Source organism: Phaeoacremonium minimum (assembly GCF_000392275.1).
Source record: "Phaeoacremonium minimum UCRPA7 unplaced genomic scaffold PA7_03_scaffold_288, whole genome shotgun sequence".
NCBI classification, from domain to species: domain Eukaryota; kingdom Fungi; phylum Ascomycota; class Sordariomycetes; order Togniniales; family Togniniaceae; genus Phaeoacremonium; species Phaeoacremonium minimum.
The window spans coordinates 664270-721925 of NW_006921193.1; the positions used below are offsets into that span (position 1 = coordinate 664270).

A 57656-nucleotide genomic window follows, 5' to 3' on the forward strand; every position below is an offset into this window, starting at 1 on the left:
TCTTTTGATGCCATGAGCACATTTACAAGACGCTTAGGAGATGACTACACCATAGCACAGCATCAATCAAGTGATGCAGACAATGAGGTACAAACCATTAGAGAGGTCGGTCACAACTACTCGAATTGCGACTCCAGCAGCAATATACGCACATTTTCAGTAAATGAGACAGGTTTCGCATTCGAAAGTATTCTGGAGCAATCATGGGTGTATCGCAGAAACGAACACAACGAGTGCGACTGCTCATTTGTCAGCTCTGTTCAACGCTCCCATGCATGGTCAGTGTTTTCGGGCTATAGTCTGGCAGACATATCCATTCTTTCGGTCATTGCTATGCCTCTGACGCTGCGCGAACTCGCGAATGCGAGATATTATAGAGCGCAAGCTGAAGTCTCAGGGTTTGCAGACGATCAGCCAATTCAGCTGATCAGTGATTCGACCACCGAAAGCTCTGACGTTAGTGATGCATCGCAAGCAGAGCTGACAGCAGCGCCAGAGGATGGTCATGTTAGAGAGTTGCTAGAGGTCATCTCTCGCAACGAAACAACGGAGACAGAAGACACTCAAATTGATGTGTCCGACAGTACAGCAGGCGAAATTGATGTCGACAACGACGAAGACGACGATTCTTATTCTGATTTAATACCTCCTGGTGAGAATCTCATGAAATACAATATGAGACAATGGCCTGACTCTTTGATGCAGACGACATTGATTACGATTTTGTATATGCACTCCACACGTTTAAAGCGACTGTCGAGGGGCAGATCAATGCAACCAAGGGAGATACTATGGTGTTGCTCGATGACAATAATAATTACTGGTGGCTAGTGAGGTTGATCGGAGACAACTCAATTGGTATGTAGCCCCTTCTCAGAAAGTTCTCAGCTAATGATGCAACAGGATACCTACCTTCAGAGTTCGTTGAGACGCCAGTGGAAAGACTCGCCCGGTTGAATAAGCACAGGAATATTGCTGTACGTTTCTCAAGAGTATTTCAAGCGATATAACTGACTTGTCTAGCTTACCACTGAAATCATACCAAGCACAACAGATCGAACTACAACGACACTGCCAAGGAGCATTGTCAAGAGAAATGAACAAAAAAAGACAGTCACATTAAGAGGGACCCCGACATTCATAGGTCACTCGAAGACTTACGACTTTCATACTGATTCTGTAGAAGAGGATACTTCTGGGTGGCTCATCGAACAAGAATTCTACCGTAACTAAAGGCTTCTTGCGGAAGCCAATTCATCAGACGTTGAGCCTTCAATCGAGCCAGCTCAGGACGAAGACATCTCATTGGATACAAGAGAAAGCAACGAACTAGAGACGCATGGAGATGATCAGCCACAATCGCCCAGTAAGCTTGTGTTCAACGGAGGGCGCATGATGAGAAGCACAGAATCATTTTTCACAGACTATACCACAGAGACGAAACGGATTTCTCTTACACCGAGCTTATTACGGGATGATTCCAATTCACAGACGTCAGTCGAGACATGTAGCTCACGGCCGGAAAGGATGTTGAACTGGCATGACAAGAAGAAGACACAACAGGCTGACAGAAAGACCAAGAAAATTCGAGGCCTTTTCTCAGTAAGAAGGCGAGATAGTGGCACAGAGTATCCTGTAGAGCTTTTAGATGTCGCGCAATCATAGTGATCTTGCGGAGAACTGTGGATACCTCATATGGTGGTACCTCAACTCTGATAGATTAACAATAATTCAAGCTGTTATGCGTCGCACATGCCAAGGTGCTTGGATGTGAGAGTCAACGCGGCTTCATATGAGGATAAGTAGAGTATAGTGCTCAAACCACCTCCTTCCTGACCTCTCCTCCATCTCCACTGGCTTTGCCCTCCCCGTCAACCGCAACAACTTCGTGATGCACGACTTTCTCAACAGCCTTGACCGCCTGGTCTGCTAGATGCTTGTCCTCGAATACTAATGTGGATTAGCGTTGAAATTACGAGGGAAGTGGAAATGACTTACTGAAAGCCAACTCTTCGAGAGTACGGCCAAAAGTCTCGGGGAAGAGGAAGTACACGAAGCAGACTTCAAATGCGAGCCAGCAGCAGTACGAGATAAGGTACTTCCAGCCGGCATGGTCGAGACCGATGGGGTTGACGAAGGTTGTGAAGAAACCCGCCAAGCGGCCGAACAGCTGGAAGACAGCAATACCACGAGAACGCTCGGCATAAGGCCACACTTCCACCATGTAGGCTAGTATATAATCAGTATGAGGATTCTAACAAGTAGCATTCATTGTATCTTACTGTAAGTCAAGGCATTATAGCCGATGTTATAGCACGGCGAATATGCGTAGATGAAAAACAGAGTGGCGATATTTGCATGATTATTTGGATGGCCAGCATTGGCAGCTGTTTGGGCACGCTCCATGGAGATTGTCCACGAGATATAGCAGACAAGCAGACTGCAGGTGCAGATCAGGTACATGACCCGCCGACGAACCTTAAGGACGAGCAAGGCAACGAGCACACCGCAGAATAACTGCCAGCATGACATGGAGACATTGATCTTCTGGATGTATGTCGAATCCTCGAACCCGATCATCTTGAGAAGGTCACCCAAGTAATATCTATATATGTAAATAAATAAACCAAGGTCCGATGAGGATTCACTTACGAGATGAGGGTGTTGCCAGACCATTGTGTAAAGAGGCCCAGGAAGGAGGTAATGAGCAAACGACGACGCATACCAGATGTGGCGAAGAGGTCGATCCAAGACCTTTTGGAAGCTTCAAGCTCCAATCCAATAGTGGTATGCATTTGCGCCATTTCAGCCTTGACGAACTCTGACTCTGTGTCTCCTTCCGCGTGATACTTGATTAAAATTGCTTCAGCTTCTTCCATCCGATCCTTAGTGATAAGCCATCGAGGGCTTTCAGGAAGGAAACTGGGATCCTGGCGTCAGTACAATTGCGATGCTGCAATGTGATGAAACTTACAGGACAAAGCTCATCTGGAGCAGCGAGGGGCATATCTGCAGCAGAGACGGGATTCTCCACGCCCAGTTGCTCTTGATATTGTTTGTTCCGAAACAGATAGCTGCAGCTACAATGCTGCCGATGAAGTAGCTCACGTTGAATAGTGATGTGAGAACCGCTCGCTCCTTCGGATAGGCGAGCTCACCGATCAGGGAGGATCCAGAAACGATACAGGTCGGGATGCCAAAGCCGAGAATCATGCGGGCTATGATGTACATGGCCTCTATTTGTACAGTCAGTAAATGATAATTGAGCTATTTTCACAGTTATACCAACCATGCTGCGCGAATCCCTGAATGATTGCACCAAGGCACATCACAGCGGAGCCTCCAAATATGGACCATCTCCGTCCGAACTTGTCATTGATTATCGGAACGAAAGGAAGAGATAGAATAGCTCCGAGAGAGTAAGCAGCTGCAATGATACCCTTAAGACTGCTATTTATGTTCCCTTCTGCATCACCGAAGTCTTGGTAAAGTTGTCAGCATGTGTGCGATCCGGGATTGATTGCGACTTACAGAGCTTCCAATAAGGCACAATTTGCAACGCGTTGATCATCTGGGAGTCAAAACCGGAGGTCAATTCGATGCCCATGCAAGTCGGAAAGAGCATGAGGTATAGTAAACGAAGATTTGGCTTTCTGAACCATCGCGTCTTGTCCTCGCTGGCAAGCCTGGTAATGATGGGATCAGACTTGCCGGTCTCTGCGGCCGTGGCTGAATGAATCGCCATGTTGTTGAAATAACAGAGCTTGAAACGATGTTCTGATTACTTCGAAGGCGTCTCAAGGACTATTTCGTGCAGGGCATGAAGACAGAGAACAGTAGGTTCTCAGCTGAAATGGGTCACACACCCATTTATCTCCTCTGGTCGTCTCAACGATAGACATAGTCGCGTCGGCCCATAGCAGCCACTGCGCTGCCTGACGGCTGGAACGCGCATGAGGGATCTCCATGGACTCCAATATGCGGGGCAGGAGTGGTTGGAGATGGAGACGGGATCAGGCTTGGCAATGGGATTTGTGGTACCGAAGCATGGAATTCGAGGCCATTGGATAGTGGTCCTGTGAAGGCATCCATGCCATGTGGTGTGCGATGCGGTATAGCTCCTGACGGACCAACAACGATGACAGCGATATTAGCGATGGCCCGCGCGGCCAATACAAGTAATCATAGGACCGACTGGCAGCCACGGTCCTGGGACAAGACTGGTGATTCTGCAAGGAGCAGTCCAGGGCGACGCCCATTGGAGCGGGCTTATTCGACAGACGAACCCCAGCAAGCCAAGATGGATAAATGCAACGAGGAGACGGCTCAATTCTGCGGTGTTCCGTTAGCGTGTACGCCCCAGATTTCCTCTAGTCTTCTTCTGGCCGGGGTCCCCGCATTGTAAGAGTCGCCGGACTCAGGAGACAGCGTATTGAGAGCGATAGCTGCGGGTTCGCGGCGGAGTTGGCTTCATTTCGTAGATTTTCTGACGTTGTGGCGTTGCTGGACAGTTTCTTCTAGAGTCGGCAGATGCTTCCACACGACGCCGTTGGAAATACGACATGCAGGGCTAAGGCCAAAGCCAAAGCATCGTGGTTGGTCAGGAGATAAACGTCGATTTCAGCTGAATCGAATCTGGCAACACTGAGGTTTACACATTCGGACTTAATTGCTGTGCCTCGGACAACTTGGGCTGTTGAAATTAGCTCGCGAATTGTGGGCAGACTGTCAGCACCTTTCAATGTCACACCAATAGGCGACCGGTTGAATACCTGAATCCCGTCTTAGTCTTGGAGAGTCAATATAGGCACGAGCAACCAACCACTAACAGCGAATACGACTGGCTTGCAGCCAATAATTGTCAATAATACTCCAACCAGGTTCCAGGGAAGACTGACATAGGCAGGTGGATTCCAGACCCCTGGGAATGCACCGCGACCTCGTGTCACGACTTCAAGAACAGGGCCCTCGCTTTCCATGACCCGAGGCGGCGAACAGCGGTTCCACTCAGCACCCAGACCGACAATAGCCCGGCTTTGCGCTGCAAAAACTAGCGCTGACAGGAAATGGTTGTTGTATGGACCTCTTGGTATAATTCTTAGCATAGACAAAGATCTCATAATCCCCTAACTGAAAAGTCCAAAGGGCCGTCTTTCCGTGCGGGATGCCCGGCTGAGGAGATCAGCCGTGGTCATGCAGTTAATATACAAGATCATGTATAATATCGCCCTACTATGTAAGTTACACATTGCAGCTAACAAAGGCTGGTGTCATTTGGCAAATCGAGTGTGATGGCCCAGATATGCAATACATCAACGACTGTCCAGAGATTCAGTGGCAGTGGGTGATAATCTGAGAAGTCATATCAGTCACCTAGCGACAAGTCATATAAAGTCAATTCTATGTCATCGTTCAAGTATCTTCCGGTGAGAGAAAATTACGTTGGAGGCTTAGAATGGCTGATGCATCAAGTTAAACTGTACTCAGTGCGAACTGCTGGTCAACGCCCATGAAATACCTCGCTGCACGCACAAAAAAGAAGCATTTAGGGCAATATAATGTAGATAATGAGGCAATTGGGCTGCGTACTGTATTCCAGGCAACCCCAAATTGATAGTTTGACTAATTATACATCGTTGTATCTTTGGTTGATAATTCAGCTCGTATTCGTTATCTTTTTCTTCCCCCCTTTTCTCAAATCTCAGTATCGAAAGTCAAGTCTCAGCCTCGAGAAAAAAAAAAAAGGCGAGTGGTGAGTGCCCACTGATAAAGGCACAATGACGCAAGCTCTGGCAAAGCAAAATACAAAGACGACACCACCGGCTTCTTCTGCAACATCAACCGGCAGCTAGGAGCTCGCCCCTCCCCTTTCCCAACACGATCATCATAGCATGGAAAGTCAACAATTGCTTGCGTCTACCTTCCATCAGTGCTTTTCTTGTGTTCTCTGAAGGTCGTGCTGTAATTCCGACACGGTCGTCCTGTTGTACCGACCAGTTCTTTGTGCGCCTGGATTTACCTAGGTACACCAGAGTCGAGATACACATTGGAAGGCCTGATGAAGTCATATCACATCTTCCCGTCTCGGCACACGCCGCCTTGGGGCCCCTCGTTTCGGTTTGCAGTCGGGTCCTTCCAAATGAGCGAACCACTCCAGGTGGTTCGTTCCAGTATGCCCATTACTACACCTATATGGCTGCTTGACGAGTCGTGTACAATCATAAATGTGTCGTTTGTAATTGTCACGGCGAGGACTAACGTAGCCGCAGGCGCAATGGAAGGATGCTTGGGACACCAAAGAACAGGCGTCATACAGTTCTGGCTGATGCGAGAATGTTGAGTAATGACGCTCTAGTTCGCGTTTCGACGGAAATAGTGCCGTACAGCCTTGCCTACATGGGTAGGGCCGTGTTGCTGACTGATTTCCAGTATTGAGTGGTGAAGCTGGTGTCAATGGACTAGGAAGAGACTGCATATCAGAGGTAGATACGCCAGGGGTAAGGGACGCAGTAGCCGATAACGGGAGGCTATTAGTAGACTCAAGAAACTCTTTCGATAACGAGACGCTGAAACCCTCGAAATTCGGACTCGATAATAAACGGCGCGGGTCAGCAGTGTGTTCAGACTGCTGATCACCACTCTGCTGTTTCGGTAAGTCAGGCAGCAGTGGCTCATTGTCAGGGTCCTCGAAACACCGAGTTTCCGTCTCGTCGACGAAAGAGTTACAAAAGACGCAGAAGGTTCGTGTGCCGAGCCTCCATGGCGTACTTGACTGGCCGTGGGCTAGTTGATGACCATCATGATCGCAATAAATTGAACGAAGGCGGGGTCTCCCCCGCCCGTAGAGTTATCGATATACTACAAATGTAGTTGCCTGTGTAGAGGCTTCGTAATACAAAAGATTATTCGCGAGTATTATGTCGTTGCCGAGTGAAGGGAGAAAAAGGAGTTACACCAGACTGGCGGCTCCAGCTTTTATCTACGGTGAGACGAGTCCAGTGTTTACCTTGTTGCGGGATGGGCAGCAAGATGATTTGCTGCGAAGAGCATACGTTGGCAGACACTCTGCATATGTCATGCATCAACGCCACTGTTCAGAATATGTGAGGCCATTGTTGTATTTGGGCGGTCATTGGCTCGTGCTATCCTGGGGCTGAATTGCCTGGAACGCCTGAAAGTTGCTTACAGGCAAGCTATGACAGGGCACCCGCGAAGGCTTTCAACAGACCAGGTTCTTAATTACTTACGGGATGTAGTCTAGAGCTCGGCAAAAACAGTCCATGTACTAATAAGATCCACCATTCGGAAACCCTGACAATTGCTTGACTGAATCAATTCATCTATTGTTCCATCTACATGTAGTGGCTTGTTGAGTGATTCCATAGGATGGCAAGTCTTGGCATGTCGCTATCTGCAATATCGCTGACTCTCCGGCTGGCTCTCTAGAAGCCCAAGAGTTCAGCAGCGGCGCTTTGAGCTTTTCCTATTGGACGAGATTCATTGGAGACTAGAAGGACAAAGTTCTTAGACGCTTGTGCGACTTCAGAGTCATCCATGAGTGAATAAAGTGCTAATACCACAGAGAAATCTTGATAGATTCGAGAGTTAACTCTCTAGTATAATAGGGTTCGGGTTAGAATACCACGGAAAAGCCTGGACAGAAAGAGCCATATTCAAGCCATATACAAGACAAGACCCTACTTGCCAGCTTTTCACAACTAAATCTAAAGGATTGTTGCTCATGGGACTAGCACTGAAGAGATCGAGATCTCGGAACATGGGCCCAAAGTAAGAGCCAAGATAGCCTCCCAGTTGCGGTTGCCATAACTATTGCGGAGATTAGGCAGGGTGACATAAACAGTCCCAGAGTTGAAAGCCTGAACATGGAACCAATAGACTATCCCAGTGCTATTAAGGAGAAGGGTGAGCAGGATCGCGTACAGACTGGGCAAGTCTGATGAGGACTGATCAGAAAGTAAGTTAAAGTTGAGCCGGGTTACCAAGCGGCCGTAAAAGCGGCCAGTGATGCTGACTGAGAAGCCGCTTGAGTTTCGTATCATAAGACCGGATTACTTGGTAGGAGAGCCCTGGGCCTTTTCAAGACGACTGGCTTCTTCGAGCTGCCTATATGCTAGGCTTGAAATGTACAGGGATGTGGGGATAAGGGTTCAGTGACAAGATGTAATAAAGTCGTTGATATTTAGAGATGTTATCAATGGATCATGTTACATTATAGCACACCCACAACAGGGCCTCGATTTTGACCTGCGAATTGGAGACGGCGCTTCTTCATGGCAATTCATAATAAATTTGACGATCTGCAGCTTCATCGTCTCTCAAAAGTTTGAATTTTTGTTCAAGCAGCCGATTGACAGCAGGTGGCTCTCTGCGAGCGAAGAATCGCAATAAAGTCTTGGAACATGACACCCTGGCAGAGCAGAGCTTACCCACTACAAGGTTTCGCCAGCGCAACAATACCCCGCGATCGATACCTAAAAATTCCTTACCTCATGCGGGGCACACTGCAACACCGCGCGACGCGACTTCTGGGCCACTGACTGAGCACCAGGAGTTCTCCCACATAGATCGCGATGCGCACCCGAAGGAAGAATAAAGAGACGCGCTTCACCTACGGCGCAGATGTCTATGGTCTCAGCTCAGATGAGGAGTCGGACGACCCTGCAGCACGGCGGGCATCGCGCCAGGACAAAGACGATGTCAATTTCGATGAGGTGAACGCCTCAGCAAGTGGCACCAAGGACGCCAATGGCAATGACAATCTCGTTGAAGCCGAAACGGAGATAGACGATGACTTCGATGACGAGGTCAGTGAGGCTGAAATCTCCGACGACGATGATAATGAGGCCATCGCCGTTGACTCTGAGATTGGACGTGGACGCGCAGCGCCGAAAAGAATAAGACCGAAGAAGCAGAAGCCCAAGCCATCCGGGCATGTCCATGAGGTCCCCGCCTATCCTACTGATATCCGGCAGACTCGAATCTATGTTGGACCGTTGAAACGATGGACGAGGCACCACCAGCTTGCAGATCTCTACTATAGCACCGGCCAGAAGCATCTGAGCATAGTATACGACATGCTGCAACGGTGGCTACAGCATCATGTTTTCCCTGCAAAGACCTTTTCCTCTAAGGGTGGCGTCGTGGCCAGCCCCTGGCTGGCTAAGGGATTTGAACGGCACCAGGAAAATCAATTTACTTCCTGGATTCAAAGGTATCTGGCAAGCAAGAATATTCAACAAAGGACACATTCCATACCCGCCAAACATGCTCAACGCTTCGTTACGCGGGAAAGCCGGGAATTGAAGCTTCTTTTAGGACCTCACACCGATCAGGAGGAGTTTTCTCTCACCTATGGAAATAGCCTACACATATCGGAATCAGGCACTCCAGTTGCTGGCGTCGATTCCCAACGAGGCGTTTTGAATGGCTGGTTGCTTGACGTTGCTGGCCTCGTGCTCAGCATGAAATGGGCACCAATTCGAGATCAAGCATATCAGATATTAGCGATGGCTGTCATCCCACATTCTGATCAGGCTTATCGAGACACCGATGAAGATGGCGAAGAAGATGACAAGAAGGACGGATCTATCCAGTTCTGGAAGTTCCCCACGATAAAGGACTCGGCTGGGATTATTCGACCGTCTTTAGGCTCACCACAACTCTTCAGAGCTGCTTGTTTCGGCTGGGGCCGTCCAAAGCGAATGGAGTGGTGCCCAGTGCCAGTCCCCAACGATAGTGTTCATGGAGTTCTTGCCATCTTGGCCAGCGATGGTCAGGTGCGCGTCATATTGGTGAAAGACCAAGAAAATGATAGTCAAGCAGCATTTGGTATGTGGAATTCCTCGCTTAGGAAATCATGTTACTTACACTACACAGACTGGATTGAAGAACCTATCGCTACGCTGGGCTTGACGGAGGAGTACAATGTTGCCACAACATGCCTAACCTGGGTGAACATCAATCGCCTGTGCTTAGGCCATTCCGATGGTTCTATTTCTCTCTGGTCCATCAGTCCTTGTCAACTTATTGCCCGCCATTCAGTGCATATCAGCCAGATCATTGATATAAGTAGCGGCTATCCATCAAAGCCATACATGATCGCTTCAATACCAGTCGGGGGCTGTCCAGAGGTGACAGATCTCAGCTTACCGAGCATCGAGACAACCTATATCCCACTGCCAGGCGCCGTCAACTTTCAGCCAGATTTGATTAGCTGGAACGACCACATGCAAGGTTATTTCGGTATTCACCCAACTCCAACCCCAGCGAACACGGTTGTTGGCTTCACACATGTACGCTATTACATCCAGAGCCGGACCCTTTTCACCGCCCCCAGTCAGCCGACTTGCGTAAGCTCAGGCACATGCCACCCGTTTGTCCTTGTCGGATCCGCGGACGGCAGTGTATGGGCATTCAACGCGTTAAAATCAATTATGAAAGACAGGGGAGATGAGGTCTTCAAACTCAGAGTTTTCCAACATGATTTCCGTCCCGTCGAAAAGATCGCGTCACTTGAAACAGAGGCTGTCCGGGGCGTCTCGAGGATCTTACAGGGCTTTTTGCCTGAGACGAACAACACTGGCCGAACCGATTACCAGAGGGGGCTGACGGAGGCACGCATGAAGGGCAGAAAGACGAAGACCAAGAAAAAGACCAACAGAGGAAGGAAGCCACAGGGGCCAGTGATCAAGGGCGAAATAGATCTAGATGATGAGGATCTTGCCGCGCCGGAGGCCACATCGGAAACCAGATTCGCTATACAAGAGCCTCTTACACGGATTACAGCGGTAGCATGGAATCCGAACATCGAAGTTGGCTGGTGGGCAGCGGCTGCTATGGGATCGGGACTCGTGAGAGTGATGGATCTTGGAGTTGAATGCGATCGCGGTGCGCACGAAGAGCCCATTGATGTGGACATGGAGCTTTGATTTTTGATACCCAATAGTCCCAAATGAGAAATCTATCTATAATTCTAACGCAGTTTAATGAGGTCCAACCTCAGCACTGCGCTCCCATGATACTGTGATGAAAGTCAAATGCCTTCGCCATACCATAAAGATGGAAACCAGCCGCGAATAAGATGAGAATATGGAATAATTGATGGGAGCTCCCCAAGATATCGAATGTACCAGGGAAGCTTCGCTCCGGCCACCGAAGCTGTAATGTGTTAATAACCGCTTCAACAAGTTTCTTTCACAAATAGATAGCTTACAGCATAGAGGAACGCTCCGAATATGTAAAGGGCTCCTTGTAATAGCACCCATCTGAGACCCATCTGCTCGTCGAGGTTCTGGAAGCCGCGCATCTTCAGTCCATGGAAGACGGGAACGACGCCTGATACTCCCAGCCCGACGAACATCATAGCTCTGTACGGGCGCCAGCGCGGCGTACGAAAGTGCTCGAACCAAGACACGGTCAGGCATCCCAGACCCAGTAGGCAAATCTATTAACATACTGTCAGCAAGGTCGGGCTGCAGAAATAACAGAGCGGGCCACTTACCATAGAGAGATACAGTGTCAGGAGCCGGGGCGAGCAGAAGAAACCATAATACAGTGCCGGTACGAAACTGCCCAGAATCAAGAAGACGATTCCCGAGTAATCCAGCTTGTTTCCCCACTTGGCCACATCCGGAGAGTGGTTGCATATCGCATGGTACGTCGCGCTCATGCCCAGGCAACAGAATGCGCCCGCAAAGAAGCATGCGAAGACGATGATATCGCTTTCGCTCGCGCTTTCGTACCGAGGTGCTACCACCCCATGCAAAAATGACCCGGCGATGGTGAAACCCGCAGCCCCAAGTAGATGCGACCAGATGTTGACGGACTCGTTGTGCAGGTAGCCCAGGCTGGTGAAGGAACCCCAGTAGCTGTTGGAGGTCGGCCGGTAGCCCCGGAGAATGAAGGCGTTGTCGCGCCGCCAGTTTGGCAGCTCATCCCACGCCCATAGCAGTGCCTTCTCGACGGATGCTTCGACTTGCTTAGCTGTGTCAATGAGCGTCTCGGCGGCGGAGTTGCGCCGGGGCCGTTGGCGGACACCCTCGGAGGGAGGTCCCGAGTTTCTGGACATATTTACTCCGCGAGCAGTGGTTTTGCTCAAATTCAACAGCTGTCTCAATGTCGCAAATTAATCAAATACAAATCACCAGTTTACATATATCATACGTCCACTCCTTCTTTATATGCAATCTCAAGTCGTAAGTCGTTGAGGAAAGAGACTTGCAAGTGGACCATGGACTCGCTCCGTGAATTTGTTGGGAACGCACATGATAACGCCGGGTGGCCCCATCTCGGACTGCCGAGGCCCCGGACGACAGAAATGCAATCGGCATCAAAGTCTCTACGTATGCTCGCAATGAAAAAACAAAAGGGAAGTAACAGTCTCTTGATGTGCAAAAGATTTTATTTGCTTGTGAAAAGCATTTCCAATGTCCTAAAGTCGGATCTATCACTGAAGGTAGTCCTATGCCCGTCAAGACTCCACGCAATCAAACGCCTCTGCAGTTGCAGCGCTCGCAGACAATGACCCTGCCAAATGTCTTCCTTCGTCCATTTATTTCTTGCCGCTCTTCTTGATCCCCTGGGCTCCAGAGTTCAGTGGTCCCTTGCCCTTAGCCTTGTCGGCCATTTCCTTTCGTGCCTTCTCGTCTGTATTCCGGCCATGTCAGCTTTGTCGAGTCACTAGGAATTCGATGTTTGTTAGACAAGACTAACCGGCTCTCTTCTTCTCGAGGAAGGCCTTGTCATCATCGTCCATGTCCTTCTTCTCCTTCTTGGCGGCCTTGAGGGGCTTGACCTTGCCTCCTGTGTAAGAACAATCCTGTCAGCGCAACAGAGACAAAAATCCGTCTTGCGTCGGGAACCAACCTTCTCTGTTCTGGCCACCCATTATGATGCTATTAATCCTGAATGTAATGGATCGTGTGGTGCCAAGGTCGGCGGCTTGTACAAAGCAAATCAATAATGGCAAGACACCGTCGCAAGATGTAATGCGGTGAAGGATCAGGCTGTTGAAAATCAGATTCGGGGTTCTAGACTGCCCCTCGATAAGGAATTCTTGCCCCTCCACCTGAACGTTCTGGCGACCACTGCGCCCGCCCCCGTGCGGCTGAGATAGCCAATAGAATACTACATTCAGATAAGCGCTTATCGCCTGCCTACGTCTTCCTTTCCAGCTGACTCAGGTGTCAAAACCGCATCGACCAAAACGTCAAATCAACCTCACTTGCGCACAATCCACACAGGCTGCCATCCTTGCTCCCGACGCGTAGAGCATCCCATTTGTGGCGCGAATCTTTAGAATACCTGTGTCAATCCTGACGGACATCGACAATCACCCTCTCGCTTCTCTTTCTAGGCCATGTCCTGTCTCTGAACGGTCGGCAGGATTGATCTGGTTGGGCTCTTTTTTCCAGTTCTTGGTCACAGCGTTTGTGAAGCTTAGCTGACGCGCGCCACCTAACAAAGTCAGAGATCATTCTTGTCGGCTTCGGCTTTGCTGCTTGTCGATATGGCGTCTCCCGCCAGCAGCTCCGATGAAGGCGAGATCATAGAGCACGACGTTGAGGGTTCCAAGGCAACTTCACTGCCATATCATGATGGAAGCGGTGTTGACCGTCAAGACAGAAGCCGAGCTAGAGATTCGCGCTCTCCAGACTACGGAGACTCGCGGTCTCAACGAAATGTTTCGCCCCGAGGCTATAAACGATCTCGAGATGATCGCGACTCGTATCAATCCAGCGGTCGAGGTGCTCCGGATCCGCGACGCTTCAAAGTTCATTACGAGGAATCCTCCCGACATGACAGTCGACGTTCACGACAACCTTATGAGGATCTAGATCGCCCACCGTCTCGGGGTCGGTACGAGGACCCTGATCGGCCTTCCAATCACCGGTACGACTCCCGTGACAATTACCGGTATGACGACCGTGATCGCAACCGCGATCGGTATACGGATAAGCGACCACGAACACGCAGTCCATCTCCGTTCCGAACCGGCCGCGGAGGAAAGGGACGATATGATCAAGGCAGGCGCAATGATGACCATCTCGGTCGACAACGGAATGGCGAGCAGGCTGAGTCTATCAAGTACAGTGCCCACCATGAAAAGCAAGCACGGGATGACCCCTTGTATAAGCGGGCTCCTGGGGCTGGAAACACTACTCGTTCCAAAGAAGTTGCTAAATCTGATAAAGGTGCTATGGTTGAAGGTACATCTAAGGACACCGTCCAACGAAGCATGTGAGTCAGATATATCTCTGCAGAAAGAGTTCCTACGCTAACTAGACTCCAGTGAATCAACCAAGGAGGCTATGCAAGAGTCGAATCCCGACCCTGAAAAGGACTGGGAGGAGCCGAAACCTCTTGATGAAGAAGCCGAAATTGAGCGGCGACGCCGCCGAAGAGAGGCTATTCTCAGAAAGTCGCGTGCCTCAACTCCCTTGTTTCTTCAGGCTGTTCAGGCTGACAAACCTGCACCCACAACTCCTGGCTCCACCCAGGTTAGCACGCCTCTGAAGACTCCAGGAACTCCTCGCTCTGGTAAGTATCTCCTTGTCGAGCGGCACACTTCATCACTAACTATGTCAGGTGTCTCCTCTCCTGCCCTCTCAGCCCGGGGTGCTCAAGATTCCATGTCTCCGGAGGCTCTCAATATCGCTCATGATCACGATCTGATCAACACGCATGGAGAGACAAAAGTTGACGACGAAGACGGGCCATCCGCTGCAGCATATGACCCTACCATTGACATGCAAGAAGATGAGCGCCGAGGCGAAATGCGTTTTGGCAATGTTGGCCTACATGGTGAGGAGCTCGGTGAGTCTGCAATTGCAAATGGAGTGCAAGAAGAGGAGCAGCAGAAGAATGATGCTACCGCACAAGGAGACGACGATGACGATTTCGATATGTTCGCCGAAAATTTCGACGAGGACAAGTTCGTCGCTCCGAAGCCGGCTGCTAAATCAACGGTTACGAAGGAGGACTCGCTTGCACCCGCTGCGAATGGCGGCGCGATCCTCGACGGCGATGACAAAGATGGCTACTACAAGATTCGACCTGGTGAGATATTAAATGGCCGATATCAAATACAATCAACTCTAGGCAAGGGCATGTTCTCGGGCGTTGCCCGAGCTGTCGACATTACGAGCAAGAAGCTCGTCGCCATCAAGATCATGAGGAATAATGACGCATTGAAGAAGGGCGGTTTCACTGAGATTGCCATCCTGCAGAAGCTCAATGACACTGATCCTGAAAACAAGAAGCATATTGTCAAGTTCGAGCGATCCTTCGAGTACAAGGGTCATCTCTGCATGGCATTCGAAAACCTCAGCTTGAATTTGCGAGAAGTATTGAAGAAATTCGGCAACAATGTCGGCATCAACTTGGGTGCAACGAAGGCCTACGCCTACCAGATTTTCCTCGCTTTGGCCCACATGCGCAAGTGTAGCATCATTCACGCCGATTTGAAACCCGACAACATCTTGGTAGGTTACCATTTTGCTCTCTATGATACCAGAATAGATACTAACTATCTCATAGGTAAACGACCAGCGCAACGTCCTCAAGATTTGCGACTTAGGCACGGCCATTGATCGATCAGACGCCGCAACCGCGCACAATGAGATTACACCATATCTCGTCAGCAGATTCTACCGAGCTCCTGAGATCATTCTGGGAATGCCGTATGACTATGCAGTCGACATGTGGTCTATCGGCTGCACCCTGTATGAGCTCTACACCGGAAAAATTCTATTTACTGGCGACAGCAATAACCAGATGCTGAAGACTATCATGGAAATCCGCGGCAAGATGAGCGGAAAGCTGTATCGCCGAGGACAGCTTTGGCAAATTCATTTCGATGAGGCTGGCAACTTCGTCAGCACGGAGAGAGATAAGGTTTTAGGCAAGGTACGTTGCAGCTTTCCATTGCATGGTCACAGCATCCATCTGCATCTTGCACTTGTTCGTTATCCCCGCATGCATATGGTGTTTCAGAATGCTTGTCGAATCACGCATGTTTCTATTTTTATTGTGAAGTTTGGGGGCGCTTCTTTTTTTGGCTGCTTGCGGCTGGTAAGCGCCGGGGCGCGGTTGGATCGAACGCTAGATGGATGAACCATCACAGCCCGTCCCATTCACATGTGGGGAGATGGCGCTATTAGCTTCACTTCGAGCAGACTTGGGTCTTGATCGTGGTCAAATGACGCGAGTCTCGATGTGTTCTTCATGCAGAAGTCTGCATATACGCTGAGTCTCATGGTCGCAGCCGGGCCGCCGTCAGTAGGACACCCTCCTCACCAACATCCAGCCTACAGCGGCCACACTCTGACGCCCCCAACCCCATCCACCAAGCAAGCATTCACCATCCTTTGGCGCTGGGTCTTGTTCTCCGGTTGACAAGGTCGCCGACTGCTGTACCCCACATTCAACGCTTCCTCGGAGTTTTTACATCCTTCACGGAAATAGAATTTAATGAGCACATCGCTAACCAACCTTGTTTCATGCAACAGACTACAGTCAGAACCTTAGCCATGGTGAAGCCGACCCGAGACCTGCGCACCCGCCTCATGGCTGCATCTAGCGGCATGAGCGATGCAGAGACCAAGCAGCTCAATCTTTTCCACGATTTGCTGGATCGCTGCCTGAACCTGAACCCCGAGAAGAGGATTACGCCGTCCGAGGCGCTACGACATCCATTTTTCACAGACAAGGTTGGGCCATCTTCCCGAAGATAAATGTAGATAGTTTCTTAATCGAGGTGGTGTGAACATAGAGCCTGACATGGCGTTGCTTCTGGTTTAGAGATGCTGAGCTGCAGAAGCTTTGTCCTTAGTTACATAGACGGGTAATCATCAACCCATTGCCGCATATGTATCTTGCTTGTTCGGGAAAAAAGAGCTATTTAGATCTTCGAAATTGAATCATTAGCAAATCCTCACACACTTGAGGCGTAAGCAGATTCTGATGTTAAAGTACCGATAGTGATCTGCTAATTTAACGCCATCTAAGGATTGATCCGGAACGACATGGAAGTACTAGCGAGTCTTTCGCCAGGTTAGTCACAACGTACAGGTCATGCCATAAGAAAATACGCCTGTGAGGATCATTGTTGACTCGGTGACTGTTCCATCCTCATTCATGCATGACCTTCTCATTCGAGAAGTTCGTCAGTCTGGCAGAGCCACTCGCCTAGTTAGTCTGAATAATGCAAAGAGTATGCGTCCTTGGGTGCTAGTACGATCATGTGAAGAGGATTAGGCCCCTTCCATAGACCGATCTTACGACGACACTGTGATCGTTGGATCGAGATGCCAGTCTCTAAATTCCAGTCATTGGTTCTTGTAGGATCCTCTAGGGCGCATTTCATGACGGTTGTTTCAGGCTCATCTGCTGTTGGTAAGATTCACATCGCAGCGAAAGCTCATTCAACGAAGCTTCGATGAGCCGGAGCGCCACTGTTGCCTGAAATAGGGAGTCAGCGCTTTGCAGAACGCGCATCAACGCAACACTAGTATCAACCATAACGTGCACCACTGTGGATCATCGACTCTCGTTCCTTGTGTGAAAGCCACTCCAGGTCAGTCTCCGGCGTCAGTGGCTCGAAAACCCTCAAAATCTAATAAGGCTTGCATGATGGCCCACGGTCACGAAAATAGCAGCCATGCGGTGATCCTATTCCCAGACACCCACCAAGAAAATTTGATACCTTCTTCTCGAAAATAGATGTTTCAATCACCCATAGACAAGAGGCAAGCGCGCAGAGACGTACGCAGTCATGTCATCAGCTCAGACTAGCGCCGAGCATTGTCAGATCATGAAGATCCGGCAGGACATGACCTGCACCTCGCCGGGCAACATCCGTTCAGTTGTCGCCCTGTATCACTCCTACAGCGCTACGGCGTGGTCTGGCCCCAGAAAGGACCCTCAACGCTGCTATAACCGTCGCCACCAAAGTCCTGAGGCTGAGGATGCGGTAGGTGGTACGTGTCTCGGGTCAGGGCTTTGGGACGACGTGTAGCGACATGGATTCGTCCGATGAGAGTCCTGCTAGGGGCGCACAGATTGAAGGTAGGATGCAGCTGTGAAGTATACGCCCATGTAGATATCCGAAACAAGGCGCTGGGTGTTGTGTTAGAGGGAGGATAGGGGTTGATGGAGATGCGTTGAGATAGGGGCAAGTTCTGTATAAACACTTGGGGTTGATTTAATTCTCATGCAAGGCCGAATATTCCGGGCTTGGAAGTTTCCATCACAACAAGCCTTTACATGCATGAGTGAAGACTGATTGCTCAATAGTGTATGGAGTTGTAGGAGGTACCATTCACACGAAACCTATATCAAAATGTCTCAAGTATGATAATATTAAAACTATCTGATGAATAAGATTCGCTTGAATTTCGAGTGTTCAAATGACTCGCAGTTGGATCTGAAATCAGTACCGGACTACTCACGATCACGGCCCGTGTGCAACGCTTCTTTCCCGCTCCTCTGTTTACTACTGCCGGTATCAGTGGATGCTTGATACTACTCAACTGTTGTGTTACAGTCTTTTGTAACGTGGCCGGCAGACGGCGCTTCACCTTTGGTTGGCAGAAGCCTCAGGGACACGCACGTACACCTCACTCAGAGTCACACAAGTTTAGATCACATTAGGTCGTGAGTCTGTGATTGCCCGAGATTGCCCCAAGCTCATCAGCGTAACCATGTCTGCTCTATTCACCATCTAACCTCTTAATACATCTGCAGTAGACCGCGGACAATGCTGACATCCTCCACAAGCAAGCGCATGATGAAGTCTGCATGGCCCCCATTTCCCATAGTATAGCACAATCACTTAGGGCTGGTCCCTCATTGTGTACATATGGGAGACTACGTCAACTGCCCGAAGATCGTAACGAGCACTGTTCAACCTGTGAATTAAAGCTCTGAGCCATAATTACCTAAATGCAGTTACCCGCTTTTGACTCATCCAGCCTTACCGAGTCAGATCAGCCAGCATACGGGCCGAAAAGTTGAACAAAAACCAGGGGTTTGCTGTTTGTTTAGTTCGCTAGCCTTGCCGACCGCCATGGCGAGGCTGAAAGATGCTCCATACACTCTTCTCTATGGACCTAGACGCAAGGGCAGGCGAAAAGCCGTTATGTCACCACCGTGTCACTATTCCCTCCCTTTTTAAGGGTCTTGTGAGGAGTCTAGGTGTGGTTTTGCGACTCATTTAACAAATAGCATCAGAGACAAGTCATGTGGTGGTCTTGCTAACATTGGATGGAGGCTGTCCTAAGCTGTCTAAGTCTCCGAGTCTCCCTACATACATAATGTGGCCCTCGTCTTGATGCATAACATCTTCCAAGACACGGTTAGCATGCAATGAGGCCTGTCTCCCTTGCGTTCATTGACGTTTCGACTGAGACAATGACGGAACTTTGAGGGCGCAGAGCAATGCAGCGTCATGATCACCGGTTTCTAGAAGACTTCCGAATCTTCGAATTGTAGACAATCTAGGGATATGCGACCACCCTTTGCCCTCGCTGAGACAATGCCCTCACCTGAGCAATTCGTATGACCAGACTTGTGAATCTCCATCGGAGTCTCAGGGTGCACTACTGGACCCTGCGATGCCGAGAAAGGGATGTAAGGGACGGTGCACAGGGCTTGGTGCACTGACACCGTTAAGCCACAGTGTCGGACTGTTCTCCGTGGTCGTAGACTGCCGAGCGAGACCACTTGCACTCTAGCAATCGACCGCATGGAAGGTCGAAGATCGGCAGTTAATGATGGCCGCTGTCATCATTCTGTAATGCCATGTCTGCCGTGATATCTCATCTGCGATCAGATTAACCATCCCTCTTCAGGACCACAACGAGAATAATGATGGCAATTGCAGTCAGGGGCTGTCCCAGGGCTTCCCCACTTAGAGAACTTGACATCATCCGGCGGCCAGTGCTTCAACTTAACGAACCCCATGGCGGGGTTTTGAAGCTGTAGTGAGCATCTTCCCAATCTAATAGATTGAGCTCCTTGAGTGCTTGCGTCTGTAAGCCAGTGTAGATCATCCTGTCATGACCGCTCCTGTAGGACGTGGCTCAATGGATTTGGAAGAACACTAAAAACCAAGCTGCATTGGTCCTGATAGCTCCATTGCTATGAGACGAGACATCTCGCTCCAATTGAAAACCTCGAACTTCTTCGCGCATGGCGATCCCGCGAGCGCTGTCTTGCGTTGCGATGTCAGCGATGTCATGCAGCGTGGGTGGCCTAGGAGGCTTCGCTTAGACGTCTGGTGCGGTGGGCAGCCGGAGACTAACGCCCAACTAAAGTGATGGTGCTCAATAGTGATGAGAGCAAGCTAATCGATCACCTTGGGCGTTCCGGGACGTCACTCCGATTATTCGCGGCCCAGTGAGCAGAAGAGAAGGCGAAATGCCAAAGTCTAGCGTGCAAGAGTGAATTAAGGTGAGGCGTGCCATTCCTCACCGATCGTCTGCCCAGTGGTAGGCTTGGTAGGGTCTCGAGAGGGTCTCCGCCTCGTGGTGCATATCATCAGTTGTCTCTCATTCCAGCAATGGCTGGCTTCTAGGGGCACGAAGGCGGTGATCTCAATTCCTGCTGCAAATCTTCCACTGCAGCTTGCCTGCTCTACCTGAGTCTACGTGATACGGCTTGTCTTAGTGTTTTCGTCTCTTTCATGCCTTGTCGCCCTAACAGGGCGATCTATCGCAGGCCAGACCCTGGGCCGGGCATGGCCTGTCTCACCGACCATCACTAACATCAAGCCTCACCCGTCCGATCCGTGCTCTGTGGGGGAGGAGGTCTGCTATCATAGTGATGCGCCAAGACAAGCACTCAGCTGTATCACCTACTAGGTGCCCGCTCGTATTGACGCTGACACGTCATGGGTGGTGGTGATCCCATTCCAACCGTCTATCACCTGCAACGGTAACAGTGGTGAGGGACTTTCACCTCGCTAACAAGGACTGCCCCTCCGTAGTACAGTTGCTTTTTGGGTGTTAGGGCCAGGGTCTGCTTGGACGACGTTTCGTCACTTGAGGCCTATCAAAAGAGGGCAGATCACATTGTGAGGGAGATGGATCGTCAGCCTGCAGGTTAACTATGCAATCACTCTATTGTAATCTTTCACGATTTGTTGTTCTGCAACTTGATTGACGGCCTGTGTCAGGCAGTCCCGTGCTTTGCCGTCTGCGTTGCTTTGCAGCTTTGCAACTCCCGAAACCGCGGCTTGCAGTCGTTGACAGGCACTCAGGCAGATCAGACACGATCTATCTCTTCCCAATATGGGCAGCTTTGCTAGGCTGTTCACGGCTTGCAAATTGGCCCCCTAAAGATCTGCCAGCTATTCTTAATCTACGCGATATAGTGACTGTGCGTGGGATAGCCGGCGCCCGTGTTAATAGCCCGCGTATTATTGGCACAGTAAAGTGTTGATGCTGCTTCATCAGATCTGGTCTTGTGTTTGAGGACCGGGGACTAGCATGACGAAAGGTCCGCGCTGGTGAAGCGGCGGCGTCGATAGCAGACCCCCTCTTCCCCTGGCCTGGGACGTCTCGCGGCGTTTGAAGAGTGTTGCGACAATGGCCAGAGTGACAAGGTGCGATCGGCCGAGCAAGTGGCCATCCTTGGCTGTTTCGTACTGCGGTATAGGCAGTAGCAGCAGAAAGAATGTCCCAACGCCAGGAATAGACTTTGGGACATTGAATGCTTTACGACAAGGGTCGAAGAGCAGAGGGGTTGCAACTTCGCAAATCCGCAACAACGGCATTTCAATGTGTTGGTTGCATCCGATATTCTGCATAGGTCAAGCCATCGTGAAGTCTCATATCAGGTCCTGAAGGAGGCCGGGAGGCGCATCAGGCGCACCCAATGCTATGGTAAGGGATGTGGTGGGCTGTTCTAGGTGTCAATGCCAGGTGCACGGGCTTCATACTCTCTCTAGATGGCCATATTTCCTCGTGTGATGTGGCGGCAATTGGGTTTGGGCTCATGATTGACTGTAAACATTGCATCTCATTTTGCCAGAACTGGTAGAGTCGTCCAAGTCCACCGGGATTAAGAACTAATATGCCACTATCACATAGTAGTAAACGTAAAGAGGCAGATCGGCCTCAGCCGGGAGCGCAGCTTTCGAGCCAGGTGCCGATAGGTGCACATCGCACCGACGGATCGTCTAAGGATAGAAACCACGAATTTCCTCATCTGGGATCAAACGAGCATCTTGTAATGTCTGTGTGTCCGTGCAGCGTGTGATAGTGGATGTGACGACTTACCAGGAGCCTCTCCTTCGGATGTCATGCCAAAGTGTGACTGGCCGCAACAGCGGGCTTCTTCACTTTGCATTTCACACTGTTATTCCTTGATCGCAGGCATGATGTGTGTGGAGCACCCTCGTGGTTGGTCTTGACCGTGCAACTTCATAATAACGCCCATGCATCAATTAGAATCTCAAAGATGCGTCCATAATATGCCGCCCTGTCTCTTACTGCTGCCAGGACAGGGATAAGCGGCCCACAAGATGGCGTCCTCAAAGATGGCATATGGCCAGAACCCTCGAAAGTCTCACGACGCCAACGACATCAATCCAGTCAAGCCATATCCATAGTCTTGTTGGTGAATAGCGATGCTCTATCGCTGCAAAGTCATTGAGGCGGCGGGTGAGTGAGGTTGCGGCATCCCCCTGCCCAATGGGAAGTTAGGGGGCACAGACCGGCTGGTGGCCTGAAGGACAGGCTAAAATAAAACACAAGATGCGGTAGATCAGATCATTAAAGGAAGATTGACGAGCGACAAGCCTGGTAATTGGCTGTTGATTGGTATCGGCCACAATCTCTGCGAGTCTGTGGCTGCTCACGGCATCCCTTGATAGACCTGGCGGTGAGTGTTTCAGCAATTTCGATAGAGCAGAGATAGCCCCTTGCGCCGCTTCCCACCCCCAAGGTTCTGCTGCCAGGGTCCTCTGGCCACGGGCTGCTCACGTTGACTGTGAGGTGAGTTAATCTAGGTGAGAAGCGTGTCGAAGCGAAGCCACCCCGTAGATTACAGGATGCTTGCTGATAGACGAGCATCGTCCTGTTTCTAGTTCTACGCCTGCTTTAGGCCCTCCTTGCATTTCGACAACTGGGATCTTTTCGTCGGCTATCGCGGAATTGTATCAAGAGTGCCGTAAAAACCGTTTCCGGTGTTTCTAGCGGGTTGTTCTTGTGCAATTCGAAGCAGGCTACTAACAGAAGTCAATGTTGATATCTGTGTCTGCCAAAAAGTTGGCTTGGCATGGAAATATGACTAAGCCAGTGGTCGGTGCGAGGGAAGAAGCCAAGGAAGGAGCACGGGCAACAGAACGGGAGGCGGGGACTTCCTTCCAAAGGACGAACCAGGAGCAGAAGGAGCAGCGAGCAGGAGCAGCGTGCACAGACCAGCCGATTCGGCATTCCTTTGGCGGGGGCGACGACTGGGGCGGCGCCACTGGGCACACAGAGCAGGCAGGCGCGGGAAATGACCTGCACATTTTTTCTGGTGTTGTGTTGTGCCCCACTTTAATCGTGGCTGATGCTTGTGCTTGTGAATAACTCGCTCTCGCATCTCGACGAAAGCGTATAAAATTTAGGTAAAACAAAACAGAAGCAGCATTGGCACGTGAGCGACTAGACTAGAGAGCTTAGTGAGATCTCCAGAAATCCAGGGGTCCACCTTCGGAGATATTCTCGAACCTTACTACGACAGGAGAGGAGAAATCCTCAGCTATCCGTTCGCGCCGTCGACCTGCGCTATCAAGTCTCTCTACTGATCTACTGTGATAATCTACGAGCGGTGAATGGCACGAATGAGATAGTTTCTCAAGACCAGCTTAGCCTCGAATTCTCATTCAATTTCCTCCCGTGCTTGAGCTGCTCGCATGGAGATGAAGACTCCATCACCCGATGCATGCGAAGAATGCGACTAGGGAAGCTTCGTTGCTGACATTCAAACGCATCCATATCGGTCTCATGTCAGGCAAAGGCCAAATGTCACCGTGCCAGATGCAGGAGGAAATTACTCGACCCGTATCAGCCAGCCGAACCAGCCGAGCCGCCTCCATTTCGATGCCTGTGACGCCCAGAGACTCATCCGCAACCGACTTCACCGAGTGGCCTCAAGGTGTGTTTCCGTACGAGGCTCGATGTGCCTTGTAAATGAATTACTAGTCTGGCTGGTGGGCTCACTGCGGGCCACCTCTCGTGCCACACCAGTCCAAGATTCTACGATGGCCTCGAAAGGTCGAGATGACCGCTACTACCCAGTATGTACGTGTACAGCATTTGCGCAGGGGCCAAGTCGAGCGATGCGACACTGCCGAGACGGTGTTACTGGCTCAGTGTCACCGGATGGCGTAACAAATGTGTACATCGTACACCACATTACGCCTGCCCTGGTACATCGTGATGCATTCAACGCCCAAAACCCCACTGAAGATGCTAAGAGATGGATTTATTGACTCACGGACGCTATGTGACACTGGGCGGCCGAACTTGCCTATTGGACCACCAGATCAGCCTTGTTAATAAACGGCCGAATTAAGATTTTCTTGCTTTTCCCCCCTTGGCTTTGTTGCCTCCCCTGCTAGTCCCACACTCTGCATGACTGGCTCAACGTGCTCGAAACGCTTACAGGGCCTTTCACACGCCTAGCAGCCTCACTTCTCTCTCTTCGGCAAGTCACGGCCCTCTCGGATACTTGGAAGTCGACCATGACGAGGCTGGCGCCTCCGTCTCCTGCATGGCGACCTGGGATGGGAGGCAATTCTCCATCGGCGAGCATTGCTTATCACCGCTTTGCAGACCCCAGAGGACCAAAGATCGCTTCACCCATCAGAATAAAGTCCCGGATACTTTGGTTCGAGGTATCTTTGGCGGAACAGTTGCTTACTTCATATGTACTAGCTACCGTACAAAACAAGTGCCACGATCCTGTTTCCATGCATGCCTGCTGATGCTCATCTCCTGTGTTGGAGCCTCAGGCAGAGCTTACGCCCAGCCAGGAAAGACCACCAGTAACCGTTGCAAACTATTGGTGCAGGGGTTGAAAGCCTAAGGCCCCTATGGCAAATGACCAGAAACATCATCAGACTCGACTCTCAATTCGACCTGTATCGTGATCATTTATCCATTTCTGAGTTATGCGACAGGATGCCTATTATGGGCTGTCTTTGCTGTAAAAGAACACACGGCCCATATGGGCTTGACTGATCATTGCTTCACCGCCGTTATGGATTTGATGCGCCCAAAGTGAGAGTTTCAAAAACTCTTGACTGCTGGATATGGACTCAATCTGCTAGAAGCTAGAGGTCCCATCGTAATAGATTGGCGCCTGCTGATGGCCGTCTAATCGGCCGCATCTTCTGCCATTTGTACTTGGATGGTCGTGGCATTAACTTGACATGCCTTCTTGCATAAACATCCAACCACTCAGAGTCTCATATCCCGCAAGTCTGGCACCAGCACTTGCAGGATACAGTATTGTGGTAATCCTGCACATTGCCGGATTGCCAAAACCATTGGTTGGTATCTCGGAGACAACCACTCAAAACCCATGCATGCCGCCGAACGCTCCCATTTGTTGATGAAGCTCTCTAAACAGCGCTAGCAATCATCCAATGGATCTCAGCGAGGATCTCGAAGGGCAGGCAGGATCTGCAGAACAGGATGATGCAACAGCTTGATGGCGTTGGACACCCTGACACCTTACCACGCAGGAGACGGATCTTCTCTCTGGGCCGCCTCCAATCAATGAAGCGTGGTCCGCAACGGATACAACGGAGCCACTCAGCTGGAAGAAGATTCGATAGATCAGCATTAATCAAGCCACGAGGCAGCAGGCAAGGTCCTGCAACAGAATTTCTGGCGGAGAAGCCCGAGAGGAAACGTACATGCTCAGCACTCTTGATGAAAAGACTCCGCGTAGAGTCTCACAGGCACGTCCTTTCTCCCTCGCAAGCCTACCTCCTGCAGAAAGCGCGCGAACTGAATTCATGCATTCCGATCATGGATGACTTGTGCACATAAACATTCGATTGAGCGCTAAGACACTTTGGATACAAGATAAAAGCCACCGACCGACCAATCAAGTGAGGTCCGGGCTGACTGTGTGTTCTCAAACAGCTCTACAACGAGAAACACGCGACCCTGAAAGTTTGCCTAGGGGCCTAATTGAGTTGAGGTTTACCCTGGAAATGGCAGGAGGCCCATCCATCCCGATAGTAGCCTGAAAGTTTGGCTTTGTTCTGCATTCTGAATCATGTCAACAACATTCGATGGTAGTTCATTCCCGCTTCTAAGTTCAGGGCAGATCTTGGAACTATCAATCGCGGCTTGACAATTCGCTCAAGCTACAGTAGCAATTGTTTCAACCTCTGGAGGTATTCGAGAAGGGCCAAAAAAGAAACGGGGAACCACACTGTGTTAGCAAAAGGAAATATGCAAATCAACGGGCTTCTTCGATCATGACGACTGGCAAAACGAATGAGCAACAGAGCAGCACAGGCGTGTGAGTGAAAGGCGGAATTCCTGGGGGACCTGGACTGTCAGCAGAACAGAGCACGGCAGCAGTGGGCTGCACACGCCCGACAGAACATCTCATTTCCCTTCAACGGCGCACCCCCTGGCCAGACACTCCTCCCTCCTCGCCCCTGCTCATTGGGTGAGCGGCCAGAGATGGCGTTGGTGTCGTGGATGGATGGTCGTGACCCACACCTCTCTTGGACCAGTTATTTCGTGTGTCAGACAATCCTTGCCCTCGTATATTGCGCTTCGTCACAAATCACCCATCCTTTGCGTTAGTGGACGCCCCAGATGGACTGGGTCATTCCCTTGGCTGCCTCGGCCGGCCCCCCCTTGTCGATTTCAGTCTCTTCAGGTTGGAACCTTAAACCAATGTGGAGCATTGAATTTTTAGCAACGATAGCGCATAGTGGATAGTGTGGACACCCTTGGCTTCTAAGACATGGGTTGCTGAGCTGGCTCGACATGGGTACGACATGGGTACGTACTGGCCGGGATGGATGGATGGCTGGCTTCGAACGGGGGCAGGGATCTTCTCATCGAGGCGGACAGGTCCACACTCTGACTGAAGCAAGCCACTCAAGTCCACGCAATGAGTGACAGAGTGAGTGACTGACCCTCCCTCAGGCGGTCGTCGACATCAATATCTACAGCGACCTCCCACCTCACAGCATCACCACTTCTGCACCCAACCACAACCCTTTTGCGACGCTCATCCCACGACCGCTTTCATCCCATTACTCCTCAACAGGTCTTGGATTGTCGCCGACTTTCACCTTCAATCATCACAACAACGACTTCGTCTTCCCTGATCCGCTTGCTGCCATCTCTCCTTTACGGCGACAACCCTTGAGATTGACCCGTTGACTCGGACCTCAATCTGTTGCGACGACACATCACAGCCCAGGAGAGCTCTATTAAGGCCGTCAAGAGGATATTCCCATATAAACCTATTGGTCCAAGGATCCTAATACCCATTGGAAGGCCGACTTTCCTGTTTCGTGTTTCCTTTCTTTCTATTTGGTCTGTTTGATCCCCGCCAAGCCAGGAAACCAAAAGGACAGGAAAGCCATCGTGGACTCCCCTGGAGATTCCACATCACATAATTATGCAGCATGTCTCAGCACCGTACGGATATCCCACTCCCCCAGCGTCGCCGGCGTCATTCGACCAGAAGTGTCCGATAAATCAAGCCATCCCGGCACCTCGACACATCCCTCTTGCTCCTGAGGAGAGACTAGGGAGGTTTCTAGCAGGCTCGCTCCAGTTGACGGGTATCCTTGGGACTGGCGCATACGGCGTAGTGTACTCCGCCGTCGACATCAAGACCAACATCCAGTATGCCGTTAAGACACTCAGCAAATTCAACCCAGATGGGACTCCGTTAGACCGTCGACAGCTTGCCTTTCAAACCAGGGAAATCCGTTTGCATTACATGGCCTCGGCCCACCCCAATGTTGTGTCCATGCTCAAGATTATCGACGACCCGGACTGCATTTATGTCATATTGGAGTATTGCCCAGAGGGTGATTTGTTCTACAATATCACTGAATGTGGCCAGTATGTGGGTAAGGATGATCTCGCCAAGAAGGTGTTTCTCCAGATCCTGGATGCCGTAGAACACTGCCACAACCTGGGAATCTACCATCGGGATTTGAAACCAGAGAACATTCTCGTCACGGACCACGGCGAGACTGTCAAGCTCGCAGACTTCGGCCTAGCCACGTCATCTGATAGATCCGAGGATTATGGCTGCGGTTCAACATTCTACATGTCTCCAGGTAAGCTTCCGAAGGCCGTTCCGAGTCCACTGCCAGCCCAAACTGCCCCCATGATCAGCAACTAACCTTTCCTCTTTTCCTTTTCTTAGAATGCCTGGATCATTCATCCCGGAGGCCGTTTTACTATTGCGCCCCAAATGATGTCTGGAGCCTTGGAGTTATCCTGGTCAACTTAACCTGTGGCCGCAACCCGTGGAAACAGGCCTCGTTCGAGGACTCAACCTACCGTGCCTACACGAGGAGCCCAGGATTTCTGAAGACCATTCTTCCCCTGTCGGATGAACTGAACGACATCCTAGGGAGGATTTTCACCCGGTACCCTGAGCAGCGAATTACCTTGCCCGAATTACGGGCACGGATATTCTCCTGCTCCAGGTTCACCGAATCACCCGCACCGGTTATGCCCATGCCACAGGCGCTGCCTACGCAAGCTGCTTCACCGGAGCACACCACTGTATACGTTGACTGTGAGGATTCGATCGTCGACCATTATGAATACGACGCTCCCCTCTCACCGGCTTCTTCGGCCGACTCACTATCGGACGAGGGGTCAACCTGCTCGTCTGATGATGGGTCGCTGACATCCAGTGTCTCGACCATTGACGACTTGGACGATGACGATTTTATTCAGGAGCCTTCGGAGGATGCCACAACCCACCAGCCGGAAGTCCAACCGGCCATCTACGAACCAGAAGAGCCAAGGCTAGGGAATTATTCACAGGAGTTTTGCCATTTTCCAGGAGCTATGCCAGAGCCCATTATCCAGTCGCAGATGCCGACTGCAGCACCTCCTAACTGTGCGCCGAAGTATTTCCCCTTCATCTGGGATATGTTCAACAAGTACGCGCAGCAGCCACAGCAACTTCAACACACTGTTCCGTTCCATCACCAAGTTCCGCTCTTCACTTCGCTCCAGGGATGCTACTAGTTCCTTGATTCACATGTACTAGCATCGTCTTGTCTAGATGACTCGATGCCGTCCATTCCTGGGCCAAACACTGGTTCTTCCCACTTATTCGGGACTATCTGCAACAGGATTGGAGGCCCATGTACTAAAGTTACTCCCATCCGGAACCATCACCTCATCACCACGTTTGAAAGGCAACAAATACCTGCTGACTTTCAGAGGTACGCTACGCCACACATTTTTACTACTTATCCCAAGGACCTGAATACGAGACCAATCCACGGAAAAGGAACAACTTGAAAAGTTTCATTATACCTATGAAAAAGGACAAACAAATCCCCGGATGTTTTTACTGAACAAACACTGATTTTCACCCAATGTATCTAAATTTGAAACTTCAAGGAGTTTTATTGTTTTCATTTGTTTATTTTTTGCAGCAAGGAGTTGGCAAGGTGTTCGTCAGACTGGACATTGCCTAAGAGTTTGGGGGATATGCTACAAGGACTTCTGTGCCCGGATGGTTACTCTTCTTGTTACAGAATTTGGTTGAGGGTATTTTCAGGGAAGCATTGTCACTCGGAGCAGGGGATACAGCAGTGGAGTTCAAATGGCTTTGAAAGAAAACGGGCGGATATTCCAATCCCCTCCAGGAGGGCCTCTCGACCATTTTGCCGCACAAACCAAACATTACAGGCTTTAATCAACTCTCCTCTTCTTGGGCGGCTAACCACCATAGAGGTTACGGGATGGTGTCCGCGACGTCCTCTTCGGATGATACCAGCTTTTTCTTATTTTCATGTTTGAGAGTTTGAGGCTTTGTTCTTTCGAAGGTTGGAAAACGAGTGACGGCAAGACGCGCAATGGGATTACGAGCTTTAGAGATTCCCGGGTCAACAGCCCACAACAAACTTCATGCGCTCAGTGCGCAAACTATACGTTAAGTCCTCTCTGAAGAGACGCTATCAAAGACTTCATCAAAACGATGACAGGCGCTCGAGCAGAAGGACAAGGATAGGAGTTTTGCCATAGCAACTTCATCCACAAAATAAAATATCACGTTTGGAGAGATTAACTTCAAACTCTAACAACACAACTACTGTTCTCGATCTGCGCTTTACTCTGATGTGACTTAAGTGATTTAGAGATATGTACGTAAGGCATTGAACGAGTGCATTAGGAACAGACCTGACCTGGCCTCAGTTCAATGACATTACACAACTATTTCCATCTAACACTGCCTCTCCCAATTTCGCACACTCAGCAGCTTCTGCATAAACTCTGTTGATCAACAATAGCGCACCTTAGCTGCCCAGATTAATTCTACAGGTACAACACCAGCCTTTCTCTTTCCATGTGCGCGTTCGACGCCAACGGAGACGGCACTCCCAAAGACCCTCAGAAACCTCGTGGTGAGAAGGCCACCCCAGTATCGCCATGGCATGATTGGTCCGCGGGGAGGACGCCACCTCGCCTTACTTTCTAACCCCATGTCGCTGTTTCTATACGTCCTGACGCACTCTGGCGCACCTCATGGGAGACCACATCCCGGAGATGGGGCTTGCTTGCATGGTGCCCAGTCAGCCGGTCGCTCCTCATTTGTCGGCTCTTGCAGCTCCTCCCACACCACGCAGTTACACCACCACCCACCTCTTGCGGGCATGATCCTCGGGGGCAGGTTGAACAGCCCAAGCCGTCTCTCAGTCGCTGGTCCTCCAGAGAGTTCTTGTTTCTTCCTGTCTGTTTGTCCACCCCCCCGCCCGCAGCATGCAGCCTGCTTCTGTGCGCATGCAGGTGAATAATATTACCTCGCTACGACATTGGCAGAGGATAGCCACTTACGGGGAAAGAATCAGAAGCAGGAAAAGCAATATGGCAACCGTTGCTGGGGAGGCCTGGTCTTGGGCTCTTTTCGATGCAGCTCATCCAAATCAACTTGTGAATGCGCTGCGCAGCCATCAGCCGGACGGATGCATTGGCCGTTGAACAAGGTTCAGGAGCCCTTGTCTTTCAACCTGACGCTGCTAAAATATTACCGTCATCAAAAACTCACCCCTTGCGTATTTCCCCGGGCGAGAAAGGCTCGTGGCACAAGCAGCTACAGTAGTCTGTCTAGTTCGTCCATCCTCAGCACAAGGCACTAACTACGTGTAAGTGTGTGCGAAGTCTCTCTGCACATGCACAGAGGCTGGTCTGCCATTGCACAGGTGTCGAATCGTCAGAGGCAGTCCACCAGCCATCTGTTCTGCTATCAATCAGCCCGTGGCACCATGTCATTTTCGCTGGTCGCCCGATCGCGTGCAGCTTTAGCCTGGCTCCTAAGTCCTAATCTCGTGCGACAGCCAGACGAGACGGACGATGGTGATGATGGGGGGTCCTGAGGATCTGCTGGGCTGCACCACGAGCAAGGTGCATCCGTGGTGAGAGTGCGTGCTTTCTCTCATGCACTGATTGATGTATGCAGACAGTCAAGAGCGGCTGGGGCCTCTCTGCACGACTCCTGCACCTCCGGTAGGTTGGGATCGAGGAGCTGCACTTACAGGCGTAAAGTGCGTGCATTAGCTTTGGGCTACGTACTGGGCTCCGTCAATCCCTTTCCCGTTTCGGCCCAATCTTAACGCCTACGATGCGGCAGCTCCCCAGTTCTGTTGTCTGCTCATTCTCTAGGTTCGGCTCTAACTGTAGCACTAAGACTGTGCCCTTTGTCTGCCTCGGGCGAATCATGACTGCAAGCCATTTGCCCCTCGCCTGCCTACCAGAGCGCAGAGTTCAACGGCAGGGTGGAGTTCCTGCGCGTCGCTGGATCGAGAGATAGTGGGATGGTTCTGGTGCGCGGCGGGCGCGATTGGGCGCCGCCATGGGGAAGAGAGAGGACAATAAGGGGCCCACACAGGCGGTGAACAATAGCTCAACCGTCCTCGCCCTCCTGGTTGGCTATCTGGGACTCTAGAGGGGTAACGAGATGATGCAGAGGGGGCTCAGGCAGTGAATAATGGATCGAGATAGTATGGTGGTGATGGTGGGTTGGGTGTGTCTGCTGGTCTCCACCTGGCAATGTCCCATTTCTGAAGATTCCGCCCCATCACTCGATCATGGCTGGCCAAGCCTGTCGTCAGTACGGCCTGATTGCGGACTTGTGCCTGGGACTACTAGGTAGTCTACTCTACGCTATACTGGCGATGCCACTACCGTGGGCTGACACTGCCTGGTGCTCGATGCTGGCTGCCACTCCTGTTCGCCAGACGACGGGCATCCCATCACGGTAACCTGGCGAACAGCAGACGGGTTCTACTCCCATTGGGCAGGACGGGAGATTCGACTGTACCGTTGCCGGGCGTCTCGAACATCACTCACCCTCCTCACCCTCGTCCCCCCAAATCAGGAGACGAGCCGGATTGGCTGGCTACGAGATGAGAGCCCGCGTGTCGACCTCGTGACGTGGTTGCCGATAAACCCAGTCCTCGCGAGTGCACAGGTCTGACCTACGACACATGCACCTCATCGCAGGAGGCATTAACGGCGCTGGGACTGGAGGCACCGTCCTGACTTGGAGACATCTCGCCACACACCTATGCAGCTTGGGTTTGCTAAGCTCCTGATAGTCTAGAGAGCAACACGGCCAAAAAGCAACTGCCGAGAGTCTCTTTGTTCGCAAAGCAAGATGTGGCTGTTCATCGAGATCACATGCGGGACCTCAAAGCTGAGTTGATTTAGATGGGCGAAGCGGCCAAGTGGTCGTTGCCATCTCGATTTGCTCCTTATCGAATGTGAAGACCGGGAAGGTCTTCCGACCGTTATTGCCCTGATTTCCTCGCCATCCAATACCAAGCTTGAGATCGCTTATTGCCTCTGCGACTGATGGCAACCTTGGTGTGTACGGCCTTTGTGTCTCGTTGGCCACGTCTCTGTTCAGCCTTCCATCCGTGTCTCGCTCTCCTCCGGTGGTAACCTTGGGGAGAGGCAAGCCTTGGAGGGGCTCTATTGTTTGGCTCCGTAGTCAAGCGCCATTCATTGTGTCTAAGACAACGCTAGGGATATAGCGATCAAGAGAGACGCATTGCATCGCTGTGTAGAGCTACGGTGTTGAGGTAAGGGAGATGTCTATCAGTGCGCCACCAGGGTCTCAAACAGAGAACACCAGCCATGTACATCAATGTCGTGGAGAGACAAGCCCTGACGCCATCGTACCATGGTCGCGGGGTCGGTCGTCACAAAAAGAATTGTGGTGATCCAGCTCAGGTTGACTGGAAACTATCATGTTCAACATTAGCCTTCTCCTTATCTGAGACTCAAGCCTGCCGAGCAATGCAGTAGCTCGGGCATGCACGGCCGGATGACAACCGTCTCCAGTCCCGGACTGTCCGGCATACCAGCCCCGAACGACCGTGCGGACGCCGGAGCCTGCGCCACTTCCCATAGGGGGGCCAGGCGAGCCAGGGAACGCTCATGCTCTCGAAGGAGGGCAAAGCCACACCTGCTTAGCGTCTGTCGAAGAGGTCTGGAACTCAGCCTCGAGAGCTTAGTGCCACAGCCGAACCTGATTTAGGATCACGAGTGCTCGTTAGCGGGACCGCAGGTGTCCTATTGTTGGAGCCCATTCAGAGTTTATTTCGTCTTTCGACGGTGTGTTTTTCTTTTCCTTGGTCCCACTCCTTAGCGGCAATCACAGTTTGATGTTTGCGGTTCCTGCGGATGTGGCTTCAGACTTTTGGCTACTGCTTAGCGATCCGCGACAGGACCAGCGCGGAGATACTTGATGGTCATGATGGCGCTTGACTTGATCATCACATCAGCTGGAAGAAGCAAGATGTGCCAACCATTTCTTCTGATACCCGATAAGCATGGACAGCGTATATGGAATATTCCCTCCACATGATTGTTAGTCTATCCAGGCTAGTCATCACTTCCCAGGAAGCGGAGCATTGCACACGCAAGACATTCCTTGGGAGAGCGCTAGTTAGAGGACACGACGCCAGTTCGCGTTCATATGGCTCGAAGTTGCCTGACGTCCCGGTGCCTGCATATACTCGCTTGGCAAGTTGGAAGCGTACAACTCTAGCCGGATGGCGCTGCTGGTGTTGCGAAGTGAAGGTCCTGCAGCTAGTTAGTGGCTTCCCAGCGGGAGAATCCCCCCTTGTGTCATGACTCGTGGCATGGTGGAGCAACAGGTCATCAATGGTCTACTACAGAACTGGCTCTGGGACGACTGGGAAGGTTTTGTCCGTCAGCAGGAAGTCTGATGAAGCTAGGCCAACATGAGGCTCGATTGCGCACGCACCAAGAAGCTACTCTGATCATGACAGTGCTAGTGCTCGTCTCCTGTGAAAGCCGATACGAGATTGCACTTGTAATGTTTACGCAATGTGAAGAGATGCTCCTCCGAAATTCAACGGACTTGTCGGATCTCTTACTTCTGCTCTAGCTAATGCTAGCATGATGTTTTCTCACTTTACGGGATGCCCGGAGGTGTGAGGTGGATGATATGGGCACTAAGGATGTACGCTACCTGGGTGAGGGCTTACACTCGGGGACTGACGAAACTTGCAATATTCTCTTGCTCTCTCTTGTTCTATTGGGGTGGAAGTTGCGGCTCATCAAGCAGTACCATTACAGAACTCGGGTTATCCTTTGACCCGATTCCGAAATTCTCTGTATGTTTCTGTTGAAGAACGATGAGAGGCACTGCAATTCATCACAGCCGGTAGACAGAATCATGAATGAATGGGCATAAGTCAATCAAGCCTTTTGAACTATGAAATGAAGAGATAAAAGTCCTGGTAATAAAACTGAAAATTAAACCCCAGTCAGAGGCGGTTGGTGTGGATATCGTGCTTCGCTACCCCCTTTTGCCAATATTTGTCGTGATCAGAGGTGATTCACTCCCCAAACTCAAGTTCAAACTTGCCAATTTCTCACAGCCTTGCAACCGCGTTCGGGTTCGATATTGCCTTGCCTTGTTCATCCAACCATTCCTCGGTGCTCAGCACTCACGAGGATGGCCCGATGACCACTGACCCAGCACCAAGAATCGGCCATCCTGGAACGGTCACGCCCATCCCCTGCAGAATCGTCACGATATTCTGCATGATGAGGAATACAGGGACCGGAATTGTTCCCGAGCCGTACTTCCCATACTTGCTCTCCAAGTCGTTGATAGCCGCAAGCAGGCCCGCAGGATCGCTGACGGGAAGCTGGCGGGTCGAAGGCTGGAGAGGACCGCCAGGAACAGTCGGATCAGGGGTAATGGGACCTCCAGGGACAGTTGGGTCCGGAGTAATGGGGCCACCAGGCACCGTCGGGTCCGGCACCAAGGGGCCGCCAGGGATGGGATTGCCTGGAGTGAGTGTTGTCCAGCCGGGGACGGTCTGGCCGCAGTATTGTAGCGCAGAGACGATGAGCTGCTCGATGAGAAAGATGTTCTGGGGAGATTTGGCTGGTGAGCCGTACATCGTCTGAAGAGCTGCAAGCGCAGCCTTCAGGCCTACAATGTCGGTGAGTTCACAAGACGGCGTGCCAATAGTGAAGATCCCATCGCCCTGGCGCTTGCCTGGCACAAGGGTAGTACTTGTTCCCAGCGGCGACTTGTCAATGGAGATGCCCCAGAAATCCAGGGCAGTGGCCATGTTCTGGAGAACGAACCAAGTCATGCCAGTTGCCTGCTTCCCGTTGAGACTCTGGGTCAGCGCCTTATACGCCAGTTCGAGGCCCTCAAGGTCGAATCCGGGATCGCGGTTGGTGGGTAGAGCAATATCACGCTTTCCAGGACGAATTATCGTGGTCGTACCATCAGGAGAGGACACAATCTTGATACCGCATGCGGAGAGATAGCTTTTCAAATTGTTCATGACAAAGTACTCGTGAACAGTTGGGGCCCTGCTCGATGTCGCATGAATCAAATCCTCAAGGGCAAGCTCTGCGCCGGTGACATCAGCGCACCAGCCGCTCGGGCTGTCATCAGGAAGCTCGAATATCTGACGCTTGCCTGGTGTGATTGTCGTGATAACACCCGGATCAGCGTCAATGTTAGTAATACCGAGCTGCGCAAGAGCAGACTTCAGTTGCTTCAGCTTCGCCTCCTCCGCGGCTGTCCTGTGGTTTTTATTTTTCAAGGTGATATACTGCGTCTCGAGGTCTTTGATGATATCTTTGAGATTCTGGTTATTGTCTGGCGGGAGGACGAATGTCTGACGCTTCGGTGGCTTGAAGCCTCCGGTAATCGTTCCAGGAAGGATGCAGATGTCGAAATACTTCAGGATATCAGGAATACAGCTTGCAGATGGTGCTGGATCTGGAGCAACACCTCCTCTCTCTTGAATCGTCCTGGATGGTGCCGGGGCAGCCCATGTTGAGGCTCCGAGCCCGAGGAGGGCTACGGTGATGCTTTGCCCAAGCATGGCAATTGACAGACGATAGCTGATAGGAACAATCTGTTCAAGGTAGATCGTTCGTCGAGAAAATATAAACTTTTAGAAATGCTGTTGAGCTGATATATCATCCAGTATGTAATTCGGTGGGTCAGCCATGAGCCTCTCAGCCATATTCTCGGTTCGTGGAGAAAATATTTATAGAATTCATATCGCTGTCGCCCCTCACATAGAGATAACGTGAAAGCCCAGAAGTCTGGTGATGCTCGCAATGGCCAAATCATTAATGTTAATATCGATAGATTAGGTTTCTGAGAGACGGAGGCAAGTTTGTTATATACCCGGCGCGATTTACCCGCCCCAAAACCGTTGAGTTTGTGTCATGCTTCTGGCTCGGCCACCTGCTCAATCAGGTGGCGGGCTAAATTTTCTGGTAAGTAAAGAAGGAAATAAGGTTGCATTCATCAATGAGGCTATATCAAGAAGCCTGGATCTGGCCATGAAAGCTTCAGGTTGGTCGGTGATGGACCACCGTCGCCAACCGGTGCCGAATGTTGAGGCTGGAAGCAGCGACGAATGATCCTATTTTTGGACACACCTGAAGCCTAGCCGCATTTGTAGGTGATGGAAACATTCCCTACTCACTGCAAATGGCAATGGTAAATGAAGGGAGCGTGCCATCGAGTCTGGAGAGCGGTCCATTTGTCGCTGGCTAAGGGTTTTAATATCAAAACGGAGAGCCCAGCCCAGGAGTGAAGTGAGAATGCGACACTGGGGGATGTATGGTGAAAGATGAGATCGGTTATGTTGAAGACTATTGGGCGTCTCCTGAACCAAGGTCTGGGCTAAGCGTGTAGGAGAGTGACACTCTCAAACTTTATCCGGACGTCGCTCTTGCAATGGCCAGGTACGCGGCTGGCCTGGGGTGATTTGATAAGATTCAGAGCCGACCACTAGATTTATGTCGCCTTTGGTCTTCCAGAAATAGAACAGCATTACCCGCTCGTGACCGACGGAGTAGTTCAACTGATGGGAATATTCGGAACCAGTTGCAAACCCCTGAAAAGGTGACTGAACTCACACGATCCACGGGCCATCTAGCAGTGTCCGGCTCTATCAGGGACCCAGAACACAACCTGTAATCCATCTCGATATGCACTCAAGTGAAGACCCATGCATCAGTTGTCCAGTCCGTTCTGGGGAATCACGGAAGTATTATACGCTAGGAGCGTGCATTTCCCTATCAATGCACTGGAGAGATCGAGAGTAATATTTGTAGTCACGCAATCCGTGACGTGACGCATTGACCGCAAATATCCGACAATTTCTGCACTTAGAACTGAAGGCAAGGAGATTCGTCCCACGGTGAGGGTACACTGTGCTATCCTGGAAGATCTATCGATGCAGCTGATTTATTAGCAGTGTTATGTGTCTATTATGCGTGATCAGCAACTTGTCGAATCCTATCAGATGAAAAGCATCATTCATGTCCCTGACGCCTTGTACGCCATCTAAAGCACATACACAGGGCAGACCTGCGTCATACAAGCCTACGTGCGCCCCTTTATGCTACGAACGATAACTTTGCGTCCGTCCAGTTGCCAACCAACACCGTCAGTGACCAAGTCTGACCAGGACGAGCCTGTAGACTTTTCAAGAAACTCAACATCGACGGAGAGATATGTTCTCCCGAAACACTTGAGCGTGTGCCTTCGCATCTCCGCTTCAGAGAACTCCATCAACTTGGCCTTATGACCGTCTACACTGCGTTGAATCCTCCTGAATGCGACGTAATTGTCATGAGCCAATGACTTGAGGATTCCGTCTACCTTACTGTCTCGCAGTTTGTATCGATTCCGGAGATAGAACGCCTCATCCAGATCCCCTCTTCTACATGCCGCATCAAGCACGAGATAGCCAGTCACCTCGCGGAGCTCCAAGGTCGTGAGCGGATGCTTCGAGTGGATGAAGCGGAGTAAGTGAAGAATTGCTGGGTGGTAACTCTCAGCGTTCTTCACCAGCAATGCAAGACGGATGCAGAACAGATACGCCTGCGTGGCAAAGTCGTCGGCGCGCTTCGAGGCGACTATGCCCTCTCTAAGCTTGCGCAGCGCCATCAGCACGTCCGACAATCCCTTGGTCTCTGCTACGTTGGATGGTGTCGGGAACGGTGGGGCAGGCTGATGATCCTTGTTCGCAATAGACAAGGATGCGAAGCTCCGGAGGAGCGACTCTCCATCACCAGCATCAGAGCAGAAGCTGAGATACCGCTCAACGATCTTTGTGTAGTAGCGCTCCTGGGTCTTGAAGTCCAGAAGCCTTCGAGGACGATGTTAGAGCCAGTATAAGTCGATACATTGGATGCGGGGCAGCTCTACCTCGAGTCACCCTTGGACGGTAGGCCCATGCTCTCCAGCGGGTCAAGGTTGGCGGGTTTGAGGCGCTGCCATGGCCCCGGCGGCCCTCTACTTGCCATCTCGAAAATCAATGCGACGATTATCTAGTTGCACATGTTCAGGCTGGATTGATAAGTCTTCAAGAAGCATTCCTGTCGAGATCGGCTGAAATAAGAAGGAGTATGGTGACGGGATGGAGGAGGGAGGTTCAATTTCTTATCTAATCTCCACGTGCGTGTTTAAACTGAATTTCGGTCGCTGCTTCTCCATCCTCATATCTTGCTTAGCATTGAGTGTTCTCGAGACATTCTACTAGCCCATCACATCTCAAGTCGATGCTTTGATCGACAAATAACAAGGATTCATCAACGACTGCTCTACTATATTTGAGATGAGAGGACTGTTCTCGTTGATATTGTGTGATGTGAGCTCTTCACTTCATGCACTCCTGCTATCCTTCCCCACAAGTGCGGGGAACATTATCCGCGGAGAGAAACCTCGGTAAGGTTGGGGAGAGCTTCTCCAAGCCCGGGACAAGCATTTGTTCGCCGGTGCGGCCTTGCCGGCGAAACTACGATGTAGAGGTTCTTTCGTACACTATTTCTTTACATGTCAGCGCATCCATTCTTGCGGGTAGAAGATCAAGATATCTCAGCCTGCCGCTCAATCGCAGATTTGCAAGATGGCCGACCGTATTTCTCAGATTGCAGGACACCTCAACTACCCCAAGGGGTTGATGGCCGGCCAAGTTGCCATCATCACCGGTAGTGGGCAAGGAATTGGTGCCGAAGCAGCCCGGCTCTTTGCGAACGAGGGTGCATCTGTCGTTGTATCTGACATTGACGCCACCAAGGCCAAGGAGGTTGCCAACAGCATCAATGCCTCCGGTGGGAAGGCACTTGCTGTGCCGGGCGACTTGATGGACAGCAACTACATCAACGAGCTGGTCAAGAAGGCCGCCGAATTCGGCAACGGCAAAATCCACGTCATTGTGAACAATGCGGGCTACACATACGACGGCGTCATCCACAAGATGACCGACAAGCAGTGGGACACAATCCTACACCTACACGCAAAGGCACCCTTCCAGCTCGTGCGAGCCGCCGCACCGTACTTCCGTGTCAAGGACGGCGAGCCGAGGTCGATCGTCAACATTTCTAGCACATCGGGCATCCACGGTAATGCCGGCCAGGCCAACTACGCCGCCGCGAAGGCCAGTGTCGTCGGTCTATCGAAGACCATCGCGAAGGAGTGGGGCCCTGCGTTCGGCGTGCGCGCCAACACCATTGCCTATGGACATATCTTGACACGCCTGACGCAGGCGAAGGAGAAGGGTGCATTTGTCTTGGGGCCGGACGGCACGAAGATTGCTCTGGGAATTCCGGAGGCCATGCAGGGATCAAAGGATGCACATGCTGATATCGCGCTCAGGAGGCCGGGTTCCGCAACTGAAGCAGCATCAGCGATCCTGGCAGTCGCCAGCCCACTGTTTAGCTATGTGACTGGCCAGACGATCATGGTCACTGGAGGAAGGAATATGTAGACTAAAGAGCCAATTAATTCGATGTTGTGTCAGAGCGATGCTACTACCGCCGTGTAGATTTGAATAGTCGAGACATTTTCCTTACATCGGTGACCCTTCTCTTTGCTGTTGTAGATCGCTTTCAACCGAGCTCTGCCAAGGATGTCAATGCCATTATTAGGTTCGTTGATGCTATTTTTTTCGCCCAAACTCCATATGCATATTACACTGCGTTTTATCAGACAGACATAAACCCACAACGCAACGTTTCCACGACTACCATTCAAACTCTCGCCCACAAAGAGAAGACACCCTTGGCATATTCCACGATCTCCTCTCCCCCCAGCTTCGAGTCGCCAAATACACGGTCTACAAAGGTAATCGGCACCTCTGCAATCGTGAAGCCCATTGCCTTCGCCGTGACCGCAAGCGCCATCTGCATGCTGAATCCACGCACGTCGGTGCTCTCGAACAGCTTCTCCAGCACGCTGCGCTTGTATAGCCTGAAGCTTCCCGTTAGGTCGCTGACGCCGGGGCGCAGGACGGTGTCGGCGAAGATGTTGGCACCCTTGCTTGTCAGCTTGCGCTTGAGATCCCAGCCGTAGACGCCGCCGTCGGCGGCGTATCGTGTGCCCGTGACGATATCGTAGTCGCCCTTCTTCTGCGTCGCAATCATCTGCGGGATGAACTTGGGGTGGTGACTAAAGTCGGCGTCCATGATGATTATGTAGTTGCCCTTGGCAAACTGCAGGCCGTGCACATAGGCGGTGCCCAGTCCCAGCTTGCCTGTGCGGGTTTGCAGGATGACGTGCGGTGAGTAGGCCTTGACGAGCTGCTTGGCCACGTCTTGCGTGCCGTCGGGCGAACCGTCGTCGACGATGATGAGCTCCCAATTAATCTTGCTGTAGAATTGATTGTGGTTAGCACAACCAGAACTTCTCTAAAGAGGACCACGGCCACCTCGCACAGCCAGTGTCAGTAGCCTAGGAGAGACATACTTCTCTGTGAATGTGCGGTTCAACAGCCAGGTAATGATGGGCAGGTTTTGGCGCTCGTTGAAAGTGGGTAGGATCACCGAGTAGGTGTCCTTCGCAGGGGCCTTGGGCGCCATTGGAAGAAGTTTGCAAGCTGACAAGATTCAAAGAAAATGAGTTTCAAGGAGAGTCAAGAATTGGGAGGAATACGTCGGCCAGAGAGCAGAATGAACGTTGGCGAGGTTTGGCAGGAGCGCGTCGTATCGTGTCCTCAAGCTAATCGACCTACAGCTTAAAGTTCGTGGTCGCAGCCAGATGACTAAGCTGGTACCTTCCCCTTTTCTCAGCACGGGCCACTCTCACCGACTGTCCACTTCCATGAGGTCGCCAAGAGCAGAGACTTGTGTTATCTCGAGAAATATAGGTGTTTTTGAGTTCCGTATTTTAGACAATTATTATATTATATAGAGTCTAGTGTGAGTATCGTGTATGAAAGAGAAAATCCACAAATAACCACCCTCTATATATGCCCTCTACAACATCTCATGCCTGTTATCATCACCCATATCTCTAGTCATGCAATCGTCTATACAGCTGAAGTAGGCCTCTCTACCGATCGCGTTCGCGATGTAAGTCCGTTGCTGTGATCTGTATCCTTCCTCCCAAAGCTCCGCCAGCTCTTCAAGCTGGAGAAGCTCATCGTCTTCCTGAACCTGCGCCCATCCGTATCTACGCTTCCCTGGGCGAATGGTCCGACCACGACGGCGTGGTCGTCAAGGATCTTCCAGTGCCGCTTAGCCATCTTCCACAGCTCCATGCCCGCCACGAAGACGATGGTGAAGCCCACGACCAGCGCCCACTCCCAGCTGATGGGAGCGTGCTTGAAGAAGGTCTTGTTGAGGCCGGGGATGTAGACCGTCAGGAAGACAGACACCATACCGACAGCCACAGCCCAGAACAGGAACCTGTTCTCGTAGACGTCCTTGAAGAAGGGGAACCTGCTCTTGCTGTCGACCTGCAGCGCGAACATGGACCTGCGGATACTCTTGAACTCCCAAGCGGAAAGGAGAATCAGCCAGGTTAGCTCGGCGAACACAGCTGCTCGAGCGCGGAACACAGGCAGGCATTCATCAGAGTACTTTCTATTGCAGTCAAAGCCGAGATTACCATCGTAACGACCGTAGATGACGATGACGAATGTCATGAGTGTGCAGACGCCCATCAATGTACCATACACCATCATGTCAGCGAGGATCTGGTTGGTGAAAACGCCGCGTCGGCGGTCATGCGGTGGCTTCTTCATGACGTCGTTGCTGGCCTTCTCCCGACCTAGACCAAAGGCAGGAAACGAGGATGTGAGCATGTTGATCCAGATAATCTCAAGAGGACTGATGGGGAAGACGGAGAAGCCCGATCTGTCACGGAAGGCAAGGCCAACGATAAGCAGAATGACTTCACCGACATTTGATGTGAGCAGGTGCAGAATGAACTTCTGAATGTTATCAAACATGCGACGTCCCTCACGAATAGCAGCGACAATGGAGTTGAACTTGTCATCTGTCAACACGATCTTTGCAGCAGACTTGGCGACGTCAGAGCCGCTACCCATGGCAATACCAACGTCGGCGCGAGAAAGTGAAGGGGCGTCGTTCACTCCGTCACCGGTCATGGCCATAAAGGCGTTTCGGCGGCGAAGTGCCTCAATCATACGTGTTTTGGTATCAGGAGCGCAACGTGCGATGACGAGAGGCAATTCCTCTAGTGAATCGATTTCCGAGTCAGTCATTTTGTCGAAGTCGGTAGCCTTCATAACACAGTGTTCTGCCATGCTGTCAGGTAGGACTGACATGTTAGCCGGGATGATACCGACTTCACGAGCGATAGCCCTGGCGGTTGAAGGATGATCACCAGTAAGCATGTGAACCCGGATACCAGCAGATGAACACTCTCGGATTGCAGGTGTAGTCTCACGACGAGGTGGATCGTAGATACCAGCAAGACCAAGCAGGGTGAGGTTGGATTCGACTTGAGTGCGAAGTGCGTCATCGGCGGCTTCACCACCGGGTGCGTGGCCGGCGAAGCGGCCCTCCCACTTCTTGCCTGCGATGGCAAGCACGCGCAAGCCCTGAGACGCCAAGTTGTCCATTCGCTTGAGGATCTGCTCCTTAAGCTCGTCTGTTACCGGCTGCCGCGAATCACCGATGCCAACATAGTCGCACATATCAAGGATTCGCTCAACAGCACCTTTGGTGAAGATGACACTGTTCTCGGGAGTGATGCCAAACTCATCTTGCTCAACATCCTCAGGGGCATGATACACGACCGACATTCGCTTTATGGAGCTGTCGAAAGGAAATTCAGCAACTTGCTTCCATCCTTTCGCCAGTAGACCTTTCTTGCCCTGCTCGAAGCGGTGAGCAAAGACCTGCAGAGCTATCTCCGTTGGCTCGCCGGTTGCTTGCCATTTGCTTGCCTCTTTATCATAGCGCACTGTGGCTAGGTTGCAAAGAGCAGCAGCTAGTAAGAAAGCCTTGAGATCCGGCGTGAGCTCAGCCTCATTCTCTTCCTTGTCCTGTGGCTTATTCTGCCGAAGCTTTTCCTCTGGCACGTCGAACTTGAGTGCCGGGGCGCTTCGTTCTTGATCGTAATCTCGCACTTCCTTCTTCTCGGGCTCGTCGAGTGGCTTCTTCGCGTATGTGACACGACCGGCTGTTGGGTCCGCAGGGTCTTCGGAGTCTTTGACAGAATAAATGCTTTCAAATGGAAGCCAGACTTTACGCACTATCATGGCTCCTCGTGTGAGTGTACCGGTCTTGTCAGAGCAGATGTTAGTGACACCACCAAGGGCTTCCAAGGCGGAGAGATCCCTGTATCAAGAGTCAGTTTCAAGAATAGACGATTATTTTGGGGGCTCACACATACCGGACAACTACATTTGCTTTACGCATCACAGTGGTAGCCACGACCATAGTAATTGTGAGCACAGCAACCAGACTTTCCGGGATGATGGCGATTCCAGTGGAGATGGCATAAATAATGACCTCATTCTGTGCCTTGAACTTGTTCACACCGAAGACAATCAGAGCCAAGACTAATGCACAGGCGAAGAGCATGTAAGCCAGCTTGCTTAGTTTCTTCTGCAGCGGTGTGCCCTCTGTAAGGCCCAGAAACTTGCCAAAGAAGTCATACAATCTGCGCAGCAGGCCAACTACCGGAGCCTTCTTGCCATATTTTCTCCAGTTCATGGAACGGCCTGGCTTCCGGTGTTTCTTGGATGTAGAAGCGGCAATCTTGCCAACTTCTGTCTGCATGCCAGTCGCAATGACGATGCCGCGTCCACGACCCTTGCGTACAACAGTAGTAGCATATGCAATGTTGATACGGTCACCAATGCCGACTTCCTCTTCGGTCGTCGCGGGTTTCTCGGTGCCTGGAACATGGATCTCATTTTCTGTAATCTTCTCAACAGGGGCGGCTTCGCCAGTTAGAGATTGCTCGTCACAATTCAGGTTCATAGCCTCGAACAGGCGCAGGTCAGCAGGAACGGTGTCTCCCATCTTAAGAATGATGATATCGCCGGGAACAACCTCGGGGCTACAATTAAGGTTAGACAATGTTTCGGGGTTCTGTCGAGAGAGAATCACTTACTTTGGAATGACCTGAGTCTTGCCATCTCTCAAAACTGTTGCGCTAGGGGAAGACAGCGCCCTGAGCGCGTCCATCTTCTTCTCGGCGCCATATTCCTGCACGAACCCTACCGTCACATTGAGGACGATAACGGCGGCCAGGACACCGCCCTCAACCCAATCTTTGATACCCAGACTTAGAGCCGTTGCAAAGAACAGCACCTATTGTTCCCAGTCAGTCTGAAGTGTTAAACGTCAAGTTGCATCCCACGACTTACCAAGATCATGGCATTGAACAGCTGCCGCAGGAAGATGGTGTACCACGGAATGGCACCGCCGACGTCGAGCTCATTGGGAGGATATTTCTGAGAGAGCTCGGCCACTTGTGCCGAAGTCAGTCCCTTGTCAACATCAGTCTTGAGGGCTTCTGCTACCTCCTGAGTGGAGAGTAGGAAGGGGTGGCGCTCGAAGTCGCCAGACATTGTTGCTTGTTTTGTTTAGATAAGTTGATTTAACCCATTCAGAGAGAGCGAGAGGACAAACTCTTCGACGAGAGTTTGACTTTTGACTAAAATGCTTCTAGAAAGAGAGAAGCAAGGAAACAAAGTTTCGATATTTGTCAAGGAAATCTAGATCTCGGCTCCCACTCCTGGCGGGGGGGTGGGAGGAGGCGTCTACCTTATATGCGCCCATGTCTTACTCTGGATGGATTGTACACAATGGGCAGTAGCAGAAAGAGTCTGCAAGAGATACCCGCAAATGGTGGTTGCCAAGGCTGGGTTTTCTTGCGACATGATACATCAGCAGAGCAGGCTGGTGTTGCGAGCGCGGCGCCGAGAATACCAAGAGGCTTCAGGGTCTTGTCGCAGGTGTAGCAAGCGTGGGTAGGCAAATCAGGAGGCGATAAGAGGAGCCTGACGAGCCGCACAAGCGGCGCAGGTGGCCCTGGGGTGGCCCTGAGGTGGGCAGCCAATCTGGTGATTGGAGCTGTCCGCGTCATACCAAGACTTTAGGAAAGTCAATTGCATCGCAGCGAGTGAGCAGTAGGGGCGCACCAGAGCCTTGGCCAAGTCCTACTACGCACAACTACGCAGTGTGCAGTACGCGGAGAGCGGAGGAGGAGTCTCGGCGGAAGGCTTGGCACGGTGCTTTGCCGGATGGTCCGACTGAAGAGACTCGACAAACTCTAGAGAGTCGCCCGATTCGACTCATGCCTACCTGCAATTCCCCAGATTTGTTCCTTCACAGCAACAAACAATTGGATGATTCTGACTGCATGAAGAGTCATGGTGGCGCATAGTCGATGAAAGCGGCCTAACACCCCAGCTGAGTGGCGTGCGAGCGTGCCAGTTGTGGCTTGACCGGGCACGTGGCCAAACATATGACTCGGCAAGTGCTCGAGAAGTCTTGGCTCTTGGCAGGCCATTCCATCAGATTCGGCGAAGTCGCTTGGCATGGCTGGGCATCTGCCAGGTTGTGGGGCAGATAACAAACCCCACAGACGGGCCCAGGGAATAAGAAGATATTCATATACAGTCTGCCCTGCCCGTATTGTCTTGTCCGTCTTGTCCGTCTTGTCCGCGGCGGTTGGGAGGGGAATTACGCAGCAAGATCAGAACAAACGAGGGTCGATCCGAGATCGCTTGTTGAGAGCCAAGACTCAACATGTCTTGTCGTTGCATGGCAATGCATGGCAATGCATGGCACTGCATTGGTTGCTTATGGCTCTTTATCTTGCTCAAGATACCAAGAGACTTGGTCAACAGACTGAGGGGAACGACTCTCATGGTTTAGTATGAGATGCATCTTTGACTTAGATTTCTCGCATGGCATCAATACTTGGGCCGGACGAATGGATACACCATCGAATAAGAATGCACACTTAAGGTCGTGAGCGAGCAGGCCGACCGAGAGTGAGGCTCCTTGAGTCTGCTCCTTCGGGATGAACCATTGATCTCTGCGCGCCAATCAACAAGACTACCATATACCAACAGCCTACATATGTATGCGTTCTGTTAGCAGCCTCGGTTCAGCTCATTGCAATGCAATGAAATGCTGGTCACTGGACTGCTTTAGCTATACATACATGCCTGCGGCCTCGCGCCTTTACTGGAAGAATGGGCGCAACGAGTTGGCAAATGGAAGCCTTTCTCCGAGGGCAGCTAAGCCAGGAGTAGCATCGACTGGCTGCACGCAATGGCACATCTCCAGATTCGCTTGCCTGGGAGGCGGACCCCGGCTTATTAGCCTGTGTGTACCTGGCCCAGATCTCCCGTATGGCAACGGTACCTGGCCTCCTAACGTCGGAGCTGCCTTCTTAGCACCTTCTTGTTCTTGTCCCTGCACACCGGGTCTCTGATCACGATTCCGTGTTTTGCCCATACCATACCACAGCTTAGCTAACCTTAGTATTTACCCAGCTTGATCCTTAGCTGAGGTACCAGCCGCCCGCCAAAGAACACTAACACCGAGACCTACTTGCTTAGACATCCAAAAGCTAACTAAGGCAATAATGACCCAGCAATAATAGATCGCAGTTTCTACCGTCTTCCCGACCCGCTCCTGCCCTCTGACGGGAGCTCTCATCCGGCTCTGTGATTGGTCACATCCCTCCGTAGCACCACCGCGCGCAATGATGCACCGCATTCCAACCTCCAGACTTCACCTCTTCTCCCCCGTCTGTCCTGCTTTCCACCTGCATCATCATCCTCCATCTCCTCACCCGCCGTAGCCCTCTGCATCCCTTCTACGCCGTCTCTGGGCTCCAAACGCCTTCGAATTGATTGATTAGGAGCTGCTCTGCTGCTCTACGCCCTCTCCACCACCTCCAGCCCGCTGCCCTGCCCGTATTTCGGCTCTCCGATTACGTCATCGCAATGGCCGATGCGCAAGCTCCCGTCGTCGACAAAGGTGAGTTACAGTGACGCCCGCATCCGCATCCATCTCAATGGCTCGGGCAATGCTTCAGGCATGCTTTGAGAATCACTGCTGGCCCCAGATCTGGACTTATAGCCGATTATATGCACCTTTCCTCCCTGCCTCGCACCTTGCGCCACTCCACCTACTCCCACTTGCTGCTCCCTTGAGCTCCCAGAACTCAGCGCATAGCCATCGCTGACATCAAATCCGCCTGCCCAGTCGACCAGCCTTCAGTCCCGGTTGTCTCGAGCACCAGCGACAATGCGCCGCCCAAGGACCCCGTGGCGGACAGCTTGGGCGTGAAGCCCAGCGAAGAGAAGCCGGCTGAGCAGGCCCCAGCGGCCGTGGACCCCACTCCGTCCAAGCTCGAGGCTCCAGCTGCCGAGACTGCTCCCGTTCAGCCCACGGAGGCGCAGTCCAAACCCGCAGAGGAAAGTTCCGAGCCGGCCAAATTGACGGAGCCCGCCGCGGAGGCCAAGCCCGTGGAGCCTGCCAGCGGCGCGGAGTCCAAGACAGTCCCGGAGTGGACGAGCGCGCTGCAGAGCGAGTCCAAGCCCCCGGCTCCTGAGCCCGCCGAGCAGGTGAATGCCCCAGCGCCTGCCGAGCCCGCCAAGGACGAGCCCGTCAAGGACAGCATCATCCCGCCGGCGGCCGAGGAGAAGCCTGCCGAGACTAAGCCGGAGACGACCGCCACTCTGAATGGAGGCTCCAAGGACGTCGAGATGAAGGACGCCCCGGAACCGGCTGAGAACCTGAACGCTCCAGCGCCCGACACTGCCGAGAAACCATCCATTCCTGCGGCTACGGAGCCAGTCGCCGCCGACAAGCGCAAGGCTGAGACCAACGGCGACGAGCCTAAGGGCAAAAAGCAAAAGACCGGCATTGCTGATGCCGTCTCGTCGGTTGTCGAGTCAGCAAAGGAGACCGTTACCAAGGCCACTAACGGACCGTCTCGAAAGGACAGCAAGAAGGGTAAGAAGGATCCGGCCCCCATCGGCAAAACGCTTCGAAAGACTCGCAGCCAGGGCCCAGTTGAGACCTAACTTGATGTTGTTGTCATCTTTTTGCACTTACCCCTTGACCTTCTAAATTTAGGTCAAAAGTCAAACCAGTGCGAGGGTGAAAAAAAAACGAAAATGGGGAAAATGTGCTGGGATGAATCGTATCCCCATGTTGATGATGCATACAACGCTATACGTTTACGAATAAACGGGGCTTTTGAACAAAAACGCACACGCGGAGGACAGGCTATTTGTTGCTCATTGGCTGATGTTCTTTCTTCCCTCTTGGAACGGGGTGCGGTGGGCCGGGAAAAGGCTGGTTTTTGGTTTTGCTTTTAATCCGAATAGCTGGCTTCTAAAACTCATGCCGTCGGTGCTGGCTGCTTCTGCTGCTGGTTGCTGGCGACGAAAGACAACAATAAGGACTGGTACTGTATATACGTTAGGGTTTTTTGTTAGGTATTTTTTGAACAAATGTAACGCGTTAGTCTTTTAGTTCGACTTGCTCTATCATTGCAATGTACGAGATATGGCATTGAAAGGTTTTGAGTTGACCTTTGAGCTAAGACTTGAAGGAGACAAATCACATCCTGTTGACCCGATAGCACTGGCCAACAACCAGCGATAACGAATGGGGGCTCATAACTAACTGGGCCAATGGACTGGGTGCAGGCTATTATTGAAAGAGTGTCTAAACGAGATCACGGACGTTTTTGGGAGAAAAGTCGTTGTAGTATTTGGCAAAATGATGAGTTTGTCAATTGTCCCCGATCGGATGGGGATGGGGATGGGATGGGATGGGATGGAATCCGATCCGCCAACAATCCATCCAAATAATTTTTTTTGAAGACGGCGCCTTACAGTACAGAACAGCCACACACATCTGATATCATCATCGACACCCGGGACCCCGGGGCCGGGCTTCCTTCGGCGGGCGGGGAGACGGATAAGCAGCTGTGTAGCTGTGTAGCTGTGCCTCCCAAGGGGTCAGTCGGTGCTTATCTTACCTGACTGATTGACTGCAGTGCCACAGCTACAGCTACATGTACATAGCTATTATGGGACAGGATGGAGAAGAGAAGAAGAGCTCAGCGCGAGTCAGATCTACGGGCACTGTACCTGACTAGACATGTAGGTAGGTAGACAGGTAGGTAGGTAGAACGGTCGGTTGACACCTGTTCCCGTCCCGCGCGCAAGTCAGGGCTGGGCATGCGCTGTGTGGGAGGCAGAGGCAGAGGGAGAGGGAGAGGGAGACCAAAAGGTCTAGGCGTCTTGGACCCATTGATACCCGCGCTGTCGGGGACGTGACACGCAATCGCTGGACGCGCGTATGAGAGAGAGCGGGAGCTTTCTTCCTTATTGGGGTTTCTCTTTCCAAGGTAATAGACAACATGTGTAGGTTTACAATGGCGTGCATGTGGTAGCAAATCGCGGTAGTGGTAGTGTAGCATTTGTTTTGTAGATTTTTTTTATATTTTTTTTGGCCATGCTCAAATGCTGGACTGTTCGTTTCTCATGTAAGTCGCTTGTCGCCTCTGAGGGGGGTATGAGTACCGGTGTCTAAACTCTTTCAGCGGACGATAACGTTAGCGCTGGGTAGGCGCAGTTGCCATCCAGCATCCTCTGTCCTCCGTCGTCTGTCTTAGTCTGGCGTCCTTCAGCTGTGTCAGACAAGTTGTTAGAACGGTCATATGAAGCGTGTCTGCCCTACGGAAGCTGCCGTCAGATCCAAGACAGGAACAACGTGCAATCGTTGTACATACATAGTACATGGTAAGCGCGGGCGGGCGCACGCAGCATCTTGGGTTTCTTTGGGGGACGGCCTCAGGGTAGAGGGTAGTAGAGGGTTCAGGAGTTGGCCTACGTCCAGGGCTAATAACTGCCCGGTGTCCCAGTGTCCTAGCGGCCCTCCGAGTGCAGGTACCGGCAGTTTGAGCTGGTACAACAGGTGGGTTCACATAATTAGTACGCGCCTTTGGTCAGTTCTTTCAAGGTTTTTGCAGCGCCGTGAGTTGGTCCTAGCGGGCCGAGCAGGCTTAATAGGCAGCTGGTCAGTGGCAGATGGTCGAGACTCCCGCCAACCTGGTTTGGATCTTATAAGTTAGCGGGAAGAGACTGCCGTGGACGCTGACGCTTAGGGTACCGGCACACCGCAGAAGGGTCTTGCACAATCAGGCCAAGGACGGGCTACCTAACCTCGGGGCCGGGGAGTCTTCATTCAGTATGGGAGGATTCTTCTGTGCTTACTATGCAGTAGGTAGGTAACTTTAGTGAGAGGCAACCCTTCGCGAACAACATCTTCAAGAGATGATCTTGGCACGGTAAAAGACACGGACACGGACGCCATCTGGTGGACCGTCTGCCGGCGAGAGACTTCCGTAATAGACGGCATTTCCCTCCATCTTGCGCTTTGCTGAAGCGAAGCATGAACGAACGAGTGCCAGGTGCGGCGGGTGATTCTCGTATTCGTGCATGGGCCAACCGCCAAACCGAACGGGGGAGAGCAGAGCAGGAGAAGAAAAAAAAAGGGGAGGAGCGGATAGGCCGTTGTGGAGCAGTGGACACGACCCAAATGGCCGGCGTGGCGGTAAAAATAGCACACCTGCGCACCCTCACTCTAAGACTAAGCAGGCTCAGGCAGGTACCTAGGTGGCTCTCCTGGGGAGCCACTTAACGCCACCCTTCATCCACACCAAGATCGGGTTTTCTCCTGGATCAGCTTCAAGCCTACGCAGTAAGGACTCTCTGACTGCTCCAGGACTTACTGCGTATCATACCCACATATGTACGTATGTAGGTAGGTATGATAACCTTTGATTGTATCTTGGTAGCAGAGAAGCATAGAATACCCAGTGCTGAGCAGTTAGCTACGTGTAGCGTTAGATAGACAAAGGAGATCTGTCTGGACTCTGGAGTGGCATAGCACGGGCGATCATATCGTCCCTACTGAGTAGAGGTACCTACTACCTAGATACCCTGGCAACCCTGGCAAGCCTGGCAAGGAAAACGATGCTGATCTGAGCCTCTTTCTGTCTGGAGGGCGCTGAGAAAGTTGGAGGACGGGCTGGACGGGGTAAAGTCATGCCCCGGGGATCCACAGCCAGGATGGTCATGGTCATGGGCCATGGCCATGGCCGTGGAGTCGTGAACACGAATTAAACGTTACCAAAGGGTCATTCATTCATGCATGCAAGTCCTCTTCTCTCTCTCTCTCTCTCTCTCTTCTGAGGGCGCCCGTGTTCGTGCTGAATCGATCGAGAGATGGGATGCATTAGCTACTGTAGGTCGAGATGTATGCACAGCTACGGTAGTACCCAGGTACCCACGTATGCAGGAGATGCAAGTAAGTACAGTCATTAGACTACCTAAGGTAGAGTCGATAGATATTCAAGATGACGGATGTACCAATTGATGGAAAAATCTGATGTCTATTTCGGTACTGTACAGTACGGTACAGTTCTGTTCTGTTCTCCGGCTTGTAGGACTTGGGAAACAAACTGTTAGATATCTACCTACACTATGTATCTACCCCCATGTGATAATCCGGTCTAGCAGTCTAGACTACCAGTACCTAGACTTATCTGTCGACATACTGCGTAGTACGTAGATAGCTTTTTATGGTGTGTGTAGCTGCCCTCTCTTTTCCCAACAGACCACCACCACCAGTCTTCGACTACGTATCCATCATCTCCTTTTCCCAGTCCCTCGTTTTTTTGAAAACCACCCACTCACTCTTTGCTATCTATCCGTCCGTCCCTCACTTCCCTTTGCCCTACTTACCATTCATCCTCCTCCCCGTTCATTGCTGCTGTCCCATACATTGAACGGCTTCTTCCATCATCTCTTTATCCTTCTGCCGCTCGTTTTTTCTTGAGGGGCCCAACCGGCCGTCGATTGGCGTGTGGCGTCTACGGTCTACGGGTTACGGGCTACAGTAGTCTAGTCTCTACGCTTTTTCTTTGTCTTGCGTCACTGCATTCCTCGGCCACCTCCCCGCGTGCGCGTGTTGTTGCAGAGGCCAAGAAAAAGGGAAAAAACGACAGACCCTTCTATTTTCCTGCCCCTGTCGATTCCAGCCGGCCGTGTTCCGTGTCTTTGTTCCAGTCGAGCCAGCTGTTTATTTCACCAAAGACCACGAGACCACGCACTTTCTCGGCAGCAATCCCAAGACAGACCGAGAGAGCTGCCGACCTACCCAAGCTCGATAGATAGTCTTGACGAAGCCACGATCCCACACCAGAACTCGACCCATCCCTGCTGCGAACTACGATACCAACGCCCAATACTAGGTTCATAAGGGTCATAAGGGTCTCTTAACCACAATCTGCCCTTCCAGGGCACGGTTTACACACACAATGGATGTTTTGGCGAGGGGCCTGTCCGAGCTGGTTCGGAGGGCAGACGATGCCAGCGGAGGTGGCGACGATGCAGGCCAGCAACTGCTCAAGCTTATACAGAACCCCTTTGGCGGAGAGGTGCGTGATCGGGCCTTTCGACGACGATGCAGTCACACCTGTTTGTTACCACATGTCTCTAACTAACGTCCCATAGCTCCAAGTAAACTCCCTCTGGGCCTCCATCGCCTCTTCGCTGGGCATAACCGCCGGAATCGCCATCGCCTTCTCCTTCATACGACCCTACAACTCCGTCGTCTACGCCCCGAAGCTCAAGCACGCCGACGAGGCCCACGCCCCTCCCCCTCTGGGGAAAGGAGTCTTCGCGTGGATCGGCCCCCTGTGGAAGACATCAGAGCAAGACCTGGTCCGTCTAGTAGGACTGGATGCCACCATCTTCATGCGATTCATTCGCATGTGCCGCAACCTGGCCGTGGTTCTGGCCATCATCGGATGCTCCATCCTGATCCCCATCAGTTTGAGCAAGAGCACCCGCTTTGGCAACGACGTCTGGCTGTACCTTCTCACGCCGTCGAATCTCTGGGGCGACGCACATTGGGCCCAGGTCGTGGTGGCCTATCTCTTTGACATTGTCATCTGCGGCTTCTTGTGGTGGAACTATAGAAAGGTTCTACAACTGCGACGCACGTACTTTGAGAGCCCCGAGTATCAGCAGAGCTTGCACGCGAGAACTTTGATGGTAAGCAAATAGTACGGGTCTGCAACTAAGACTATATACTGACACGTTTGACAGCTGTACGATATCCCCAAGGCTTTCACCTCCGACGAAGGAATTGCTCGCATCATTGACTCGGTCGCACCCAACTCGTCCTTCTCGAGAACCGCTATCGCCCGGAATGTTAGAATCCTTCCAGAGCTGATCAGCGAGCATGAACGCACAGTTCGCAAGTTGGAGAAGGTTCTGGCGGTCTATCTCAAGGATCCCCACAATCTGCCAGCTGCGCGGCCAGTATGCCATCCGTCGAAGAAGGACCGATCGTACGGCACTTATCCTAAGGGGCAGAAGGTCGACGCCATCGAATACTTGACCGAGCGGATAAGAGCTCTGGAGATTGAGATCAAGGAGGTCAGGCAGAGCGTGGACAAGCGGAACACCATGGCCTATGGTTTTGCCTCGTACTCTGATATTGCCGAGGCGCATGCCATCGCATACGCGACCCGCAAGAAGAAGCCTCAGGGTGCTACCGTCTCACTCGCCCCGAGACCAAACGATGTCATCTGGGACAACATGCCTCTGAATGCGGCAACACGAAGTCGCAGAAGATTCATCATCAACCTCTGGATCGCCTTGCTGACCTTCCTCTGGATTGCACCTAACGCCATGATTGCCATCTTCCTCGTCAATCTGAGCAACCTTGGAATGGTCTGGCCCGCTTTCAAGTCCAATCTGGAATCCAACAACTCGTTCTGGATTATCGTGCAGGGTATCGCCTCACCGGCCCTGACGTCTTTGGTGTACCTGCTTCTCCCCATCCTGTTCCGTCGCCTAGCTATCCGAGCTGGTGATCAGACGAAGACGGGCCGTGAGCGTCACGTCACAGCCAAGCTATACAGCTTCTTCGTCTTTAACAACCTGATCGTCTTCTCAATGTTTTCGGCAATCTGGGCATTCACCGCTGGTGTTGTCAATCAGACGAACGATGGCGTTGATGCTTGGCAAGCCATCCTGAAGCAGAACTTTGGACAGACCGTCCTCATCACGCTCTGCAACATCTCACCTTTCTTCATCACGTGGCTTATGCAGAAGCAGCTTGGTGCCGCCATCGATCTGGCTCAGCTCTGGACGCTGATCTACAGCTTCTGCATGCGGAAGATAGGCTCTCCGACGCCTCGCGAGCTGATTGAGCTTACAGCACCGCCGCCGTTCGATTATGCGAGTTACTACAACTACTACCTCTTCTACGTCACTGTTGCTTTGGCATACGCAGGCATCCAGCCCCTGGTGCTACCTGCTGCCGCCATCTACTTCGCCATTGACCTACCGCTGAGGAAGTACCTCCTGATGTATATCTTCGTCACGAAGACGGAAAGTGGAGGCATGTTCTGGCGCGTTCTCTTTAACAGAATGGTGTTTGCCACGATGCTTTCAAATCTCGTGGTGTTCCTTATCGTCTGGGTGCGAGGCATTAACACGCATATCCAAGCCTATGCTGTGGCGCCTCTCCCATTCCTCATGATCGCCTTCAAGATCTACTGCGCCAGGACGTTCGATGATAAAATTCACTTTTACAGCACCCGATTCGTTCCCCACGCGGACAACAACCTCGAGACTGGCATCGCGGGCAAGGAGAACCTCCGCAGTGATCGTCTTGCCTCTCGATTCGGACACCCTGCCCTGTACAAGCCGCTCATCACCCCGATGGTGCATGCCAAGGCGCAGAACATTCTCGCGAGCGTATATCAAGGACGCTTGACCGATGGACGTGACGCTGGCTCCGGAGACACCATGAGTGTATCAGGCTACAGCGACACCTACGCTCTCGACCCCATGCATGCAGGCAAGCCTGGCAAGAGCGCCGCAGGTCTACCAGGGTTCGAGGTTGTACCCGAGTCGAAATTGGATTTTGAATACTACAAGAACCGAGACGAATTCGCAGCAGACCACGGCGCAGGCGAGATTTTCGGCCGGCCGAGCGACATGGTGCGGCCGGGGACGCCAGGAACGATGTTCAGCGGCGGCAGCGACTCGCGACCGGGCACGCCCGTCGGCGGCATGGGATTCGCGGGCTCGAGCGGCGGCCACCACAACAACAGGAGGAACTTCAGCCAGGCCGAGTCGGACATGGTGTACACCAGCTACGCGAGCCCACCGAACCAGTACCCCGGCCAGACCCCGCCGTACGGCTACAACGGTGCGCGCGTCGGCTCGCCGTCTAACGAGTACCCGCCGCAGAGGACGCAGTCGCCGGGCCCGGTGTACGGGCTGGCGGGCGGCAACGACTCGGCGAGCAACCTGGTGCGCAACGCGGCGCCGATGGCGAGCCCGCCGATCCTGACGCCTGGGTCTGGGGGATCTGGGTCCGGCTCAAGACAGGCGAGCCTGGACCGGGGCATGGGCATGGGCATGGGCATCGAGCGCCCGGGGAGCCGCGGCGTGGGGCGCTCTGTGCCGGGCGCCTTCGGCGGACTCGGCGGCGGCCCGCAGGGCTACGGCAACCTGCCGCAGAGCGAGCCCGAGTTCGACCAGGATCCGATGGCGTATAACTACTTCCGCGGCGGGAGGAGGCGCGACACCGGCAACTAGAGGCTGTGGGTGCTCCGGGAGAATCTTCGACGGGATCAGATGCGAGAAGGGGAAGAAGAAGAAGCAGTAGTAGAAGGGGAAGAAGGGGACGAGGAGGAGATCGAGTTGTCAAAGATGTATCATCCGTCAAAATAGCATTGGGTCCGGCGTAGCGGTCGAGAAATTTTTTGAGTTGCAGGATTTGTATAGCTCTCTCTCTCTCTTACCCCCAGGCAGGAAGAAGCGGCGAGGCACCCCCTGGTCGGGAATGGTGTGCACCAAGCAGGCCTGCGTGGTAGAAGAGGTGTATCGGTTGTAATGGAGATCTTCGAAAGGAGTTTGTATATATACATAGGGAGGGCCGGGGTGCGAGGGATAGACCAGCTGCAGCATTATAGACTTGATGACAAGATGGATAAACGGCAGGCCAGACAGGTTTCTGAAGAGCAATTGAAGGTTGGATGACCATGCCTCGCTTTTGATTCTAAGTATTGGTTTACGTCTGTGTGAAGTGACTCGTCGGGGTTTACACAATAGTAACACTCAGAACTCATGTGTAAAGTAAAAACAAACACCCCCTCAAGGTTCAATCACATACATGCCGAGGTGGGGGACACCCCAGATCAAATTGAGTAAGCCGTGAGTGGGTTGATTTCTTTCATGTGTTCGGTGTATAGGTATTTATTAGCTATTACAGGAGAGTCACGCTGCCATGTCGGTTCATCCTGAAGTGCGTGCGGCCTTCATATCGCCTCGATATTGTAATCAACGCTGACGCAAGTAATCAACAGACGCTCCGTTGCGCCAGACTCAACGATTTCCAAGGTTTTCAACATCTCACAGTTTTCATCCATAACTTCATCCGCCTCATTTCGACCTCACCTGACGCCGAACTTCTTGAGGAGGTCATGGCGGTGGAAATAGCTGCGGTTCCGCTTGCCAAAGACGTCTAGCACGCACGGTAGAT

At 51.9% G+C, this 57656-nt stretch overlaps 12 protein-coding genes across 12 annotated transcripts; 6 read left to right on the top strand and 6 right to left on the bottom strand.

Annotated features, from left to right (window-relative positions):
• Nucleotides 1–1816: 1816 nt before the first annotated feature.
• On the bottom strand, nt 1817–3745 carry UCRPA7_3609 (putative mfs sugar protein; the record flags this gene model as incomplete). Its single annotated transcript, XM_007916115.1, has 7 exons — nt 1817–1950; nt 1999–2254; nt 2479–2605; nt 2653–2922; nt 2975–3236; nt 3290–3481; nt 3532–3745. 7 exons carry the CDS (start codon nt 3743–3745, stop codon nt 1817–1819), a joined length of 1455 nt encoding a protein of 484 aa, XP_007914306.1.
• Nucleotides 3746–8591: 4846 nt separating this feature from the next.
• On the top strand, nt 8592–9444 carry UCRPA7_3610 (hypothetical protein; the record flags this gene model as incomplete). Its single annotated transcript, XM_007916102.1, has 2 exons — nt 8592–9086; nt 9403–9444. 2 exons carry the CDS (start codon nt 8592–8594, stop codon nt 9442–9444), a joined length of 537 nt encoding a protein of 178 aa, XP_007914293.1.
• Nucleotides 9445–11200: 1756 nt separating this feature from the next.
• Nucleotides 11201–12088, bottom strand: UCRPA7_3611 (putative mpr-like gpcr protein; the record flags this gene model as incomplete). Its single annotated transcript, XM_007916097.1, has 3 exons — nt 11201–11355; nt 11413–11464; nt 11522–12088. 3 exons carry the CDS (start codon nt 12086–12088, stop codon nt 11201–11203), a joined length of 774 nt encoding a protein of 257 aa, XP_007914288.1.
• Nucleotides 12089–12571: 483 nt separating this feature from the next.
• UCRPA7_3612 (putative coiled-coil domain-containing protein) lies at nt 12572–12907 on the bottom strand (the record flags this gene model as incomplete). The annotated part of the gene is made up of 3 exons (XM_007916084.1): nt 12572–12666; nt 12733–12822; nt 12886–12907. 3 exons carry the CDS (start codon nt 12905–12907, stop codon nt 12572–12574), a joined length of 207 nt encoding a protein of 68 aa, XP_007914275.1.
• Nucleotides 12908–14081: 1174 nt separating this feature from the next.
• Nucleotides 14082–16754, top strand: UCRPA7_3613 (putative serine threonine-protein kinase prp4 protein; the record flags this gene model as incomplete). Its single annotated transcript, XM_007916113.1, has 6 exons — nt 14082–14106; nt 14214–14259; nt 14312–14559; nt 14608–15503; nt 15559–15927; nt 16530–16754. The coding sequence occupies 6 exons, from the start codon at nt 14082–14084 to the stop codon at nt 16752–16754; spliced, it is 1809 nt and encodes a 602-aa protein (XP_007914304.1).
• Nucleotides 16755–27672: 10918 nt separating this feature from the next.
• On the top strand, nt 27673–28410 carry UCRPA7_3614 (putative ran1-like protein kinase protein; the record flags this gene model as incomplete). Its single annotated transcript, XM_007916079.1, has 1 exon — nt 27673–28410. The coding sequence occupies one exon, from the start codon at nt 27673–27675 to the stop codon at nt 28408–28410; it is 738 nt and encodes a 245-aa protein (XP_007914270.1).
• Nucleotides 28411–35236: 6826 nt separating this feature from the next.
• Nucleotides 35237–36643, bottom strand: UCRPA7_3615 (hypothetical protein; the record flags this gene model as incomplete). Its single annotated transcript, XM_007916111.1, has 1 exon — nt 35237–36643. The coding sequence occupies one exon, from the start codon at nt 36641–36643 to the stop codon at nt 35237–35239; it is 1407 nt and encodes a 468-aa protein (XP_007914302.1).
• A 3048-nt stretch (nt 36644–39691) lies between these two features.
• UCRPA7_3616 (putative 3-oxoacyl-(acyl-carrier-protein) reductase protein) lies at nt 39692–40552 on the top strand (the record flags this gene model as incomplete). Its single annotated transcript, XM_007916103.1, has 1 exon — nt 39692–40552. One exon carries the CDS (start codon nt 39692–39694, stop codon nt 40550–40552), a length of 861 nt encoding a protein of 286 aa, XP_007914294.1.
• Nucleotides 40553–40814: 262 nt separating this feature from the next.
• Nucleotides 40815–41642, bottom strand: UCRPA7_3617 (putative dolichol-phosphate mannosyltransferase protein; the record flags this gene model as incomplete). The annotated part of the gene is made up of 2 exons (XM_007916120.1): nt 40815–41433; nt 41530–41642. 2 exons carry the CDS (start codon nt 41640–41642, stop codon nt 40815–40817), a joined length of 732 nt encoding a protein of 243 aa, XP_007914311.1.
• A 449-nt stretch (nt 41643–42091) lies between these two features.
• On the bottom strand, nt 42092–45613 carry UCRPA7_3618 (hypothetical protein; the record flags this gene model as incomplete). Its single annotated transcript, XM_007916086.1, has 4 exons — nt 42092–44372; nt 44428–45099; nt 45154–45353; nt 45410–45613. 4 exons carry the CDS (start codon nt 45611–45613, stop codon nt 42092–42094), a joined length of 3357 nt encoding a protein of 1118 aa, XP_007914277.1.
• A 2394-nt stretch (nt 45614–48007) lies between these two features.
• UCRPA7_3619 (hypothetical protein) lies at nt 48008–49093 on the top strand (the record flags this gene model as incomplete). The annotated part of the gene is made up of 2 exons (XM_007916071.1): nt 48008–48041; nt 48270–49093. 2 exons carry the CDS (start codon nt 48008–48010, stop codon nt 49091–49093), a joined length of 858 nt encoding a protein of 285 aa, XP_007914262.1.
• Nucleotides 49094–53406: 4313 nt separating this feature from the next.
• UCRPA7_3620 (putative duf221 domain protein) lies at nt 53407–56710 on the top strand (the record flags this gene model as incomplete). The annotated part of the gene is made up of 3 exons (XM_007916072.1): nt 53407–53526; nt 53603–54145; nt 54200–56710. 3 exons carry the CDS (start codon nt 53407–53409, stop codon nt 56708–56710), a joined length of 3174 nt encoding a protein of 1057 aa, XP_007914263.1.
• Nucleotides 56711–57656: the final 946 nt, after the last annotated feature.